General features: G+C 41.3%; 1 long non-coding RNA gene across 1 annotated transcript; it reads right to left on the minus strand.

The window, feature by feature from the left end:
- Positions 1 to 10,292: 10,292 nt before the first annotated feature.
- Positions 10,293 to 49,294, minus strand: LOC140133988 (uncharacterized). Its single transcript, XR_011856013.1, has 3 exons — positions 49,156 to 49,294; positions 36,525 to 36,624; positions 10,293 to 11,429 (listed from the first exon to the last, which is right to left on the minus strand). It is a non-coding gene; the product is annotated as an uncharacterized lncRNA (long non-coding RNA).
- Between the last annotated feature and the right edge of the window lie 22,795 nt (positions 49,295 to 72,089).

Consider the following 72,089-nt stretch of genomic DNA (forward strand, 5'->3'; position numbering starts at 1 on the left):
GACAATTATCTGGGTTTTTTTTTTATTATAATGATTATTTCTACGCAATCTTTTACATCAAGGACTAATGTGTAACCCATCACATATACAATAGAAAATTATGTGATAGGGTCCAAGAAAATAATCTCATAATCTACAGAACAGATGACAAGTGGCTGATCAGTGGATGTCTGCCTCCTGGGACAACCCACGTATCATGTGTCATATCTTGACGGGACGTCGGGAAGGGGGGGCATGAAGTGTACCTTCTCTATTATACTATACTAGTAAGTAATACCTTATAATTTGGGGACCTGTTACAGATGTTCTAGAGACTAACAGTTACCCATCTGGGCCTGTCATGTGTCTCCCGGTAACAGGTCAAATATGCCTACTACCCCATTGAACAAATTGTGCAACATTAGCAGAGATTGGCGTAGATCATAGCATTTGATTATCTTCAGAAATATCACACATTTTGAAGCGAACAACTCATTTTTAATTCTTGTAATTTGAAATTGAAATAAAAGTGTTTTGTATTCACTCGTATTTTTAAAATAATTATTCTTAAATTACTTTCTGCCTTACTATTATCGTTTCTAATATTTGTATTTCCACAAGGGTAAAAACATAGGTTGCCATAGTTAAGTGAGCTCCAAAAAATATTCTGAAATATATGAGAACTTGTTGGTCCTCAGAGTTGACTGTTTTCAAATTTTTATAGAATTAGGACTAAGATGCCAACTTAAAGTATACGTGGATGGTTCTAAGAGTTAGTTGAGGTTCATGTTCTTTGGTAATGGGGAAAAATGACAAGCAGAACCTGGCCTTTCACATAAGTATTGTCTCCTATTTGGATAACACATTTTACAGGGTCATTTTAAGGTAATTCTAATCTTATGGTTCTAAGGGTAAACTTATTTAGACAGTAGTTCATTTAAGAGAAGACTAGGAGTAGTTATATACTAAACTTCATAAGTTTGTCTAGGGTGATGGCTACAGAGATCATGGGTATTCATCTAGCTTCTTTGTATCCGTGAAGAGATGCAGTGACTTTCAATAAAAGCCAGTATTGGAAGACTCTATGGTACATGGAATTATTATACATCATCACATTGAGTGACAAAATTAAACATTTATAGTAAAGTATAAAAATACAGTATAAGAATAAGATAGGAGACAAATGTCTGAACCATGGAACTCACACCCATTACAACCACTGGTGAACTCAAAACAGGGTGCTTAGTTTCAATGCAATGGGCTTTCATTCTGGTACTACCACTCAATTCAATGGGGGAGATACATTGTGACATCTCCTCCAGTTTACTGGCAGAGAAGCCATGTGATCTCCCCACCCCAGCCAGTTTCCTGACTTTACCGACCCACATGCCACTTTGGATGTGTAAGGGCAGAAAGCGAGTGGGTATGGCGGAGGGCGGAGTTTGTTCAGAGAGATTGCCCGTCCCGCCATAATTACTATATTCACTAATGGAAAAATGGCAGAGACTATAGAAAAAAGTTTGCCGGGGGGGTGGGTGGTTGGTATCTTTAAGACTGGCATTGAAAGCACCAGTCTTAACGAATTCTTCCTAATGTTGCATGAGCATTGTTCTCATTGCTGTAAATCCCATATATTGAACACGTTTGACTCATAGGGATCACAAGACTTTCATTGTAATTTGTAAGGCCCCAAGAGGGGAGACTCCAAATAAAAACCTTTTCTACTGCCACTTATTAAAACACTCCATACAGATTATCACTGTTTTCTACTGTAAATGTTTATTTAGACCATACTTTAATAAACATAATTAAAAATTTGTACGATTTTGCATACATTTTATATGTGATGTAAAACACATAATTAGAAGTACATCTAAAATATTTACTCAAACCTATTACTTATACATATAAAAAAAGAGGAAAAAGTGGAATCTATCTTATTGGGTTAGATTAGGTTGGAGCGTTTTAATTAAAGTGACAGATAGTCATAGATGGCAAACAAATAATTCATTTCCAGTTCTACATTCCCTTCCGCTAATTAGGAAATTAAAATAATTCCAAAATGAATTATTTATATTAATAAATAGGAGCAGCCTAGGCTGTAATATTTTATGGGATGGCTTTGAATATATGTTTCCAGCATAAATATAAGGTCCGGATTATGCTGTTCATCTACTATTTTGTCTCATACTGTACCGTCTGCAATTAAAACGGCTGATTAATTATTGACATGTGGTTAGAGTTCTGCTTTACTACAAACACTGCATCTATTTTACTAAATCATGATCTGGTGACAGATGCAAGAGATTTCAAGGCGCCAACAGTGCATTTTGCCTTCTGCCCATCAATCTGATGGATTACTAATTTCTAGTAAATCAGGCTCAGAGACTAAAAGTTGTAAGAAGATACATGCTTTATAGTGACAGCAGAAACCTCTGCTATCTCAAGCATAAAATCAGTAGCATGCTGGCTTATTTTACCTAGTCACTCAGCTGTTTCTACAATACATGAAATCTGCCATTCACAATTAAGCATTTTCTGGCCAATTAAAGTATATTTTGCTCATTCAAGTAGAAGATTTTATGAAGAAGATTGGCCTCCTGAATACTGAATTAAATCTCAAGGGAGAGAATTATTACAGTCTCAAGTCCATACACCTGACATTTTCTTTTACAAATTTCGCCAAAGTAGGGCCCCCCGCCACCCTGGATGGTCTTCCTTATTAAATTTATGATGTTTAAATGGCCAGTGTACATGCTGTGAAAAGTCTTTTTAGTTCGTAGCTGGCAAAATGTCAAATTTACTGTATTTATCCTAACGTGCTAAATATAATTTACATGTATAAAAAAGTGCATCATAATAGAAATCCTACTGGAAAAAGACCAATTCAAGTCAAATTATTAACATTTAGGATGACCTGGGACAGTTTGGGGAATCTTGATTGACAGGAGCTGGCAGTGCCATATTGACAGGTGAAGTGCAGGTGAAGTGGAAACTTTGTAATATAAAGAATTCATGTATCAAACTTTTTGGACCTTTTTCTATAAATTTGTGAGACATTTCATGGCGCTCGCGCTTATTTGAGATTTTTTTTTTTACTAAAACAGTCTTCTTTCAAAGTTCACCATTGTCTAGTTTTCTGCAGTGTTCCCTGAGTTATCTCATGAATCCAGAAGTGAAAGCTGCAAATTTTTTAGTCCCAAAAAGGTCGCAAATTTTTAAGCAAATCTAAGTCTGCCCCTTACGTAGAAAATGGCTTGGAACTGATTGCGACTTTTTGTTTAAAAAAGTTGAAAATGCAATGAAGACCAAACACCACATGTAACAATAAGGAAAAACCAGTAAGTAACATCTGACCAGAAGAAAAGACAAGAAAAGTCCCAAAAAACACCTGCAGGTATATCTAATAGCTCTTATTAAAGCTATACTCAAAAAGTAGACTGGTGGGAAGATGAGGCAAAACCTTCACCAAATACTTACCATTGGCTGAGAGAATTGGAAGAGATAGATGCCAACATGCTGTGGACAGTTATCTCACGAGCATAGAATGTATAAGTCTATCTGAATATGACAAATGCTGTTTCACTTGACACAAACAGTGGCCCAGTGGGCAACATGTGGAACAAATGACAATAACAAAAGGCTGCTCAAGCCACAAACTTGGGCAGGAAAAGGACCTACTCTATCCTTTGCGTCCAGGGCCAACGGCTTGTGTACGTGTTGTGGAATCCACTTACATGTGCATGAGCCCATAGAAGGGAATGGGGGCATGTGTGCATGAGCCCTATCTCTGTGCTCATTCAACCCCCAAAAGCTGTGCAGCACATCTTGCTCTGACTAATGTAGTAAATGATTCAAAGCAACATAGCAAATCCAACACAAGGTGGGGGTGACTTGTTTTATTTGTTCAAATCCAAGGATGAATACACAAGGTCGGCAGAGACCACAACAGGTAATGTCCTTCAGGATAGCTAGGAACTGAGGCATGATGAGCCGGCACAAAGCCACAATCCACACAGCCTGCCGTGCTCAGCAAAGGGTCCAAGCAGAGCCGCATCTTCATTGGCGCTATTGGAGCGCTAGCGCCGGGCCCCCGGATCCGGCTTTATTGGTTTGGGGCCCCCGGCCTGGCGCTCCAATAGCGCCGATGTTCATGCTCCTGTTGGGGCCCTGGCGGGCCCCGACACTCGCCTCGGCAGTCGGGCAGGGCCCTCCGTCAGTCCGGACCGGAAGCTCCTGCCCGTCCCTGTATAGTGCTCGATGCGGCCGTTTCCGGCCGCTCGAGCACTATTACTGGAGCGATGTGGCCGGAAGACTACCCCGGCGCACATCGCTCCAGGAACTTGGATGCGCGGCCGCGTGATGACGTCATCATGCGGCCGCGCACACCTTCCTGTCCTCCCGCGGCAAGAAGAAAGAAGACGGGGAACCTAGGTGAGTATAAGGTTGTTTTTTTTATTTAAATCAAACAGCATTCAAAGATGGTGGGGGTCAGGATATTTAAAATAATTAATTGGGGAGGACATCATATCAAAAAGTTAACTGTGGGGGAGCAGCAAATTAATTAGTTAATTATGGGGGACAGCATATTAAATAGTTAATCATAGGGGGGCAGCATATTAAATAGTTAACTATGGGGGGCAGCATATTAAATAGTTAATTATGGGGGACAGCATGTTAAATAGTTAATCATAGGGGGCAGCATATTTAATAGTTAATCATAGGGGGGCAGCATATTAAATAGTTAACTATGGGGGGCAGCATATTAAATAGTTAATTATGGGGGGGGGCTGCATAGTAAATTGTGTGTGTTTGGGGGGTACAATATTAACTCCCCAACGCTCTGAGGCTTACATGTAAACGCCCACCACTAATACCCGCGATTGGTGCTAGCGCCGACCGCGGGTATTAACCCTTCTGATGCTGCCGCCAACATTTAAAGGACGGTGGCACATTGGCGCCGCCATCTTTGTTCTGATCGTTACTCACTCCCTGGGACGTCATGGGGGGGGGGGCAGCAATCGGTTGCCATGACAGCCTTGGGTCTTTGTCAAGACTGCATCGCATCTGCAGTTTCGTTACAATGTGCCAGTGGCTCATACCATAGTATTGCAGAATATGGTAGGAACAATCAGACCATCTAGGGTTAAAGTACTTTAAAAAAAATAGTAAAAAAAAATAAATCACCCCCCCCTTTCCCTAGAACTGATACTAATTTATTAAACAGTAAAAATCACAAACACATTAGGTATCGCCGCATCTCAAAATATCTGATCTATCAAAATGTAAAAATGGTTATTGCTGGTGTTGAACCACATAATGGAAAATAACACCCAAATGTCCGAAATGCAACTTTTACACCAAGAGAATAATATATAGCCAGCTCCTGCCCCTCAATATAGCCAGCTCCTGCCCCTCAATATAGCCAGCTCCTGCCCCTGGTAGCAAAAGAAAGTCAAAACTCACCTTTCCTGCGCCCCCGCAGGTCTTCTCTTGTTCCGTCGGCAGCGTGTACAGATCTGCCGCTGCCGATGGAAGAAGAGAAGACCTGCGGGGGCGCAGGAAAGGTGAGTTTTGACTTTTTTTTTTCTCTTCACTTCAGTATAAGCCAAGTTTGAAGTTTTTAGCACATTTGTGCTGAAAAACGCGGCATATACTCGAGTATATATGCTATGAAAAGTTATTAGCGTCAGAAGAAGACATAACCTCTTTTTTTTTCGTGATGAGGTTTTAATTTTTTTAAATGTATTAAAACTCAATAAAACCTGTATAAATTTAGTTTCCTTGTGATCTTACTGAACCAAAGAGTGAAGTGTACAGAATATAAAATAATTTACAGAGGAAGCCAGTGTATGAAGTTTATTGGGGGTGAGGCCTAGCATGTAAAATAGTTTATAGGGTCGGGTGGGGGTGGGAGCAGTATATCATATAACTAAATGGGGGGACAGTTTATTAGAGGCCAGCCTCTAAAATTCATGTGGCACCCCAGTATATTAGAAAGGGCCATAAATAGGTAAATTAATTCATTAAACGGGGCAATATATAAATGAAGTCATGGGGGAGCCATATATTGGGTAATTGGTGGGTGACACATATAATTAGGGGTACAGTATTACTCAGGGTCTGTAGTATAGTAATATATGCAGGGGACACAGAGGTTTTATTATGGGGTATATTTTGGGGGGGCATATTTCTGTTATCCAGGTGACATTATACTGTGAGTAACTGTGGTATTTTTAGTTTCACAGTGTGGGGCAGGTACAGTGTGGTCAGTTGTGGTGTGAGGGGTATATATGATATATATGGGGAACAGTGTGGTCAGTTGTGGTGTGATGGGTATATATGATATATGCGGGGGCACAGTGTGGTCAGTTGTGGTGTGAGGGGTATATATGATATATGTGTGGGGGCACAGTGTGGTCAGTTGTGGTGTGATGGGTATATATGATATATGTGGGGGCACAGTGTGGTCAGTTGTGGTGAGAGGGGTATATATGATATATGTAGGGGGCACAGTGTGGTCAGGTGTGATGTGAGGGGTATATATGATATATGTGTGGGGCACAGTGTGGTCAGTTGTGGTGTGATGGGTATATATGATATATTGCGGGGGCACAGTGTGATCAGTTGTGGTGTGAGGGGTATATATGATATATATGGGGAACAGTGTGGTCAGTTGTGGTGTGAGGGATATATATGATATATGTGGGGGGCACAGTGTGGTCAGTTGTGGTGTGAGGGGTATATATGATATATGTGGGGGCACAGTGTGGTCAGTTGTGGTGTGAGGGGTATATATGATATATGTGGGGGCACAGTGTGGTCAGTTGTGGTGTGAGGGGTATATATGATATATGTGGGGGCACAGTGTGGTCAGTTGTGGTGTGAGGGGTATATATGATATATGTGGGCGCACAGTGTGGTCAGTTGTGGTGTGGGGGGTATATATGATATATGTGGGGGTACAGTGTGGTCAGTTTTGTATGTGAGGGTCAGGTGTGAGGAGAATATGGGACGATGCCAACCATATCTGCTTTATAAACCCGCAGAGAGTCATGGATGGAAGAAGTCTCCTGGAATATCAGACAGAAGGGAGGAGACAACATCAGGGACGTCACCTGTAAGTCATTGGATGACACTGCAGCCTCTGTGCAGGACTGGTATCTACTACTATATAGTCACTATATGCTGGTACATACTGGTCTGTGTGAGGTTATCATATAGTATTGCAGTATTATCCAGTCATTATGTAGTGGTGATAATCATGATGTAATGTTATTATTTGGGCCTAGTACAGAGGTGTCATTAGTGATATTGCCCTTTGCTCGGTGATGTTTGTATAATAATATGGCAGTAAAGATCATCAGTAAATGGAGTTTATAGTTGGTAAATTATTGGTCATACCGGTCGTGTTGTGGTAATCCTATAGGTCAGTTTCGAGGGATCATTTGTAAATAGTAGCGCTATTGTTTGGAATATTGGTCTTATGGTCCTTTTATTTGGTAACAGTATTGTCTTATGATTATTCAGTAATAATATGGCGGGAGTATTTTTTAGTTTGTCATGGAACAAAATTGGAAATGGTTTAGTAAGTAGGAATTTATCTAAAACTGAAGATACCATTGTTTCTAATATCTCTAGAGCTTTGGAACTGTGTAACTATGTTATATCTTTTTACATATATTGTTGTGGGAGGGGGCCCCACGTTGGCTGCCGAGCTGGGGGGGCCCCATCCTAAATGAGGTGCTCCATAACGCTGGGACCCTTAATCTGGCCCTGGGTCCAAGTATAAGCGTCATGTAATAGAAAGGAAAACGTGGCACTCTCGGGCTTCTTTGTGGGAACGTTTCTTTTATTTCATAGAAATGTTCAGTGCAAAACGGCCCCGTCGCCACACCATGCACCGTCCCGGTCACTTCTATGAAATAAAGAAACGTTCCTACAAAGAATCTGGAGAGTGCCGCATTTTCCTTTCTATTAAATTGTTTTATTTGTTTACTAGATCCTTCATTAAAAGCATAGCCACTTATCAAACACATAACAAGAACATACCATAGAAACCAGAAAAGACAGCAGTAAAGATAACTTCTGACACACCAGGATCCTTAGTCATATGACTTTTTTTTTACCAACCATATAAATTAATAGAACACCCATGTACTACTACAGACAAAATATTTCCATTCTGCAAAAAATGCTAATCCAAGCAGAATGGCTGGTTATAGACTCTCGTCTAAATCACAATATAACAATACACCAAAAAAGTTTGGCAGAGAAAACCAGTCTAATCAAAAATTATTTTATGAAACTATCTTTATTAAATATATGGAATTAAAAATGCATAAAATAATGTTTCCTAGTTGAGCCAATAAGTACAGCCAAGTAGTAAGCCCAAACAATTATAGATAACATGAATATATAAATATAGCAATGCTATACAAATTATGTAAAGTACTTTAATATAGGACCCGCATGGTTCTTATAAGAAAATTTACCGTATTTATCCATTTATGTGTCATAAAGATATACATCATTTCTCAGCTGCATAGAGCTACCAAGTCCATTGGCATAGATTTAGTAAGGATGGCAATATGACATGCAAACTCAACTGACATAACATACCATAAAGGGATCTATGATAGTGATATACACCCTATAACAGCTAAACAAAGCAATAAAAGTACACACCAGGATCACATTAAGAATGAGAGCATACTACCTGGCGTCTCTCATCGACGCATGTTTCTACCACACCTGGTCTTTCTCAAAGGGTATAAATTAGAGATGAGCGAGTATACTCGTCCGAGCTTGATGCTCGTTCGAGTATTAAGGTGCTCGAAACGGCTCGTTGCTCGGACGAGTATTTCCCCTGCTCGAGATCGAGCATTTAATTAAAAAAACACAGTGAAGAACAATGAAGAATAGAATAAAAACAGTGAACACAGTGAACACAGGATCATTTAAGTGAAAAACACAGTGAAAAACACAGTGAAGAATAGATTACAGATGTTCGGCACATCTGCTTACTTGTCGGGAGATACGCGCGGAACGGTGCGAACAAAATAGTATGTGAAGAACAATATATATGTGTGAAGAACACATTGCAGAACACGGTGAGCAGCACAGAGACACCGGGGAGCAGCACAGAGACACCGGGGAGCAGCACAGAGACACCGGGGAGCAGCACAGAGACACCGGGGAGCAGCACAGAGACACCGGGGAGCAGCAGCACGGAGACATGGGGCAGCGGCAGCACGGAGACATGGGGCAGCGGCAGCATGGAGACATCAGGCAGCGGCACGGAGCGGCACGGAGACATCGGGGCACAGAGACATCGGGGCACGGAGGCATCGGGGAGCGGCGGGGAGCCGCACGGAGACATCGTTGCACGGAGACATCGGGGAGCGGCACGGAGACATCGGGGCACGGAGACATCGGGGCACGGAGACATCGGGGCACGGAGACATCGGGGCACGGAGACAGCGGGGCACGGAGACAGCGGGGCACGGAGACAGCGGGGCACGGAGACAGCGGGGCACGGAGAGAGCGGGGCACGGAGAGAGCGGGGCACGGAGAGAGCGGGGCACGGAGAGAGCGGGGCACGGAGACAGCGGGGCACGGAGACATCGGGGAGCGGCGGGGAGCCGCACGGAGACATCGTTGCACGGAGACATCGGGGAGCGGCACGGAGCGGCACGGAGACATCGGGGCACGGAGACAGCGGGGCACGGAGACATCGGGGCACGGAGACATCGGGGCACGGAGACAGCGGGGCACGGAGACAGCGGGGCACGGAGACAGCGGGGCACGGAGACAGCGGGGCACGGAGACAGCGTATCTCCCGACAAGTAAGCAGATGTGCCGAACATCTGCAATCTATTCTTCACTGTGTTTTTCACTTAAATGATCCTATTCTTCACTGTTCTTCACATCTGCTAACTTGTCGGGAGATAATATACGCGCGGAACAGTGAAGAATAGATTGCAGATGTTTGCATACATCTGCTAACTTATCAGAAGACATTCTTTTTCAATTAATTAACACATTTTATTCCCGAACCATGGTCCCTTTGAAAAATGCTCGAGTCTCCCATTGACTTCAATGGGGCTCGTTATTCGAGACGAGCACTCGAGCATCTGGAAAAGTTCGTCTCGAATAACGAGCACTCGAGCATTTTAGTGCTCGCTCATCTCTAGTATAAATTAATAGTGTAGTGAAAACTTTGAAATAAGTTTTATTTTAGAAAAATGTTTTTTGTCCTGATTTTCCCTTTTTCCCTGCATTGATCAGGATATAATGAAATTGTTACTCATATAGCAAACTGATAAGAAGAGGAGGCTATACCTTCAACGCTCTTACCTTACAAGCTCTAATACTTTACTTTGGCTAAGGGAGTTAAAAGAGATAGCTGTTAACATGTTAAAGGCAGTTATCTCATGAGTATGAGTGCTTTGAGGCCATGAGTGAACTCACATGATGAGTGAATCTTCTTGGGATGCGAACAATTGTTCCAATCTTGGTTGCCTGTGTGTCATTGGGATCCCACTAAGGCATCGTGCACAGTAACGTATGTATTGGCCTTGAGCTAGCGGCACAAAATTCAGATAACTCACAGCCCCATCAACTTTGTATAAGCATGTTCATGGAGTGGTGCATGCGCTGTGCCTCCCCGTACCAGGAACATGCTGACTGCCTACACCGCAAAAGATAGGTCAGATTCCATTCCTGTCCATCTTTGTGGTGGGGGCACTTCCTTCCTGTGGACCTTGGCCAATGTCAGATGGGCACAATCAACTTCCCACAATCCCCCACCTGCGACCAGAAAAATTCCCACATTCATTTGGATGAGGCCTTACTTTGTGCTCTTTAAATGACTCTGCCCAAAATGAAACATGCAAATTACGTAATTATAATCCTTAAAATTGCCTTTACCCACCCAACAAGGATTTTGTTTAACCTGGAAAATATAACCAAGAAATAAATTCATTACATTACAATTAACTGTGAACAAACTTCTAATACAATAGATAGAAGCAATTTGTACTGATGCATTAGGCAGAGGCCATTCATGTCATAGAATAATACGTGTTATCAGTTAATTCTCAGCAATAAGAAAGAAAGTGATGAGAACTTTCATTCAGCTTCAGCTTGTTTTCATATCATATCTGGCAAGCCACCTTTCACCTACATAAAAGGGATTATTTCTTTAATTATCGGTACTTGTGTTCTCATTAAACCGCAGTGACAATTGTTTAATGACATTCTGATTCTGCATGAAAAACTTCAGGAGCAAAGTACATTTTTATTATTGTAATGGATTTTCATATCTATAGGTCATCGGGGAAAGATATTAATTTTAACTTACTTTGTTTTACACTGGGAGGAAGCATGTAAGGTCACAAAATGATCTGTGATTTAGTGATGACATTCACTTTAGATAAGCCTTGCTCCTATTTTATTTTAAAAAAAAAAAAAAAAAAACCTTGGTTACTTAATTCACTGTTTAATAATATTGATAAAGTTGTATGAAATAAAAATTGACATAAAAATGAAAGTAGCATGAACTCCTGGAGTGTTAGCTAGAAGATATTGTTAAAAGGGGTTTTTGAGCCTAAACTATTGGTTAGGTCACTAAGATTATAAATGATTCGAGGTTTGTGACTTTTGTCCCTGGGGCCTATGACACAGTAGATGGCCCTGTCTTGTGTTTTGTGGCATTGCTTTCCAGATGTTGCACCACTGTGATCATCTATCAATATCCAATGAGATGGGCCTGGTAGCACAATAACTTTTCTAATTGGCAGCATTTCACGATTTCACGTGATTGTGATTCACAATAGAATGAATCTTGAATTATTATTATTAATTTATTTATAGGGCACAATTCTATGGTGCTGTACAATCAGTAAGGGGTACGCATACATTGCTTTAAGACAAGAACAAATGCAAGTACAATTACAAGACCACAGTGATCAGAAGACAAGTTGAAGGAGTAACCTACCCGTGAGGGTTCAGAAACTAAATGGGAGGGTAGATGGAGACACAAGGTGAGGGAGCAGAGAAGTTATTGTGTGTTGTAGGCGATTCTGAACAGGTGGGTTTTCAGATTACTTTTGAAGGTTTGGAAAGTGGTGGACTGTTTACTTTCTATTACTAGATGTAATTTTCCCATTAACAAATTTTCAAGAAAGGATTTTAAAGATGTTCGCCCACAGAATCCCACTAGGACCAAATGTTATGATCTTCCAGCTTTGAGAAATCCCTAGAGAAATACCTCTGTTATTGCCTGAGCTCTTTAGTACAGTGGTCCCCATTTATCCCAGAAACCAATTGCGTACATTTTAACTTTCTCAGGGACCTCAAAGAAAATAGGTGGCAGCCAGGTAGAAGGGGAGAAGAATCAGGAATGGTGGTGGTGGGGAGTTGAATTACAATAGGTTCAACAGGAGGAGGGTGGGTCAGGAGTAGCTGCTGACTGAAGAAGTTGTGGTAGCTTTAGGCCAATGCGCTTCTTGTACCCTGTCCTGTCATTGGCCCATAGAAACATTGCTAAAATACAGATGACAAGCGAGCCAGTTTCATTGCCTACCACAACAGTCCCCAAAAGGGCAAAAAATAGGGATTGGTGGAGGTCTGTCTACTAGGACCATACCAATCATGAGAACAGGGGTCCTGTTTCTCACAATGAATAAAGCATCAAGTCAAGAATGCTCCCTTCTGCTCCATTTACTGACATACATACATACATACATACATTGGTCCAGTAGGTAAGGGGACCCAATATAACCCTAAAGCTGCTTCTTACTTATTATTCAATCATACAGTATGTAGCTGCCTGAGTGGATTCATTTCATGTCTAAAAAGTAGTCATAAATTGTTAAAGAAACTAAAAGGTGGTACTTAATGATAACTTATGGGATAACAAAGGTCTCATTTACGGTTCCGTCACAGTGGCTTTCAACAGTCTGTGTCTCCTATAGTACAAGAGATAGCAAATTGCTGTCTCTGCTTGTCCCATAGAGGATAAATGGAGTGGCAGGGCGTATGCTTGACCTGGCGCTCCACTCATTAGGGATAGTGCAACCTCACTTCTCAGTCACTTTGCTGTTGTTTCTTGTACAGTCTATTCCACTGTAGTATACAGTAATCTCTATCCTCAGCACTCACAATTCATATTCCCTGCACAATATTATGCACACTATGGTGAATGTCATAGGTATGAGTATGATTTAGATTTAAATAAAAGTGATTTAATCATATAAAAGCTATTGTAGACATACAGGATAAAGTACATCTTTTTACTGACATTACGTTGTTAACAGTATCAGTGAAAAATAAAATAATAATATAAAAATAAACTTCCTTTAGTGTCCATTAACTAACCTAGCCACAATAAGAAGAAACATATACATTGCACAAAATCCACTAAAAGCTAAAATCTGTGTACATATCAGTCTAGTGTGTAGGTTAGACAGTAACTACTGTTCACATATACATTCATGATTTCAAATACTGTAGAATAACGCTCTATGAGAGACAATGATGTGAATCTTTATGTTATACATGTGTGCTCCAATGGCAGCAATCACACAATTTCACACATTTAAAACTGAGAGCAGAAAATATCTCGAGAGAACATTTTTCTTGTTTTGTTACTGCAACTTTTAGATGTTTCAACTTTTTAGCACCTTTACACTTAATTAGGTCTTAAAAAGTTCTGAAGGTTCTTCTGCTTCTTATGTGTTATCCACGTTCTTTCTGTATATTAAAATGAACAAACTTGTAATGTTGCAACATAAAATTTGGATGATCTTTTTGCATATTCATAATTTTCTTTAATAAATCAATATTGACAAACATTTTAATACATTTTCAGCAGTTTCTTGTGACACATATAATATTTAATGCGGGTAACAATTTGGAAATCACATGTAATGTAATAATAACATAATAATATCTTAGAGTGCTTTCACACATGTGCTTTGTTGGGGAAAAGGAAAAACAGTTTGTTGCAGTTTTTTTTGTAAGTGGACTTTAAAAGATAAAAATTAAGCAAGAAAAAAAAGAGCTTGATGTCTGGATTCTGTGTTACATATCTGTTTCGGTGCCCACATATTTTATTTAGTTCCTTCTCAGAACATCCATCACTTGTGCCAGTTCTTCTAAGAATATCTAATGTACACTTTAGCATGAGCAGCCTCACTAAGAAAGGGGTGTTCCACTTCTGTAGGAACCACCAGTTTGGACAGCATTTAGCGGAAATGGAAGAAAACAATATACTTACCTCCTACTAATGGGTTCCCTGACTCCTGCGGTGACCATCCGCTCCCATACATGATGCCTGGGCCTCAAACATAACATTTGTCCAGTTATCATCTGAACCACGAATGTGATATCACTTTCATTGTACCCATGATAACTGGACCAATTCCTAATCTCAACTGTTATGTTTAAGGTCAGGGATTGTCCAAGACCTCATGTGTCGCATCTTCACAGGCAGCCTAATGGTAGTTAAAGCATGGGTAGAGGGGCTTGACTAAAGTTGCCAGGGATGCCAACCTGAGGAGTACCTATGTTGTAAACCCTAACCATATTGGAGTTCTCTGCAGAAGAGGAATACCCTTGTAAGCTACTGAGCACATGTGAACCTGATATCAGGAAAATGTTCTAAGAAGGAATCAAAGAAATTCAGGGGGGGGGGGGGGGCATAATAAGAAACAATGTTTTAAATGCAACCAACTGAGTGCTATGAGTTTGTCTGTTGAAGTCATGCAGGCTGTGAGTATTCCTAAAGTAGCATGTCACATGGCAACAGTGAAATGGATGCTAAAGAAGCTGATAATGGGTGCTGGAGTGGAGGTTTTCTTTTTTTTTTCTTAGTTTATGATAAAGTAGAAATAAATTGAATGACCTCCCTGTTTTGCAGTAATAACATTCAGTTCCTGTGTATGTGACCACAGCAGCCAATCACCAGTGGTAATAATACCTTAAAGTAACACCAGGGACCTAATTTTACTAAAGACAGGTTGAAAAAGCCCATTACAGCTACATTCCAAATATCCCTTACTGCTTTCTCGAAACTTTTGCATTACAATATAATTGTGTGCTATAACTCACCCTGAATTAACTCTCTGTGTAGTCCCAGGGGTTGGGCTTTGGTTTGGATCCATTTAAAAAAACACCATATAACTTGTTTGTGCTATAGACTCTTCAGCTCTTGGCCCCAACCTTAGTGCTCCTGTACAGCTCCTACCTCCCTCACTGATGTCAGGTCACCAAGCAGTGTTGTCTGCTAGGAGCAGGAGGAAGGAGCTGTACAGGAGCACAAAGGTTGGGGCTGAGAGCAGAGTAGTCTGCAGCACAGATAAGTCACATGTTTGTTTTTTGAAATGCACCCAAATCAAAGCTCAACCCCTGGGACTACACAGAGGATTCTGTCAGGGTTCAGGGTAAAGTTATAACACGCAATTAGAAAAGGCAGAAAGGCAGATGTGCAATGCAGCTGTAATGGGCTATTGAAACCTGTCTTTATTAAAAATAAGGTCCCTGGTGACAGGTTCCCTTTAATGTAAGGCACACAGTCTAAGGCCCGTAAAAATGGACTGACATGGACCGAAAAATCCATGGTGATTAAAACAGGGGAATGTATAATAGAATATTTTTATTTTAGTACTTTCCTGTTCTTAATTTTTTTTTAGTACTTTATTGTTTTTGGTATTAAGTCAATGTAATAGTAAATTTATTAAGTAAAGTTGTGGAAATTCACTTAAATTATACATTTTAAAAATGATCTTATATTTTTTATAACTTTTGTTTTGTATGAAATAACTAGTTGAATGTTCACAAGTGAATTCCCAGGCATCAGTCTGAAAATCCTGGAGAGATTCACACATACAATGCAGGCAGCAAGTTTCCACTCAGATCAAGTGAGAAAAGCTAGAGCTTCTACTAGGTTTAGACTTGCGTATGTTTCTTGTTATTAACAGAGATTATTTTTCTATTTTATTGCTTGATTTTATATCAGAATTGTCCACATAATGTTGTGAAATGAAACTTACAGAAAAAATGAATTCATCCTGAGAAGAAGATTCACAAAAAAGGTAAAAAATATGTTTTGAATGACTTTGTATGACTTTTGCTTCTGCATAGCAAAAGAGGTGATGAAAACTGTGGTTTGGTACTAAATTTGCATTCTCACTTGCAATAGTCTGAACACTTCCTTACTAGAGATGAGCGAGCACTAAAATGCTCGGGTACTCGTTATTCGAGACGAACTTTTCCCTATGCTCGAGTGCTCGTCTCGAATAACGAGCCCCATTGAAGTCAATGGGAGACTCGAGCATTTTTCAAGGGGACCAAGGCTCTGCACAGGGAAGCTTGGCCAAACACCTGGGAACCTCAGAAAAGGATGGAAACACCACGGAAATGGACAGGAAACAGCAGGGGCAGCATGCATGGATGCCTCTGAGGCTGCTTAATCGCACCATTATGCCAAAATTATGGGCAACAGCATGGCCATGACAGAGTGACAGAATGAAGCTAGATAGCATCTAAAACATCCAATAATTGACCCTGACACTATAGGGGACGGCATGCAGAGGCAGCGGCAGCAGGCTAGAGAGTGTCATGGCGACATACCCTAAATGGACTCAGGCTTCAAACCAATGGGTGGCAGAGAGGAACCAAAGGAGGTGAGCAAGAAGCGCTCAAATAATATCGGTACATGATAAAAGTTTGCCAGTATATTTTGTGGATTACACAGCAGGGTGGCGACAAAGTTAACATGGAAGCCATGAAAACAACCCAAAATTCTGCCTGACACAGCTCGTTTGATAAGGGGACCATGTATGGAGGCAGTGAACTAGTAGTAGATTAAAGGTGCTGCAGTTAAAACTATGTTAGTTGGATCTTGGCATGGAGCTGACGCTCCGCTGCCAGGCGAGCTTTCGCCAATCCAAGCCCCTGTCTCTAGGCTACTCCCCAAACAGCACTTCTAAGAACCTTTTGTATAAGATCAAGTGTAGTAGCGTTCTTATAAGTTTGGGATATGGCGGGTGAGGGGAATGTAAACAGATGCGCAAGAAGCGCTGAAATAATATCGGTAAATGATAAAAGTTTGCCAGTATATTTTGGGGATTACACAGCAGGGTGGCGACAAAGTTAACAAGTTTGATGTGGAAGCCATGAAAACAACCCAAAATTCTGCCTGACACAGCTCGTTTGATAAGGGGACCATGTATGGAGGCAGTGAACTAGTAGTAGATTAAAGGTGCTGCAGTTAAAACTATGTTAGTTGGATCTTGGCATGGAGCTGGCGCTCCGCTGCCAGGCGAGCTTTCGCCAATCCAAGCCCCTGTCTCTAGGCTACTCCCCAAACAGCACTTCTAAGAACCTTTTGTATAAGATCAAGTGTAGTAGCGTTCTTATAAGTTTGGGATATGGCGGGTGAGGGGAATGTAAACAGATGCGCAAGAAGCGCTGAAATAATATCGGTAAATGATAAAAGTTTGCCAGTATATTTTGGGGATTACACAGCAGGGTGGCGACAAAGTTAACAAGTTTGATATGGAATGCCCTGTAATAGCTCTTGGGCGGTGTGCCTTTTATCGCCTAGGCTCAGCAGTTTGAGCACCGCCAGCTGTCGCTTAGCGACGGCACTGCTGCTGTGCCTAGAGCTACCGACTGATGGCGCCATGGCCACGGATGATAATTCGGAGGAGGAGGAGGTGGAGGAGGGGTGGGAGGAGGAGGAGGTATAGTAGGCCTTTGAGACCTGGACCGAGGTAGGCCCCGCAATCCTCGGCGTCGGCAGTATATGACCAGCCCCAGGGTCAGACTCGGTCCCAGCCTCCACCAAGTTAACCCAATGTGCCGTCAGCGATATATAGTGGCCCTGCCCGGCAGCACTCGTCCACGTGTCCGTGGTCAGGTGGACCTTGTCAGAAACGGCGTTGGTCAGGGCACGGATGATGTTGTCTGACACGTGCTGGTGCAGGGCTGGGACGGCACATCGGGAAAAGTAGTGGCGGCTGGGGACCGAATACCGAGGGGCGGCCGCCGCCATGAGGTTGCGAAAGGCCTCGGTCTCTACTAGCCTATAGGGCAGCATCTCCAGGCTAAGCAATCTGGAGATGTGGACATTAAGGGCTTGGGCGTGCGGGTGGGTTGCACTATATTTTCTTTTCCGCTCCAGCGTCTGGGGTATGGAGAGCTGAACGCTGGTGGATGCTGTGGAGGATCGTGGAGGCGACGATGGGGTTTTTGTGCCAGGGTCCTGGGCAGGGGGCTGACTATCAGCTGACACAGGGGAAGGAGCAGTGGTGTGCACGGCCGGAGGTGAACGGGCTTGGTGCCACTGATTCGGGTGTTTAGCATTCATATGCCTGCGCATACAGGTGGTAGTTAAGCTAGTAGTGGTGGAACCCCTGCTGATCCTGGTTTGGCAAAGGTTGCACACCACAGTCCGTCGGTCATCCGGTGTTTCCTTAAAGAACCTCCAGACTTCTGAAAATCTAGCCCTCGCCGCGGGAGCCCTCGCCACGGGAGCTTCACTACGTGACACATTTGGCGCTGATGCACCTGCTCTGGCCCTGCCTCTCCGTCTGGCCCCACCACTGCCTCTTCCAACCTGTTCTGCTATAGGACTCTCCTCCGTCTAAGAAGCACTGTGTTCACCCGGCCTCTCAACCCAGCTTGGGTCTGTCACCTCATCATCCTCTGATCCCTCAGTCTGCTCCCCCCTCGGACTTCCTGCCCTGACAACAACTTCACCACTGTCTGACAACCGTGTCTCCTCATCGTCGGACACCTCTTTACACACTTCTCCCACTACGTCAAGAAGGTCATCATCACCCACAGACTGCGACTGGTGGAAAACCTGGGCATCGGAAAATTGCTCAGCAGCAACCGGACAAGTGGTTTGTGACTGTGGGAAGGGTCCAGAAAACAGTTCCTCAGAGTATGCCGGTTCAAATGCCAAATTTTCCTGGGAGGGGGCAGACTGGGGGGGAGGAGGCTGAGGTGCAGGAGCTGGAGGAGTGCCGATTTCAGTGACATGGGTGGACTGCGTGGAAGACTGACTGGTGGACAAATTGCTCGAAGCATTGTCGGCAATCCACGACATCACCTGTTCGCACTGTTTTGGCCTCCACAGTGCTCTACCACGAGTCCCAGTAACTTGAGACATGATGAACCTAGGGAGTGTAGCTCTGCGGCGTTCCCCTGCTCCCTCATCAGCAGGTGGTGTCTCACCCCACCCAGGACCACGGCCTCTGACCCCTGCAGTAGATGGACGCCCACGTCCCCGCCCTCGTCCTCGTCCTCTACCCCTAGCCCTCGGGTTAAACATTTTGAAAATGAAAGTTATATAACTTTAATTTTTTTTTTAACTTTTTTTTGTGTTTTTTAGTTTTTTTTTGTGTTTTTTAGTTTTTAAAACCAAACAATGCTATCCTATTGCTATGGCTATTTTCTAGCCAAGTATGAAAGCACACTGCTATGCCAGATGAGATGACGCTGAGTTATGAAAAAATAAACGTAAAATAAAAAGGAAATGGCAGACTGTGCCTAATTGAAATCCAACCCCTAATAAATTATCCCACTTCGGTCTTTGCGATGGATATGTGCGTCACTAAGCGCTAAACACAGCGGTCGCAAGTCTCACTCCAAATTCCTCACAATTGGCTAGTATATGCACTGCAGCAAGGACAGCCACCAGCAGATCAACCAGAAATAAAATATATATAACGCTATTGTAGGCGTAAGTAAGCCGTTTGGATTCTCCTTTGGCTATTTTCTAACCAAGTATGAAAGCACACTGATGAGATGACGCTGAGTTATGAAAAAATAAACGTAAAATAAAAAGAAACTGCCAGACTGTGCCTAATTGAAATCCAACCCCTAATAAATTATCCCACTTCGGTCTTTGCGATGGATATGTGCGTCACTAAGCGCTAAACACAGCGGTCGCAAGTCTCACTCCAAATTCCTCACAATTGGCTAGTATATGCACTGCAGCAAGGACAGCCACCAGCAGATCAACCAGAAATAAAATATATATAACGCTATTGTAGGCGTAAGTAAGCCGTTTGGATTCTCCTTTGGCTATTTTCTAACCAAGTATGAAAGCACACTGATGAGATGACGCTGAGTTATGAAAAAATAAACGTAAAATAAAAAGAAACTGCCAGACTGTGCCTAATTGAAATCCAACCCCTAATAAATTATCCCACTTCGGTCTTTGCGATGGATATGTGCGTCACTAAGCGCTAAACACAGCGGTCGCAAGTCTCACTCCAAATTCCTCACAATTGGCTAGTATATGCACTGCAGCAAGGACAGCCACCAGCAGATCAACCAGAAATAAAATATATATAACGCTATTGTAGGCGTAAGTAAGCCGTTTGGATTCTCCTTTGGCTATTTTCTAACCAAGTATGAAAGCACACTGATGAAGTGACGCTGAGTTATGAAAAAATAAACGTAAAATAAAAAGGAAATGGCAGACTGTGCCTAATTGAAATCCAACCCCTAATAAATTTTCCCACTTCGGTCTTTGCGATGGATATGTGCGTCACTAAGCGCTAAACACAGCGGTCGCAAGTCTCACTCCAAATTCCTCACAATTGGCTAGTATATGCACTGCAGCAAGGACAGCCACCAGCAGATCAACCAGAAATAAAATATATATAACGCTATTGTAGGCGTAAGTAAGCCGTTTGGATTCTCCTTTGGCTATTTTCTAGCCAAGTATGAAAGCACACTGATGAGATGACGCTGAGTTATGAAAAAATAAACGTAAAATAAAAAGAAACTGCCAGACTGTGCCTAATTGAAATCCAACCCCTAATAAATTATCCCACTTCGGTCTTTGCGATGGATATGTGCGTCACTAAGCGCTAAACACAGCGGTCGCAAGTCTCACTCCAAATTCCTCACAATTGGCTAGTATATGCACTGCAGCAAGGACAGCCACCAGCAGATCAACCAGAAATAAAATATATATAACGCTATTGTAGGCGTAAGTAAGCCGTTTGGATTCTCCTTTGGCTATTTTCTAACCAAGTATGAAAGCACACTGATGAGATGACGCTGAGTTATGAAAAAATAAACGTAAAATAAAAAGAAACTGCCAGACTGTGCCTAATTGAAATCCAACCCCTAATAAATTATCCCACTTCGGTCTTTGCGATGGATATGTGCGTCACTAAGCGCTAAACACAGCGGTCGCAAGTCTCACTCCAAATTCCTCACAATTGGCTAGTATATGCACTGCAGCAAGGACAGCCACCAGCAGATCAACCAGAAATAAAATATATATAACGCTATTGTAGGCGTAAGTAAGCCGTTTGGATTCTCCTTTGGCTATTTTCTAACCAAGTATGAAAGCACACTGATGAAGTGACGCTGAGTTATGAAAAAATAAACGTAAAATAAAAAGGAAATGGCAGACTGTGCCTAATTGAAATCCAACCCCTAATAAATTTTCCCACTTCGGTCTTTGCGATGGATATGTGCGTCACTAAGCGCTAAACACAGCGGTCGCAAGTCTCACTCCAAATTCCTCACAATTGGCTAGTATATGCACTGCAGCAAGGACAGCCACCAGCAGATCAACCAGAAATAAAATATATATAACGCTATTGTAGGCGTAAGTAAGCCGTTTGGATTCTCCTTTGGCTATTTTCTAGCCAAGTATGAAAGCACACTGATGAGATGACGCTGAGTTATGAAAAAATAAACGTAAAATAAAAAGAAACTGCCAGACTGTGCCTAATTGAAATCCAACCCCTAATAAATTATCCCACTTCGGTCTTTGCGATGGATATGTGCGTCACTAAGCGCTAAACACAGCGGTCGCAAGTCTCACTCCAAATTCCTCACAATTGGCTAGTATATGCACTGCAGCAAGGACAGCCACCAGCAGATCAACCAGAAATAAAATATATATAACGCTATTGTAGGCGTAAGTAAGCCGTTTGGATTCTCCTTTGGCTATTTTCTAGCCAAGTATGAAAGCACACTGATGAGATGACGCTGAGTTATGAAAAAATAAACGTAAAATAAAAAGGAAATGGCAGACTGTGCCTAATTGAAATCCAACCCCTAATAAATTTTCCCACTTCGGTCTTTGCGATGGATATGTGCGTCACTAAGCGCTAAACACAGCGGTCGCAAGTCGCACTCCAAATTCCTCACAATTGGCTAGTATATGCACTGCAGCAAGGACAGCCACCAGCAGATCAACCAGAAATAAAATATATATAACGCTATTGTAGGCGTAAGTAAGCCGTTTGGATTCTCCTTTGGCTATTTTCTAGCCAAGTATGAAAGCACACTGATGAGATGACGCTGAGTTATGAAAAATAAACGTAAAATAAAAAGAAACTGGCAGACTGTGCCTAATTGAAATCAAACCCCTAATAAATTTTCCCACTTTGGTGTTTGAGGTGGATATGTGTGTCACTAAGAGCTAAACACAACGGTAGCAAGTCCCCCTGCAAATTCCTCACAATATGGTACTAGCTGCACTACTAGTGCCAGCAAGCCCAGCCACAAGCAAACAATAAAAAAAAAAGTATAACGTTATTGTAGCCCTAAGAAGGGCTGTTGGGTTCTTGTTGAATCACTCCTGCCTAACACTATTCTAATAGAACACCCTAACGCTTTCCCTGACCAGCAGCAGCTCTCTCCCTAGCAGCATCCAGACACAGAATGATCCGAGCAGCGCGGGCAGCGGCTAGTCTATCCCAGGGTCACCTGATCTGGCCAGCCAACCACTGCTATCGACGTGTAAGGGTACCACGTCATGCTGGGTGGAGTGCAGAGTCTCCTGGCTTGTGATTGGCTCTGTTTCTGGCCGCCAAAAAGCAAAACGGCGGGAGCTGCCATTTTCTCGAGCGGGCGAAGTATTCGTCCGAGGAACGAGCAGTTTCGAGTACGCTAATGCTCGAACGAGCATCAAGCTCGGACGAGTATGTTCGCTCATCTCTATTCCTTACTTCATTCCTGGCTGTCTTAATTGACTTTTACCAGATCTGTCTGTCTCATTTTGTTGTTTTTTTCTGAGCTGAACACAGTGAATCTAGCTGTGATGGACCAATACCTCCTCCACTCACATTCCTCTCCTGATTGTTTGGTTTCTTTGGATGTCAGGGGACCAGTCCAATAACACTGAATGGACCGGTACTCTGATATTTCATAAGAGGATTGTCTGCCCATTTCTCATGCTTGCTGCAGGTCTTCTTTGGATCTTGATAGCTTTCTGGACATCTATATTTTTTGATATTTTGATCCGTGCTAATCTTCAGACCATCATTTGTTCTGTAATGCAACTTGGTTTTGATCATTATTTGTGTGACTATTCTTCTGTGTTTGTTTGGTACTGTTTCTGTCTCCATATTTTCATTTTGGCGCAGAAAGTGAATGTTGAGCATTTGCCACCTAACATTTATGATAAGATAGGCTATTAGGGGGAGGGAGTCTAGCTTTTGGGATGAGTGTCCTTGTCTGTCCTACCATTCCATCTTATTATCCGATCCCTAACAGCAGCGTTATACCAACATACGTTTTGTGTTGCCAAACATCTTATATCTATAGGGTAAGAAATTTACAATTTGTAGCATGAAATTTAGACCATTCTTCTGAGCTCCTCAATATTTCTAGGATGTCTGAAATACACACACATGGTTAGGGTGAATTAGACAATCAAGTCATTATATATATATATATATTTATATATATATATATATATATATATATATATATATATATTGTTATTGTAATTGTGTGTGTTAGCTCCCATGGATAGTCCATCATATTCTATGGGTGGGGAACCCCTTGAGCAACCAGCCATATGGGACTTATGCAAGGCCTTTCAACCTACGTGGAAACTGATGCCCACTGTATTGTAATCGTCCCAAGGTACTTGACTCTTCACTAGGCACTTCAATGTGAGCCAAGTCTGCAGTACCTCAGAACTGCCACTATACATTGGATGGAGATAACGTCTTTTGACATTTCTAGTGGCAGGCCCACATGGCTGGTCCCTGAAGAGGCTGCATGACGACACCGATTAATTAAATATTGATGTTGGGGAGGCCATACAAAATGGAAACTTAGAACCATGCATCTGGGAGATGAGCTAAAATTCAGTTTTTCTTTTTTACAAATAGAAATTTTCATAAATGGAAAAATACAACAAATTCTGGTAATTCAATGGCAAGAATTATATATACCAAATATATACGTCTGTTTTTAATTCAACTATTTATCTAAATTTCTATAGATATATGCACAATATCTTAGTTCTTAGGGCTGTGTGGCAGGGAATATTATAAATGCTATAGAATAAAGTCAATGGGATTATTCACAGCTTCTCCTACGCGGAGTAGTAAACAATAAGACATTGAATAGATAAGTATAAATTATTTACCACTGCATATTTACTTTATACTAGAATTAACACAAGTAAATTTCCCTTTCTTCTCATTTCCTACTGTATGTATTCCCATACGTCAGGAAACCCACAAAGGCCATCATTCAAGGTTATGCTGCGTATTGATTTAACAAGTCTAGAGACCTGATAATCTAGTGCATGTTTTTTATGATTGGCTAATGCAGATGCATGTCAGGGTGGCTAAAGAATACTCTGTTGGCTAAGGTCATCTGTAGCCTATGGATACTAATGGTAACTAATAAAAATGTTAATTTCATCTGTACTGACAAGGCGTGATATGCTTTATGATATATGCTTAATGCGCTGATCTCTCATTTTATGGGGAAAAATGCCTGTACAATTCTGTAATACAAATCACACAGTCACGGCATGTCATGCAAAGCGTTTTGTTATTTAAGCCATAGGACGCTTGCATAACCGGTCATAATTTAGTGGCATCTATTTCACCATAATAAGGCATGTTGGCAGCATTACATGTTATCTCACACTGATTAAAAATGAATACCCTGTTCTAGAGGAGGGGGGTATCTGATTTAGTATGCATTATCTATTTAGCAATTTAAGCCCTCATATTAGGGTTGTAAATGAAAAATTCAAAGATCCTATAGAATATGCTAATGTGCATTGTACCTAAGGGGGATTTACTCTTAGTTAGCAGTAAGCTCCTAATTCTTCATGACCAAATAACAACCAACTTGAAGGTGACCATTAATATTTTATTATAATGGCTACAGAGGTTGTTCTGGGTATTGAAGGAAACAGTGATAAATAATATACACAGACGACATGTTAGTCTAGTGATAGGGCTGGTCCTATATTTATTACTACAACATGGGGGGCTCAACTAAGCTAGTATGCCTGTTTTCTCGCATGGTCAGGAATTGGAACATTTTCCTCTTTTACGCCAAATGGCATGGAGGGGCATGAAGGGGGTGTGCCTGTCGGCATTCCTTTCAGCATTCCTGCACAACACCTATAGCCTGCATCAGGAACTGGTACAGGTTATAGCGCAAGTCTGGCATAACTGACTGGCAGAGCAGCTGCCTGCTGGATGTATCAAGAGACCTGAGACTCTCAATATATTTGGCACATGCAGGAGGGCAGGGATAACATCATGTGCTGGCACATGATGTGCCAATGTATAATAAATCTCCCCAGTGTGTCAAAATTTATAGCATTATCCCTATACCAGGGGTCGGGAACATTTTTAGCTGAGGCTATGAATGCCACATATTTTAAAATGTTATTCAATGAGAGCCATACAATATGCACATGCCCCCTACTACAGTGGTGGCGATCCTATGGCACGGGTGCCAGAGGTGGCACTCAGAGCCCTTTCTGTGGGCACCCAGGCCAACACCAGAGGACTCCAGGTATCTTTCTGCAGTCCAAAACAGCCCAGGACTTGATGTGCACAGAGCTATTTTAAAGTGACAGGACTACCTGGGACTACTGGATGAGTGGGAAGGTTTGGACAGATCTGGCAATTCTTCCTGTTTATGGGATCCTGGAGGGAAGCTATAATGATCATCCAAATTTCTTCTTACTTCTGCTTAATTGGTGTCTTCAGGGTGCTGATTAGAGATGAGCGAACACTAAAATGCTCGGGTACTCGTTATTCGAGACGAACTTTTCCCGATGCTCGAGTGCTCGTCTCGAATAACGAACCCCATTGAAGTCATGGGGAGACTCGAGCATTTTTCAAGGGGACCAAGGCTCTGCACAGGGAAGCTTGGCCAAACACCTGGGAACCTCAGAAAAGGATGGAAACACCACGGAAATGGACAGGAAACAGCAGGGGCAGCATGCATGGATGCCTCTGAGGCTGCCTAATCGCACCATTATGCCAAAATTATGGGCAACAGCATGGCCATGACAGAGTGACAGAATGAAGCTAGATAGCATCTAAAACATCCAATAATTGACCCTGACACTATAGGGGACGGCATGCAGAGGCAGCGGCAGCAGGCTAGAGAGTGGCATGGCGACATACCCTAATTGGACTCAGGCTTCAAACCAATGGGTGTCAGAGAGGAACCAAAGGAGGTGAGCAAGAAGCGCTCAAATAATATCGGTACATGATAAAAGTTTGCCAGTATATTTTGTGGATTACACAGCAGGGTGGCGACAAAGTTAACATGGAAGCCATGAAAACAACCCAAAATTCTGCCTGACACAGCTCGTTTGATAAGGGGACCATGTATGCTTACAGTTCATGCCAGTCGCTGCACTGGCTGCCAGTCTCCTTTTGAATACAGTTTAAAATAATAATAACCCTCATCCATAAAGCTCTGTATAATGCTGCACCCCCCTACCTCTCCTCTCTTATCTCAGTCTATCACCCAACCCGTGCTCTTAGATCCGCCAGTGATCTTAGATTAACCTCTACCCTAGTGCGGACCTCCCACTCGCGTCTCCAAGACTTCTCTAGAGCTGCACCAATTCTATGGAATGCTCTGCCCCGGACTATCAGACTAATACCTAACCTCCAAAGTTTCAAACGTGCTCTTAAAACCCATTTCTTTAGGCAAGCCTATAACACTCATTAACTGCATGAAGTTTTAACTCTTCTACTAACCCGTCCTGTGTCGTCCTCCCATCTGTTATCCAGCAACCAACAGGCACCAGACTTCTCTGCAGTCCCATTCACCCTGGACCTGGTATATAAGATGACGGCTGAGTGGTTCAAGCGACAGCAATTCCATTTATTATATTTTTTTCTATTCCCTAAGAAGAATGGCTTGACCATTAAATATTCTTTTACCTCGTGTTACCCCATCATCTTCATAAACCGTAAGCTCTGGCGAGCAGGGACCTCACTCCTGTTGTTCCATACAAATGTTGTGCTCTGTTACATTACATTTGTATTTGTTTCCTATGATTTGTAAAGCGCTACAGAATATGATGACGCTATATAAATAAAGATTATTATTATTATTATTATGGAGGCAGTGAACTAGTAGTAGATTAAAGGTGCTGCAACTATGTTAGTTGGATCTTGGGATGGAGCTGGCGCTCTGCAGCCAGGCGAGCTTTCGCCAATCCAAGCCCCTGTCTCTAGGCTACTCCCCAAACAGCACTTCTAAGAACCTTTTGTATAAGATCAAGTGTAGTAGCGTTCTTATAAGTTTAGGATATGGCGGGTGAGGGGAATGTAAACAGATGCGCAAGAAGCGCTGAAATAATATCCCTAAATGGTAAAAGTTTGCAAGTATATTTTGTGGATTACACAGCAGGGTGGCGACAAAGTTAACAACTTTGATGTGGAATGCCCTGTAATAGCTCTTGGGCGGTGTGCCTTTTATCGCCTAGGCTCAGCAGTTTCAGCACCGCCTGCTGTCGCTTAGCGACGGCACTGCTGCTGTGCCTAGAGCTACCGACTGATGGCGCCATGCCCACGGATGGTAATTCGGAGGAGGAGGAGGTGGAGGAGGGGTGGGAGGAGGTATAGTAGGCCTTTGAGACCTGGACCGAGGTAGGCCCCGCAATTCTCTGCGTCGGCAGTATATGACCAGCCCCAGGGTCAGACTCGGTCCCAGCCTGCACCAAGTTAAGTGTAGTAGCGTTCTTATAAGTTTGGGATATGGCGGGTGAGGGGAATGTAAACAGATGCGCAAGAAGCGCATGATGCGCATGGAGCTAGCGCTCCGCTGCCAGGCGAGCTTTCGCCAATCCAAGCCCCTGTCTCTAGGCTACTCCCCAAACAGCGCTTCTAAGAACCTTTTGTATAAGATCAAGTGTAGTAGCGTTCTTATAAGTTTAGGATATGCCGGGTGAGGGGAATGTAAACAGATGCGCAAGAAGCGCTGAAATAATATCCCTAAATGGTAAAAGTTTGCCAGTATATTTTGTGGATAACACAGCAGGGTGGCGACAAAGTTAACAACTTTGATGTGGAATCCATGAAAACAACCCAAATTTCTGCCTGACACACCTCGTTTGATAAAGGGACGATGTATGGAGGCAGCTATATGGACGACTTTTGGAGGTAGCAATGGAGACAACGTGTGGAGGCTGCTATGGAGACAATTTAATTTGGATAGTGCCTGTATGTGGCAGTCCCAAACATTTTTCAAACCAGAGGAGCAGGTAGGTGGCCCTCCAGTAAAATGGAATAGATTGAGTGCCTGTATGTGGCAGTCCCAAAAATGTTTCAAACCAGAGGAGCAGGTAGGTGGCCCTGCAGTAAAATGGAATAGATTGAGTGCCTGTATGTGGCAGTCCCAAAAATTTTTCAAACCAGAGGAGCAGGTAGGTGGCCCTCCAGTAAAATGGAATAGATTGAGTGCCTGTATGTGGCAGTCCCAAACATTTTTCAAACCAGAGGAGAAGGTAGGTGGCCCTCCAGTAAAATGGAATAGATTGAGTGCCTGTATGTGGCAGTCCCAAAAATGTTTCAAACCAGAGGAGCAGGTAGGTGGCCCTGCAGTAAAATGGAATAGATTGAGTGCCTGTATGTGGCAGTCCCAAACATTTTTCAAACCAGAGGAGCAGGTAGGTGGCCCTCCAGTAAAATGGAATAGATTGAGTGCCTGTATGTGGCAGTCCCAAAAATGTTTCAAACCAGAGGAGCAGGTAGGTGGCCCTGCAGTAAAATGGAATAGATTGAGTGCCTGTATGTGGCAGTCCCAAACATTTTTCAAACCAGAGGAGCAGGTAGGTGGCCCTCCAGTAAAATGGAATAGATTGAGTGCCTGTATGTGGCAGTCCCAAACATTTTTCAAACCAGAGGAGCAGGTAGGTGGCCCTCCAGTAAAATGGAATAGATTGAGTGCCTGTATGTGGCAGTCCCAAAAATTTTTTAAAACAGAGGACCGGGTAGGTGGCCCTCCAGAAAAATGGAATAGATTGAGTGCCTGTATGTGGCACTCACAAAAATTGTTTCAAACAGAGGACCGGGTAGGTGGCCCTCCAGAAAAATTAAATGCATGAAGTACTATAGCAAGAGCCAGTGGGCCCTGTCAAAAAATAGCCATTTTCCTCTGCTTTACTGTACAAAGAGGAGGAGAAGGAGGAAAATGAGGAGGAGGAGGAGTGGATCAATTATTCAGGTTGAGCTTCCTTCACCTGGTGGAGATTGGAAATTCTGAGAAATCCAGCCTTTATTCATTTTAATAAGCGTCAGCCTGTCAGCGCTGTCAGTCGACAGGCGTGTACGCTTATCGGTGATGATGCCACCAGCTGCACTGAAAACCCGCTCGGACAAGACGCTAGCGGCAGGGCAGGCAAGAACCTCCAAGGCGTACAGCGCCAGTTCGTGCCACATGTCCAGCTTTGAAACCCAGTAGTTGTAGGGAGCTGTGTGATCATTTAGGACGATGGTATGGTCAGCTACGTACTCCCTCACCATCTTTCTGTAAAGATCAGCCCTACTCTGCCGAGACTGGGGACAGGTGACAGTGTCTTGCTGGGGTGACATAAAGCTGGCAAAAGCCTTGTAAAGCGTACCCTTGCCAGTGCTGGACAAGCTGCCTGCTCGCCTACTCTCCCTCGCTACTTGTCCCGCAGAACTACGCACTCTGCCGCTAGCGCTGTCAGAAGGGAAATACTGTTTCAGCTTGTGCACCAGGGCCTGCTGGTATTCATGCATTCTCACACTCCTTTCCTCTGCAGGGATGAGAGTGGGAAGATTTTGCTTGTACCGTGGGTCCAGGAGAGTGAACACCCAGTAATCGGTGCTGGAATAAATTCTTTGAACGCGAGGGTCACGGGATAGGCAGCCTAGCATGAAATCTGCCATATGCGCCAGAGTACCAACGCGTAAGAATTCACTCCCCTCACTGGCCTGACTGTCCATTTCCTCCTCCTCCAACTCCTCCAACTCCTCTTCTTCTGCCCATACACGCTGAACAGTGAAGGACTCAACAATGGTCCCCTCTTGTGTCTCGCCAACATTCTCCTCCTCTTCCTCCTCATCCTCCTCCACCTCCACCTCCTCCGATATGCGCTGAGAAACAGACCTGAGGGTGCTTTGGCTATCAACAAGGGAATATTCTTCCCCTGTCTCTTGTGACGAGCGCAAAGCTTCCGACTTCATGCTGACCAGAGAGTTTTTCAACAGGCCAAGCAGCGGGATGGTGAGGCTGATGATGGCGGCATCGCCACTGACCATCTGTGTTGACTCCTCAAAGTTACTCAGCACCTGACAGATATCAGACATCCACGTCCACTCCTCATTGTAGACTTGAGGAAGCTGACTGACCTGACTACCAGTTCTGGTGGAAGTTGACATCTGGCAGTCTACAATCGCTCTGCGCTGCTGGTAAACTCTGGATAACATGGTCAGTGTTGAATTCCACCTCGTGGGCACGTCGCACAACAGTCGGTGAGCGGGCAGTTGGAGGCGGCGCTGCGCTGCCCTGAGAGTGGCAGCATCTGGGCTGGACTTCCTGAAATGCGCACAGATGCGGCGCACCTTCGTGAGCAAATCAGACAGATTGGGGTATGTCTTGAGGAAACGCTGAACTATCAGATTTAACACATGGGCCAGGCATGGCACATGTGTCAGTCTGCCGAGTTGCAGAGCCGCCACCAGGTTACGGCCGTTGTCACACACAACCATTCCCGGCTTGAGGTTCAGCGGTGCCAGCCACAGATCAGTCTGCGCCGTGATGCCCTGTAATAGCTCTTGGGCGGTGTGCCTTTTGTCGCCTAGGCTCAGCAGTTTGAGCACCGCCTGCTGTCGCTTACCGACGGCACTGCTGCTGTGCCTAGAGCTACCGACTGATGGCGCCGTGCCCACGGATGGTAGTTCGGAGGAGGAGGTGGAGGAGGGGTGGGAGGAGGAGGAGGCATAGTAGGCCTGAAACACCTGGACCGAGGTAGGCCCCGCAATCCTCGGCGTCGGCAGTATATGAGCAGCCCCAGGGTCAGACTCGGTCCCAGCCTCCACCAAGTTAACCCAATGTGCCGTCAGCGATATATAGTGGCCCTGCCTGGCAGCACTCGTCCACGTGTCCGTGGTCAGGTGGACCTTGTCAGAAACGGCGTTGGTCAGGGCACGGATGATGTTGTCTGACACGTGCTGGTGCAGGGCTGGGACGGCACATCGGGAAAAGTAGTGGCGGCTGGGGACCGAATACCGAGGGGCGGCCGCCGCCATGAGGTTGCGAAAGGCCTCGGTCTCTACTAGCCTATAGGGCAGCATCTCCAGGCTAAGCAATCTGGAGATGTGCACATTAAGGGCTTGGGCGTGCGGGTGGGTTGCACTATATTTGCCTTTCCGCTCCAGCGTCTGGGGTATGGAGAGCTGAACGCTGGTGGATGCTGTGGAGGATCGTGGAGGCGACGATGGGGTTTTTGTGGCAGGGTCCTGGGCAGGGGGCTGACTAGCAGCTGACACAGGGGAAGGAGCAGTGGTGTGCACGGCCGGAGGTGAACGGGCTTGTTGCCACTGAGTGGGGTGTTTAGCATTCATATGCCTGCGCATACTGGTGGTAGTTAAGCTAGTAGTGGTGGAACCCCTGCTGAGCCTGGTTTGGCAAATGTTGCACACCACAGTCCGTCGGTCATCCGGTGTTTCCTTAAAGAACCTCCAGACTTCTGAAGATCTAGCCCTCGCCGCAAGAGCCCTCGCCACGGGAGCTTCACTAGTTGACACATTTGGCGCTGATGCACCAGCTCTGGCCCTGCCTCTCCGTCTGGCCCCACCACTGCCTCTTCCAACCTGTTCTGGTCGAGGACTCTCCTCCGTCTCAGAAGCACTGTGTTCACCCGGCCTCTCAACCCAGCTTGGGTCTGTCACCTCATCATCCTCCGAGCCCTCAGTCTGCTCCCCCCTCGGACTTCCTGCCCTGACAACAACTTCCCCACTGTCTGACAACCGTGTCTCCTCATCGTCGGACACCTCTTTACACACTTCCACTACGTCAAGAAGGTCATCATCACCCACAGACTGTGACTGGTGGAAAACCTGGGCATCGGAAAATTGCTCAGCAGCAACCGGACAAGTGGTTTGTGACTGTGGGAAGGGTCCAGAAAACAGTTCCTCAGAGTATGCCGGTTCAAATGCCAAATTTTCCTGGGAGGGGGCAGACTGGGGGGGAGGAGGCTGAGGTGCAGGAGCTGGAGGAGTGGCGATTTCGGTGACATGGGTGGACTGCGTGGAAGACTGACTGGTGGTGGACAAATTGCTCGAAGCATTGTCAGCAATCCACGACATCACCTGTTCGCACTGTTCTGGCCTCAACAGTGCTCTACCACGAGTCCCAGTAACTTCAGACATGAACCTAGGGAGTGTAGCTCTGCGGCGTTCCCCTGCTCCCTCATCAGCAGGTGGTGTCTCACCCCGCCCAGGACCACGGCCTCTGACCCCTGCAGTAGTTGGACGCCCACGTCCCCGCCCTCGTCCTCTACCCCTAGCCCTCGGGTTAAACATTTTTAAAATGAGAGTTATAACTTTTTTTTTTTTTTACTTTTTTTTGGGGTTTTTTTGTGTTTTTTGTTTTTTTTTGTGTTTTTTGTTTTTTTTTGTGTTTTTTGTTTTTTTTTGAGTTTTTAAAACCAAACAATGCTATCCTATTGCTATGGCTATTTTCTAGCCAAGTATCAAAGCACACTACTATGCCAGATGAGATGACACTAAATTTTCCCACTTCGGTCTTTGCTATGGATTTGTGCGTCACTAAGCGCAGAACACAGCAGTCGCAAGTCTCACTACAAATTGCTCAGAATTGGCTAGTACATGCACTGCAGAAAGTACAGCCACCAGCAGATCAACCAGAAATCAAATATATAGAACGCTACTGTAGGCGTAAGTAAGCTCTTTGTATTCTCCTATGGCTATTTTCTAGCCAAGTATCAAAGCACACTACTATGCCAGATGAGATGACACTGAGTTAGTGCCTAATTGAAATCCAACCCCTACTAAATTTTCCCACTTCGGTCTTTGCTATGGATATGTGCGTCACTAAGCGCAGAACACAGCGGTCACAAGTCTCACTACAAATTGCTCAGAATTGGCTAGTACATGCACTGCAGAAAGTACAGCCACCAGCAGATCAACCAGAAATCAAATATATAGAACGCTACTGTAGGCGTAAGTAAGCTCTTTGTATTCTCCTATGGCTATTTTCTAGCCAAGTATCAAAGCACACTACTATGCCAGATGAGATGACACTGAGTTAGTGCCTAATTGAAATCCAACCCCTACTAAATTTTCCCACTTCGGTCTTTGCTATGGATATGTGCGTCACTAAGCGCAGAACACAGCGGTCGCAAGTCTCACTACAAATTGCTCAGAATTGGCTAGTACATGCACTGCAGAAAGTACAGCCACCAGCAGATCAACCAGAAATCAAATATATAGAACGCTACTGTAGGCGTAAGTAAGCTCTTTGTATTCTCCTATGGCTATTTTCTAGCCAAGTATCAAAGCACACTACTATGCCAGATGAGATGACACTGAGTTAGTGCCTAATTGAAATCCAACCCCTACTAAATTTTCCCACTTCGGTCTTTGCTATGGATATGTGCGTCACTAAGCGCAGAACACAGCGGTCGCAAGTCTCACTACAAATTGCTCAGAATTGGCTAGTACATGCACTGCAGAAAGTACAGCCACCAGCAGATCAACCAGAAATCAAATATATAGAACGCTACTGTAGGCGTAAGTAAGCTCTTTGTATTCTCCTATGGCTATTTTCTAGCCAAGTATCAAAGCACACTACTATGCCAGATGAGATGACACTGAGTTAGTGCCTAATTGAAATCCAACCCCTACTAAATTTTCCCACTTCGGTCTTTGCTATGGATATGTGCGTCACTAAGCGCAGAACACAGCGGTCGCAAGTCTCACTACAAATTGCTCAGAATTGGCTAGTACATGCACTGCAGAAAGTACAGCCACCAGCAGATCAACCAGAAATCAAATATATAGAACGCTACTGTAGGCGTAAGTAAGCTCTTTGTATTCTCCTATGGCTATTTTCTAGCCAAGTATCAAAGCACACTACTATGCCAGATGAGATGACACTGAGTTAGTGCCTAATTGAAATCCAACCCCTACTAAATTTTCCCACTTCGGTCTTTGCTATGGATATGTGCGTCACTAAGCGCAGAACACAGCGGTCGCAAGTCTCACTACAAATTGCTCAGAATTGGCTAGTACATGCACTGCAGAAAGTACAGCCACCAGCAGATCAACCAGAAATCAAATATATAGAACGCTACTGTAGGCGTAAGTAAGCTCTTTGTATTCTCCTATGGCTATTTTCTAGCCAAGTATCAAAGCACACTACTATGCCAGATGAGATGACACTGAGTTAGTGCCTAATTGAAATCCAACCCCTACTAAATTTTCCCACTTCGGTCTTTGCTATGGATATGTGTGCCACTAAGAGCTAAACACAACGGTAGCAAGCCCCCCTGCTAATTCCTCACAAAATGGTACTAGATGCAAATTAAAATAAAAAAAGTAGAACGTTATTGTAGCCCTAAGAAGGGCTGTTGGGTTCTTTGAGAATCACTCCTGCCTAACAGTAAGCTAATAGAACACCCTAACGCTTTCCCTGACCAGCAGCAGCTCTCTCCCTAGCGGCATCCAGACACAGAATGATCCGAGCAGCGCGGGCAGCGGCTAGTCTATCCCAGGGTCACCTGATCTGGCCAGCCAACCACTGCTATCGACGTGTAAGGGTACCACGTCATGCTGGGTGGAGTGCAGAGTCTCCTGGCTTGTGATTGGCTCTGTTTCTGGCCGCCAAAAAGCAAAACGGCGGGAGCTGCCATTTTCTCGAGCGGGCGAAGTATTCGTCCGAGCAACGAGCAGTTTCGAGTACCCTAATGCTCGACCGAGCATCAAGCTCGGACGAGCATGTTCGCTCATCTCTAGTGCTGATATGAATGAAAGCTGTGACAGAGCAGGGAGTATAAATTATAAGTTAAATTTCTGCGTTGGCACTTTGTGATAAACAAGTGGGTCTTGGTTGTGGTTTGGGCACTCGATCTCTAAAAGGTTCACCATCACTGCCCTAGTAGATAGGTAACCTTAGCACATACCCACAGTATATAGGTAAAAAGGTAGTGAAGTTTACATGATTATAGTGGTTGTCTAAGATAAGTAAAATTATGAGACTCAGAAGAGTGCTGCTGTATATTCACTTACCGCTAAACACATAGCAGCACATTGTAAAAGGGCTTTGCTTTGTATTGTTAAGCAGACACATTGGGGGACATTAATCATAGTCTGTTAGACTGTTTTGAGCGTTTTTTAGCGCAAAAATCTGGCACATCTTGTTAATTAGGCGCATTTATGTGCCATTTTCTGGCGCACGGCAAAGTTCGGCACTTAGTGGTTGTGAGTCCCTGTGCATTATCTGACATAGTGAGTGCCTGCTATACAGATGTTTGCACGGGATCTATCACTATTTTGCACCTAAAAAGGCACAAAATAGGCGCAGAAAATGCACCTCCTCTGAGCAGGTGCACTTCCAAAAAACTTCCCTTTTCATTACTAAAAACATACATTTTAGGTTCCCAAATGAAGAATAACCTCTGTGCAACATGGAAAATACTTCGGAGCAGTTTTAAAATGTAAAATTTCTCCAGTAACGACTTCATCATTGTCTATGGGATCATCTCTGGGAGTGATTATTGTCTTATTGTACAGATCTGAGAATATTATCAGTCTCCATTTCCTGTAAATTATAATAAAAAAGGCAAAGACTCATTTCAGCAAGAATTTATTTATTGTTTTTACATATCTGTAACTTTTAGTCCCTGCAGTTACATCACAATGATAGTTTTTTTGTGCAGAGATGAAGACCTGAACATTCTGTCACATTTTCTCAGTCTCCTTTCATTATTGCTCACAAATGAGATCTAACAATATAATTTGCACCAAATATAATTTTTCTGGTTAGCCAATAAAGGAATCATTCCTTAAGCACTTTTGTAGTTTTTACACAAAAGTATTTACATCAGGTTTTTGATTTTCCGGGCTAACACGGTACGTCAACAATTTTCTCAACATACTATGACATATAAGTCATGTGATGAACAATCATGACGTCACTGGCTAGAGCAGTGGAATTGATGCGCACCAGACCTAATCTATGGGGATTCCTGTTGTAGCATCAGCTGTTCATACCTGGCAACAAAGAGCTCCATCCTTTACGTAGTGGTTGTGAGCTGCGATTGCACAATAAGTTCTCATCCCCTTCCATTTCTGTGCAACAGGTTGCTCTTTTCTGTGACGAGAAATTAAAGGAGGATAAGCCATTGACAGAGCCTTTCAAATAATCAGTTTACTTTTGTTCAATAGATAGATAGATAAACATGACAGTACACCAATTTGGTTAAAAATGAAAAGTGAGGTACTTTACAGAGTGCTACATTCAAACCTTATTAAAGAACTTTACTTATAGGTGTTGCTGGATACCTTAATTGAAGATAGATAATAGATAGATAGATAGATAGATAGATAGATAGATAGATAGATAGATAGATAGATAGATAGATAAAAAGAGGGCTAGACAGGTAGGTAGATTGATAGAAACAGATAAATAGATTTTTTTATTATATAAAACAAAAAAAAAAAAAGAAAACAAAATGAAACAAAACAAGCAATATGTGGATGAACAACAAACAGAAAAGTGTGGTTTATCACAAAATGTAATTGCTACTTTTGATATCTCTGATGAAAGCGACAGGCTGAAAGAAAATGGACCAAAACCTCGTATTAGACCTTTATGAGACAAAGAAACGTGAAATCCTTGTTTCTTATAGTGGTGATTTTTTTTCTCATTCCATCAAAAAAATCTGCTAAGCCTAGAAATTTCATATGTACTAATAAACTAGCTTTATTTTTATGACACAAAACCATATGGTCTATGACAAGCAAAATATGTTATATAACATTTCTCACATCTATAATCATTGTACCTTTTTCAATGGCCCCTGTTTTCTAAGGACACCTTCTCCTCATTGGTGCTGTCATTTAAGTTGATTGTGTTTGAAATGTAATATTTTGTATCTAGATAGCTATATCTTTTAGATAAATTTAGATTTTGTATAGGAGCTGACATGACCATGTATTAGACTAACACATACACCTAAAATTATTGACCTTGGTCCATATTTTTCTTATTAGCTAGGGCATGAGAGGTCTGTATGTGATGGTTTCATCCTAAATTCTGCAGGTGGATGGTGAAATTGATATAAATTGTCTTTAAAAAAAAATGATATTCTTATTCAATTTACAGCACATGAGGCAGTGATGTTGAATACCCCACATAACCATACAAGAAATACACAGTGTTCACCAAGATCTATATGAAGACTGCTAAATGGGAAACGGTTGCCAGAATTCAACAAATTATACAGGGAAGAAAATAAAAACATTTTTTGTGGTGCCTGGAGGTACCTGATTCTGGGTATTTTTGACCTCCATGACTTCCACTGAGACACCGAACGCCCAGTGTGTCCTGTGATGTTTCGGAGGAGGTTCCTCCTTCCTCATGTCTGAATGATATGTTCCACATCTTATCATAGGAAATCATAGAAACATGGATTTATTAAGTTGACCACTAGTTTGAGCAGTGTATACAGGCAGTCCCCGGGTTACATACAAGATAGGGTCCGGAGGTTTGTTCTCAAGTTGAATTTGTATGTAAGTCGATACTGTATATTTTATAATTGAAGTTCTAGACAAATTTTTTTCTTTTGTTCCAGTGACAATTGGAGTTTCAAATTTTTTGCTGTAATTGGACCAAGGATTATCAATAAAGCTTCATTATAGATACCTTACAGCTGATCATTGCAGCCTGGGACTATAGTAACATCCAGGGACTTCACCAGAGGTCACAGTGGGCAGAGGGGTCCGTCTGTAACTATGGGTTGTCTGTAAGTCGGGTGTCCTTAAGTAGGGGACCGCCTGTACTTTTTATGGTGGCAATGCCAGATCTTTAAAAGTAGAGCTGATCGGGGAAAATAGGCTTCAGTAAGTATTTAAAGTGTAACCGTCATTTCAAAAAACTTTTGATATGTTATAGGGCAGGTAATTTTAAGCCCTTTTGCAATTGGATTAGTTACCTGAATCTTGCTCCTTCCTCTTGTTTTCTGCAGACTTCCCCTAGATGGCAGTGACTGCTCATATGTCTGTTACTATGGACATTCCGTCTTCATAAAGAAGACTACGGAACAGGAGACACACCCCATCCCCCTCTCTGCACACAACTGATCACCTCATGTCTCCCTGCTCACAGCTGATTACTTCATGGCTCAGTGCTGCAGCAGTCATGTGCAGGGAGAAGCCCTCACTAATGTACTGGTAATAACCAAGTACCTTCATCTTATCTCTCCTCAGCTTTCCCTACACCTGTGTATAACAAATAATCCACACAGACATAAACTGCAGCCCCCTCCCCCCATCACCTCACACAAGGAAGTGGCAGGAGACACTCTACAAGTCTTCATGCTGTGCTGTCATGTGCTGTGCTGGAGTGTTACTTAGGTAGGTAGATGATAGCTAGATAGATATGAGATAGATAGATAGATAGATAATTGATAGATAATTGATAGATAGATAGATGATAGATGATCAACATATTTACATCAAAAAGTTACAAGTCCAGCAACACCATAGCAATAGCTAAAAAACATTGTGGGTGGAAATCCCAATCTGGTCTTGACACACCAGGAAACTAAACTCCAAAGAAAAATGAGACAGCACTCCAAACTTGTTGTAAAAATGAGTGGGGGCTTTATTTACCCAAGTGCAACATTTCAGACCCTATTCAGGATACATCCTATATATATATACACTCACCGGCCACTTTATTAGGTACACCTGTCCAACTGCTCGTTAACACTTAATTTCTAATAAGCCAATCACATGGCGGCAACTCAGTGCATTTAGGCATGTAGACATGGTCAAGACAATCTCCTGCAGTTCAAACCGAGCATCAGTATGGGGAAGAAAGGTGATTTGAGTGCCTTTGAACATGGCATGGTTGTTGGTGCCAGAAGGGCTGGTCTGAGTATTTCAGAAACTGCTGATCTACTGGGATTTTCATACACAACCATCTTTAGGGTTTACAGAGAATGGTCCGAAAAAGAAAAAACATCCAGTGAGCGGCAGTTCTGTGGACAGAAATGCCTTGTTGATGCCAGAGGTCAGAGGAGAATGGGCAGACTGGTTCGAGCTGATAGAAAGGCAACAGTGACTCAAATCGCCACCCATTACAACCAAGGTAGGCAGAAGAGCATCTCTGAATGCACAGTACATCGAACTTTGAGGCAGATGGGCTACAGCAGCAGAAGACCACACCGGGTGCCACTCCTTTCAGCTAAGAACAGGAAACTGAGGCTACAATTTGCACAAGCTCATCGAAATTGGACAGTAGAAGATTGGAAAAACGTTGCCTGGTCTGATGAGTCTCGATTTCTGCTGCGACATTCGGATGGTAGGGTCAGAATTTGGCGTCAACAACATGAAAGCATGGATCCATCCTGCCTTGCATCAACGGTTCAGGCTGGTGGTGGTGGTGTCATGGTGTGGGGAATATTTTCTTGGCACTCTTTGGGCCCCTTGGTACCAATTGCGCATTGTTGCAAAGCCACAGCCTACCTGAGTATTGTTGCTGACCATGTCCATCCCTTTATGACCACAATGTACCCAACATCTGATGGCTACTTTCAGCAGGATAATGCGCCATGTCATAAAGCTGGAATCATCTCAGACTGGTTTCTTGAAAATGACAATGAGTTCACTGTACTCAAATGGCCTCCACAGTCACCAGATCTCAATCCAATAGAGCATCTTTGGGATGTGGTGGAACGGGAGATTCGCATCATGGATGTGCAGCCGACAAATCTGCTAATCTGCGGCAACTGTGTGATGCCATCATGTCAAAAGGGGGTCCAACCCGTTACTAGCATGGTGTACCTAATAAAGTGGCCGGTGAGTGTATATATATATATATATATATATATATATATATATATATATATATATATATATACAAACACCATTATATTATCCACTGATTAGAATAGATTATGTTTCCATTTTTAACACATTCCATAGAGAATTTTTACAAAACTCTTACATAGGCCTCAATAAATTGGCTCCAGTCCACTTTTGCCTATGATCATGAGGCTGCAGCAAAGCATATCACAAGATGCTGTTACTGGTGCTCAGGTAAAATAACAGCTCCCATGATGAAGGTCAAGATATAGAAGTAAAAAATAAAAACAGATTAGAGAAAAGTGATATGTCGTCCCGTATATATCATCTTCTGAAGGTAATCAGTTCAAATGGTCAATGAAATTTCTACCACAATATACAAGTTTGGGTAAAACTTAGAAGCTTTAAATCTTTAGGTGAGTAGGGCAGCACATGATTCAAAAGAAAGACAGCTTATACTTACCTCCTTCAATCCACTTCTGGTATCTTAGTCAATACTGTTCTCCAATTCCCATATCCCTACCAATTCATCAAGAAATGCCCATTAAACTACTCAATGCCTTCACCAATGACCTAATTTAGACATTGATGAGGCTCTGGCATCCATTTCCAGTGGTGGCAGGATACGCAAGGAAATAGAGGTCAATAGAAACCCAGAGACCATCCTAGAGACCAGAAGCTGTTGAGCATTAAAAGTATATACTATTTTGCTTACAAGAACGTTTGTAGACCGGTGGGTGAAAATCCAAGTTTAATTAGGTTTAGTTCTCAGTTTTGTCTTCAAACAGTCACCTTTCTTGGCTTTGTTCCTCCGCCCTATCTCTTGAGGGGCATATTTGAAATGATGGAATTGTAAAATGTGGGCAGTAGTAGAACATTAATACAATTTCTCAGTAGAAGATCCCGTTGAGTATGAGGACAGGTCCTAATAAAAGCACTAATTACACCTAGTGGTATTAAAGGGACATGAAAGTAGTTCCACATTATGGCAATGGGTCATGAAGGGAAGAGAAATGGGAACTGTAGTCTTATACATTGGTAATTCCGTCATCTGTAAGCCTTAGTAGCATCAAAGCAGCTGTGCTGCACAGAGATAAGCAAGATGAAAATATAATATGAAAAAATCACTACTCCTGAGCTATGATGGCATCACCTGGTCAAACATTGAAGACGTTCTCTTCAGTGTTTTCATGAATTCATAGAGCCCTTAGAAACATATTATTGGCCAAATTTATAGATTTAGCCAATGTGAACATGCCAAGAGATTATGCAGAAAATTGGCGACTGTCAAATTTACAGCCAGGTGCTTAATTGTATTTCTAAGCACATCCAAGTGTTTTATTAAAGTCCATTTTTGTCTGGTTTAAGCTGTGTCTTAACTCCAGGGGAGAAGTGAGTTAGAAAAAGGGAAGAAAAGTTAAAATTCTTTCTGAGCTCAAACCTGCTGATAAGATGCTATTTTGTATTGATTTTTCCTGAAGCCAGTAATCTTGAAAGCTTGTAACAGAGGATGAGGTAAATATCATTTTATTTGCTCAAATAGGTTTAGATTAGATTGAGATGAAAAACCAGGGACATACCAAATTAGGACTGAAAGCAACAATTACAGATTATTGTTTCCAGTGGTAACTAGAATTGCTTATTTTGCTGATCATGCAGCCTGGATCTGGAGAATACTTTCTATTTGTATTCATTCGTTATATGTCACCAATTTATACGAAGACTCATTAAAATTAATACTTTGACTTTTCCATTATTCCCTACCTGGGACTACTTACATTTTATTGTCCTTGCACAAAAATGACTTTAAGATATATCTTGGGTCAGGTTTCAATTTTTTTTAGAGCTGAATAGGCAATAACTTGTTACTGCACAAATAATATAAACTAGGGGCATAGAGAGCTATATGGAGCAAAAGCACAGCTTCAGCCTACTGTAACCCAGGGGCTGTAAGCTGAAATTCCTCCCTTAGGGAATTTGTGTCATAAAGGGAACCTGTCATTAGGAATGTCACTTTTAGACGGTGACAGGTTTCCATAGCCTATGTGTTGCTGATTTTAAAAATGCCATTGTCAGCATTCTGAATAATTTCAGTTAATTATCTAAGTTTAATTCACATAACCGGCTCTCTCCCAGTTGCGTTTGGTGAGTCCAGCATGGGATGCAGCTGTTGCCTGTGTGTGCCTGTGTCAGTCTCCTCTCCTTCACACTCAGGCAGTTCACTCACCCCTCCCACTTCCTGTCATGTGCATTGAGCAAACAGGGGAGGGGGGATAGTGTGGAGGAGAGGAAGAATTCATGGGGAGAAAAGGGCACAAAAAGGCTGCAGATCCACTCCCCAGGACTGTCACCAGCTAAAAATGACATTCCTTGTGACAGATTTGTTTTCATGCTTTCTTAATTATCTTTTTGACTTTAGCCGTGCACAAGGAGTCTTGTCTATACAGCATAGGCGAAACAAGGAGGCATGGCTTTGTAAAGGAAGGCACTCCTAATTTTATGTAAATGAGATAACATTTGGACTTTTGTTTTCAGATTGTTGGATATAAAGCACCTTTACCAATCAGCTGTTCTTTGCTACCTCTAATTTTAGTACACTGCTGTAAATAGATTTTTGAGAAAAAAAACACAAATTAAACCATGAAGCTATAGCCTTACTCAGTCCTAGAGGTGCAGTGTTTGTAAGGAGGTGGCTTCTACAACTACAATATTGATTGGATGTTATCCTCACTGACATATATGGCCTATCAAACAGGACATGGTATCATTGTCTGATAAATATGCGTCCCTTATTTGGAACCTGCATGTATCTGTAAAACATGGGTTTCTCTCCACAACTGTTCCTATGGAAGAAATAAATGTAAAAGTAGCTTCACATGATTTGTTCTGTTTATTTCTATCACTATTCTGGAATCAGACAAAAAGGGTTTAGTAGACTTTTTATACAAACCCAAACACCCACTGCACCCAGCTAAGGACACCCACGCATCAACAATTCAATCTACTTTAGTTAAGAGATAAATATTAGGTGGCACTAAATAAACTTCCAGCAAACTACTTGGCGACCTTACTTTAAAATACAGGGGGTAATTAGGCAAACAAACACAAGACAGACAACAAAGCAAAGCCTTTCAAACTAAGTGAAAATGATGAGGTACAGAAGGTAAGTCATGGTATAGACAAAAGATCTTAATCAAAGCAAAATAACAGTATTTTGAGGGGCCAGAAAGATAAAGACAATGGGGCTCATTTACTTACCCGGTCCATTCGCGATCCCGTGGCGCGTTGTCCGACGATGATTGAGTAGAGCAACATCTTAAAGGAACGGTTGGTTTTTAGATAATCTAGTGCTTTATCCAGTTTCAAAGAAGTACTTGGTAGTCCCTACATAATCCTACTCTACTCGTTCTCTCAATGCCATTAACTGAAATAAAGGATTTACATTTTATTTGGTGACTGCCTCCCCTTTCTCTATACTACTATTGATGGGTTAATTCTGTTTTTCTCCGGGTTGAGCCCCTCCATTCATTTTGCTATATGGCACCCCGCCCCAAAATAATGTGAAACTCTGGACTAGACTCTGTACAAAGCTTTACTAACCATGCTAATCAGACGGATAGTGACTCTTCTATCTACATATTCACAAGACTTACACTAAGCCACCATTAAATGTTAGTAGCCTAGTCTGGTGAGTTTCCTTAGAGATGACAATAAAATATTTATACTGGTCCTAAAGAGTTAAAGTGCTCTAAAAGCAAAAGCAAAAAGAAAGCATAAAAATTTTAAAAATTCCAATTCATTGGATACTGCCATAATCTACGCAGTAAGGAAGGGTAGTGAATCACATACACTATAAAAGTGAACCAAGGTACTTATAAAACCCCTCAGAGTGGCATACTGCCAGATTTCAAATTCTGAAAATGTATAAAACGTCCTGTTGTGATAAAGCACAGTGCCGCGGAGTGTGCTGTCATGGACTGTTCAAAGGTCTTCTTGACAGCCATTATTTTACCATCGATTATGGGAATTCGTAAACTTAGATGTACTTACTCTGCTCTGTAAATTGACTGGTGGTAAATGCCACTTACTGTATATGAGTATAGGGAAGGGACTGCTGAAATATGGGTTTCCATGTGTGTTTTACAGTTATCATTGCATCCCCCTACTTTAGCTGGATCTTAAATCCTAAAAATTGTCCCAATTATATATTTTATACAGTTTAACATTAGAGTGTAGAACTTGTTTGAACATGATGTGATCACCGTGGGCACCTTTCGTCTTTGAGTAAAGACTTTCTTACTGATTCCTCCCTGACCTGGGAAACACAAAAAACAACTCAAGGACCATTTTTGGCATAAAGGCATAGGGCTAGTCAGTTTGCTGGGCCACGACCACTTATGTCCCCAATTTTAATACAACCCAGTGCTGTGGCAGTATTAATCGACCCCTAATAATATCCAAGTCATCAAACTCATATCTAATTCAGTAATCCAGGGAAATATGGAAAAATAATATAGTTATACCAACAAATCTTTTATAACTAGGTAAATTATTTATATAAACTGCCACCGGTTTTACAAAAGAGCATTTTTTTTCTTTTTTTTTCAGTGAATATAGCTGACCTTTTGTTCTTTATAAAAGGGAGTTTTTGAAGATTTGGTAATCATAATGTAAATGACCAAAATGCAACCAAACTGAGGAATGGAGATGAGCCTAGAGACCTGTTGAAACCCAGTAACAAAAAAATGGTTGAATATAAAAATATAAATCTACACTTTTCTCTAGGCTGCTTTATATCTTTGTCTTCTTCATGCTTCAAACATTTCAGATGCTCTTCCATCTTCAGATCAGCAACTTTGAATTGTTCTAGCTGTCATTCTACGGTGACTAGCACAGCTAGATGTCATACCATGATTGTTTGCACTTTCATTCTCTCACATTAAATGGCAATCATCCAGTTCTTTTGATTTGTTTCTTTTATTTAGCCCTGAAGTTTTTTACACTAGAATCTCATTAAGGCTGAACCAGTGTACTCCTGTCAAAAAACTAATGGAAAAAAAGTTTAAAAGTGAAATGTTTCACCTATACTGTCACTTAATGGCAAAGTCGAATTTATCAAGATTTGCCGGCATTTCATAACATCTGTTTATGTTCTCTTTTCTTTTTCAATGGTTTTCTACACATGTATACAGTATGTCTGAAGTTGTGGAGAAAGCACATTGTAGTTGAGCTCTGTAGTAAAGACTTTCAGCTTCAGAGTGGTATTTCTGCAGATCCCAAAGATCACTAGAATCGGGGGAACTAGCCTCTGGTCTGTCCATCCATTCATTCAACTTCAATGAGCAAGTTTTGCATAGGGCAGATACTTCACGCAACTCAACAAAAAAACTGTTTAGTAGCCTCAATGTCTTAAGTGTATGTTTTACAGTAATAGTAATATTGCCTAATGGGGGGGGTAACTCTTATAATAATAATAATAATAATAAGGACTAATCTACAAGACAAGCACAAAGAAACTTCCAGAACCTCAAAACACCTGGACTCTTTAATGCAGACCCCATGGTTATGTAAGCAAACCATCCAAACTAATCATCGGGGTGCACAGCACGGAAACGAAGTACCAAACAGATCAAATAGAAATGGAGAAGCAGGACTTACCAATATTGGATTAGTCTTTACTGTATTGTAGAGGAAACATCAAACAGTATGTTAGCATGCCAGGAATAGGCAACGGGCCACTTAGTGCACAAAACGCTTTCTCAAGCCTATGATTTATATCCCTACATTCTTATGATCGATGAGGGCAACGTTTGCAATAAAATTTGTGCTTTTTATTCTATTTGAAATAATTTTTAGTAAAGTAAATGTTTTGAAGTAAAATGGAGATAAAATTTGTTTTCCCAATCTCAACATGAGGAATACATGTCTGATCACTGGAGGTCTGACCGCAGGGGACCCCAACAATCTGTACAATGTAGACAGAATGTCTCCAAGGTCCTTTCTTTCCATGAAGCACTGATGTGTAAGTCTGACCGGTCATCCATTCACATCTATTGGAATATGCAAGATCCCCTCCCTCTTAGCCCAATGGAAGGGAACACTGTTATGGACAAACACTGGAGCATTAATTTCCGGGAAGACTTTCAGTCTTCATTTTCGTTGATCCATACAGAAAGCAGGGACTGCAAACTGGGGTATGTTACTGTAAAAAGGATTGAGATTGGGAAGCTTTGTAAATGGGATGGAAATACCAGTACTTAAAAATGTAAGCTATTCAGATGTGAAATGTAAAACATATTTCTCTAGTCTTTTTCACTATTAGATGCAATGCTTATCATACATCATCTCCCAAATAGATAAATTGCTATTTTACATCTTAAATAGAATGTATAATCATATCAACTTATTATATGAAGAGCAACTCTATACTAGATTACCTAGACTGTGGATGTTTACAAGGATGGCAATTGTTTTTGCATAACAAGAACTTAAAGGGTCCTTTTTGGATGATTAACATTTGTACAGCCTAACATTAGGGTAAGCCTTCAGTATCTGTTTGGTAATGGCTCAAGTCTTTGCAGCCCGGCTGATCATTTCTTTAACCAATTTAGGACCCATTTTTTTATTTAAGACAAACCCACATTTTTTGTAATGTGTGTCACTTTATATGGTTATAACTATTAAACACTTTAACTTACCGAAGTGATTTTGACATTCGTTCATAAAATGTTGTACTTCACATTAGTGGAAAATTTTGACATTTTCAAATCTGCACCCCCTCAAACTATCAGAAAAAGCTTTTAGGAAGATTGTTAACCTTTTGAAATCTTCGTTGCAATTAAAACAAAATGGTGGTGAAATTTAGAATGGTCCGATTTTGTTTGTAAAATGTTCATTTAACTCTAAAATTTTCACATTTAAAAAATAAAAAAAATAAGACAAATCTTTAAATGTAATAATTTCTCCCAAATACGAAAACACCCCACATGTGAGACGCAGAAGGGAAGGAGGGCCATGCAGCTGCCAATTTTGTCCTATAGAATTTAGTGATTTTTAGTTGGCTCTTCTTGTTTTTCCATTAATCTTAGTATGTGAGGGCTTATTTTTTGTGGGATTAGATTTATTTTTCAATTATATTATTTTGGGTCGGCTATACCCTATTGATAAAAATGTATTAACTTTTTTGTAGGGGGTTGTAGGAAAAACATCAGTTCTGTAATTGGTTTTTTACTTTTTTCTGGTGTTTGCCAAATGCCCTATATTCCTACAGTTCAGTACAATTACAAACATACCAAATGTCTATAATTTTGCTTACATTTTACTTATTTTGTAGAATAATACCTAAAGTAGGAAAAAAAATTATAATTTTTTTGCATCACCTTTTTTCAAATTTGCATAATACTTTAAATCTTGGTCTATGTAGGCGGTTGAGAGATTTACAACAGTACCATTTTCATTTACATACTTTTTTGATCCCTTTTTATAGCATTTTATTTGGAACAAGATCAAATAAGTCAAATATCTATTTTGTTTTATTGTACATGTCATTACAGATGTGGGGATACTTTATATGTGCGGTCTGTATGGTGACTTTCACTTTTTTATATTATATTTATATTTTACATGTAATTGGGCTTTGGGGGCATTTTTATTATTTTATGAATTAAATTTTCTTTTTTTATTTACTTTTTTACTTTTACCACTATGGGACATGAACAAGTAATCATTTTAATGTCCATTATAATTGGAGAAATATGGTCAAAAGTTGGGTTCCCGTCAATCTCTTATAAATGATCTTTTCTAAAACTATGTCATCAGTTTGCTATGTTCTTACGACTACATTTTAACTATGAAAAAAGTTGCAAGGAAAAGGTATAGCTTACTAGAGCTTCCTCAAAACCAGACTGACCAAAAACATAAGAAGGGAACCTCTATATAACTCTCAAAATTCCCTATACTAAATACTTTTACCCCAATCTCCCTGCCCGTTTATTTCTATATTTATAAAAGTCAGAGGTATTGTATGGAAATTCAGAATTTACATCTGATTTCAAAAATTCATTATAAAAACGATTAGAGAATAAAACATGCCATGTTTGTTAAAAAAAAAAGTCGCCCTAAATTCCTACTAAATAAAGAATTATATTACAAGCGATGTGTGTCAGACTAAGAGACTAAGAAACATTCTGCTCATATGATAACAATGTTAAAATAACAGATCTCTAATGCATCTTTTTGCCAATTTTGCCGTTTTAGCTTAATATCTCTCATGTGTCTCATGGATGTTTTACAGCTTCCTATAAGGGAGCAGAAAAAGATGTCAACCAGCAAGGGTCAAGAGTAGAAGGCCAACAGGCGAATCCTTTCAGTACTAAAAGGGTCAGCTGTGATATTTTGCTGTTAAGTATTGTCTCACCTCTCAGCACTGAACAGGTTACATATAATCTATGGCTGAATGGAGCTCTGCAAATTGTTGCTTAAAATGTACAGTCACACTTGGCAACACATATTGGAATTTCAGTAAAGTTCAACAATTTATTTGCCCCTTTTAACTGCAGAAAGATCAGTTCGGCTTAAAGCTTTAATGCACATGGAAGGGGCACCTAACAAACGCAGCACAAAGAATTCAAGTACAGTACCATGTTTTATTACTGTACAAAGTCATTATGTCTTTTATTTAAAATTAAGAAATTTTTCACATCACTCTGAAAATATGAACAAATAAATATATCTTTTACTATACTTGAACATTAAGTACATGGTGAAAGTAAAAAAACATTATATACTTGCCACTCTGGAAGGCTCTATTTACCCGTGTATATGGTTCTGCTGGACCAGAGGTGTTGATGTCATGTTTTTTTTGTGCACTTGATGTCCGAGCAAATGCTGAGCAAACTAAGCTGGCCACCTTAAAAGATTTGAATATGTTTTTTTTTTAGTTCTTCACCAATTCCTGCCATGAAAAAGAAAAATCCTTATAATTAAAATCACATATGCAATATGGTAATGCTCAGTTCATACCTGTGTTTCCGTAAAAAAAAAAAATTAAAAAAACAATTAAAAGATGATTTTGAAAAGTGATGTAAATTCACGAAGGGGGGAGTTTATAGAATTAACAAGGGGGCCCAGTATATAAAATTAATGAGAGGGGGCAGTGTGTAAATTCATGGGGGCCATTACTGAAAATTCATGAGGGGGGCCTTTATATAAAATTAATGGAGGCAGTGTGTAGAATTCATAGACATTCTTTAGTAGGAGTACTGTATAAAAATAATTAGAAGGGGCATTAAATATGTAAATTAATTTATGAAAAAATTGTTCACAAGGAAACCATGTATTATGTAATTATTTTGGGCGGCAGCATGTGTTTTTTAGGGGTTCAGTATTATTTATTCAGTGACTGTATTATAGTAATATATTTTTTGGGGTCAAAATGTAAGTGCAGGGGAGCAGTGGTTATTATTCAGCACAGTGTGAACAGGTGACATTATACTGTTAGTAACTGGTATTTTAGGGGCGCATTGAGGGGGATGTGGTCACCAGGGCTGAACACATCTGCATTCTTCATCCAGATTTTACGATGATTCTGGACCAGGAGTAGAAGACATGTCACCTGTGAGGAACTAGATCCTACTTCTTCCTGTGTCAGATCAATATTGGATTCACTAACTTATTGCAGTGGTCATGGTGTGGTGGTATTATGTTGTAATAGGAGTCTTCATGGTATGATGGTATTATGTGGTAACAGCAATGATCCTGGATTGGTGGTATTACGTGAGCCTTGGTTAGTAGTAACATAGATAACCCGTGGTAACATTGGTAATATTTGTATTTTAAAAAATGCATTTTGTTCATTAACAGCATGTAAGTGATATTTGATTACTGTAAAGAGGTAGTATTTAGATTTAGTATAGTAGTATTTGATAACTGTGTATGTGGGAGGCAACTGTGTATGCAAGGGGGCATGTTTTGTAGCTAAATATGTATGTGTTGTTAAAGAGAACCCGTCATGCAAAATAACCCCCCTAAACTAAATATATTTTCATAAACTGCCATTCGAGAGCATTGCCTCTATCCCTTCATTGTCCCTCTACATGCCTGTAAACCTAAGCAATGAGGTCCTAAAGCTGTATGCAAATGACCTGTGAAATGTCCAATGAAGCATTAGCATATTCAAGCTGTCCACTCTATTCATGAGTGGGAGGCACAGACACACCCCCAGTGCTTGACTGACAGCCTGTATAATGATGTGAGGCTGTATAATGATGTGCTTCCTGGTGCTGGTGGCCACGCCCCCTGCAGCCTGTGTGTGTGTTTAGGAGAGATACAGCAGCTCCAGGCAGCCATGTTACAGCAGAACATGTCAGATTCATGTGTAGCTGATGTCTGTGTCTCTCACCTGTGTATTAGGAGGATGTAGCATGTCAGCAGAAACAGTGCACACACTAGCCATGCTTTACTATACATTACACACAGGCATGAGCAGGGGAGGGGTAACAGGAGTGACATCACTGCCTCTGACCATGTGACCAGCCTCATTTACATGATAAAGAATAGATTTTATAATGATTAATGTATGAAATAACTAGATAAAGGCTGGGATGGGATCCTTGTGAGCTGATCCAACAGGTAGTAGTGACAGGACAAGTGACACAGACCTGATGACAGGTGTCCTTTAATACAGTTTGTAAACATTTGGTGCCCCAGTTTAAATTTTGCCAAGGTCCCCCCATTTTAACCACAAATTAGCCCTGAGTGGGCCACCTCTTTTGCTATTCCTATTTCTGATTTAACTAGCCGGTGTGGCAGGGTAATCAGGACTCTATCAATCACGGTTTGTGAGCGGGGAAGCATGGCTTTCACTGCCAATCACTATACGTGGGATTCCCAATGCCAATCACCATGTGTGGGCAGGGCAATCAGGACTCCCACTGTTAATCACTGTGTGTCAACATGGTAATTAGTACTCTCAGTCCCAATAGTCGTGTGTCAGCATGGTTATTGGGACTCTCACTGTCATTAACTGTGTGTGGCCGGGTTATCACGACTCTCACTGACAATTACTGTGTATGAACTGGGTAATCAGGACTATCACTGCCAATCACTGTATGTGGGCAGAGTAATTAGGACTCTTATCATCAATCATTGTGTGTGGACAAAGTAATCAGGACTCTCACTGCCAATCACTGTGTGTGTACAGGTAATCAGGACAATTTCCAATGCCAATCATTGTGTGTAGGCAGATAGTCAGGACTCTTACTCTCTTCTAGGAGTCCTTTTGCTCTAATTACTAATCACAAATCCCATTTTTACTCAGTTTAATTCACACTTGGAAAATATTGTAAAGCAAATAAAAATGTTGTTTTAAAATGCTGTTCCCGACGTATTATAGAGCCCATTTCCAATGTATATGATTTGTAAAAAATTTTAGCACCTTAATGATGGCAGGGGTCAGAGTTCAACCAGTTTCTACAAATCAACGGATTCCATTTTCACTCACAGAAAGCGAACAAGATTTGTATAAATCCTATCTACTATGTTGTCTCTTTAAATTATTATGGGTTAGCTAGTTGTATCACTGCTGTACTTTAATAAAAGGAGATAAAAGATTCTTTGGGTCCTAATTCCATAGTCTCTATGAAAATTCTTGATCGTCTCAGGTCACCGTCCAAAGAACAAGCCACCATTCAGATTTTCACAAGCTGATTTTTTGGGGCCAAATTCCGTAGGCTCTATGAGAATTCTTGATCATCTCAGGTCATACCCCAGAGAACAAGCCACCATTCAGAAATTCACACGCCGTTCCACTCCTCTACAAATCGAGCATGCTCTTTCGATATAATATAGAGGATAATTATAAACATTTAAACTTAAAAAATGTGCATATCGTAATTGTCTTTATAAATTAATGGCAGCCATCAACACCCGGCCCTGGGTTTCACCTTCATAGCTTCTATCCGGGCATGACAAAGCTTATACCCATTTATACAAAAAAATTCAAACATAATACATTATTGTCATCATAATATATACAAGGGGAAAAAATAATTCCCACAGAGAAAGATCAATTTCCACAAATACTAAACAGTTTTTTTTTCATTTTGCTATGTCGTACTTTTTACTAATACATTTAAAAAGATCATATTATAAAAATGGCAAAAACAAAATGGGTGATTACCCAAAGCTCGTAAGCTTTAAAAAATGTTCCACTCCCTACACTTCATTTGATAAAAATATCCACTTAGCGTTCACAAAAGCTTTACCCTATCACATTCAAAAGCGGATTAATCAAATCGATTAATCAACATATTGATTACAAAAACTGCCCTACGTTTCAAAGTATATAAAGCAGTAGGAATTTCCCCTAGAAAGTCTTCTTCCGCTTACTGGTAGCTAATATGCAACATGTGTTCTCAGACTTTTGTGGCTAAAAACAACCAACTGTACCGTGGCATAAAAATGACCATTTTAGTTTCTTCCGAACAGCTGTGGCCATAAAAAAATCAGTAACTAGTAAAACTATTTTCTCTGTAAAGTTATCTTTGTCATTGTTGTGATGTCCTGATAATATTACATAGATTTTTATTAAAGCCTGCAAATTGTCTTCTGATTTTGTAATCTCCGGTTGTGAATGAGTGATTTGCAATATAACTTCAGGTTGTCTATTACACGGAAGGCTTTGTACCGGACTGTCTCCTGTTCGTTTTGAAACTTAATAGAAAATGTTTCAATAAATAATTGACATTGAATTTTCTATTTAAAACACTGCAAGATGACATAGTTGTGTAAAGATTTTCTCAAAGGCTGAAACTAAGTGCCTCGCTAACAGAAACTCCCCCGGTTGATTCAAAATCCAGTTTATATTCCCACTGATGTCTAACAAGCTGCGTATATGGTCTTAGATTATAGACAGGAAAAAATCAATAGCATGCTGTCTCAAAGGCACCGGTATAGATTATGAATCACAGCTAGGAAGTAGTGAGTGATCTTAGCCGCCAACAGTGCCTAAGTAAAGATATTTGCTACCTAATATTGCTTTTTATACCTGAATCGGAGCTCATTGAACGGGATACATTCAAATGAAGCATGAAAATGCATAAAATAAATAAGTGCGGGAATCTCAGCAAGTTATTATTGAAAAAGTAAATAATTGACTGCATACATTGACTATTTATGGTGAGAAGACTCGACTCGAGATTGGCCAAAGTAAACACTGCAAGGAAAAGGCTAATTCTCAACTGAATTAAAGGATTTTTGGCTTGCACTGATTCTGCCTATTGATTTATTTAAGGATACTACAGACAGAGTTTGTCGGCTCGCAGTCATTTTAACATATTTTGATGTTATCATTCTTTGCGATATAGACGCAGTAAGGGGGTACGAATTAACCTTTGCTGTCTTGATTGTATGAAAAAAAGACGGTTTCTGCCAAAAGAGTTCCCCGTGATATGAATATACAAAGGAAATGTAACAAACTTGTTTGAAAGGCAAAATATATTTAAAAAGAATATCAAAAGGATCTACTGAATGGAGTTTACATTCAAAAGCAAACATGGACCTTTATATGAAATGTCAAAGATCTCTGTACTCTTTGACCAGCAATGCATGTACCCATCACGATGCAGCTTGTCAAGTGGTTAGAAATCTGCCACACAGCTGGTTTCTTTGCTAGCATAATGTTCTTTTAACATGTAGGAGAAGATTCTAATATTCCATGCTTCCTCTGGCGCCTCTTACAACTATTACCGTGCCTCTGGGGTATCTAGATTGACATGCAAAACGTCTTGTCAAAATCAATCCTTATTATATTTTTGGGCTTTTATAGATTAATGTTTTGGATTTTTATTTCTATCTGAACAGCAGGATAATGAATGCATTAAGAGGAGCAATTTGAAATCATGAGATGTGATCGGAACAGGTTGCTCATCAATTGTTTTATCAGAAAATTCAGATTTCTTTTTAGGACCATTGTATGTAACAATACGGGTGGGTACCAGAGGAAATTGTTTCATGGACTAACAAAAGGAGAAAGCTAAATAATTTATTAGGGTAATGCAAAACATACAGTTTTCATAAGGCTATGGGTACATGACCAAGTGTACAATTGGTGCCCTAGATAGACACACCTATTGCAGCTAGCATAAGGTCCTATCCAAGGACGGCAGAAATTTATCTGTATTATGTATCTGTCTAGTTATCTACCTCCTATTATTTGTTTCTTATCTTTCTAGATATCTAGAGTTTGAGAAAGGCTCAAACGTTGAAACGAAGAATAAATCCACTTGATCACTTAACATCCTTGGAGTGCTGCTATTTCTTTCTTTTTCTTACATTTGGAGGACCTTTCCCCTGGCCCTGTATAGCGTGCACCTACCTATTTTCTTGCATCTATTTGTGCTGTTGAAGATTTTCCTTTTGCATTTATCTATGTAGCTTTCTATTTAACTATGCAGTATATATCTATTCTTTATCCATCTATCAATCGATCTTATATCTCTCTTCTACTGTATCTATCTTTCTCTCATATCTATCTTCTATCTATCTATTTAGCTATCTATCTATAACTATCTAAAATAGATTTTATATATATATATATATATATATATATATATATATATATATATATATGAAAAAAAATGGCAGCACACCGAGATTTGATGTGATCAAAAACGTACTATTTTATTCCAACATTCCAACATTCCAAGCTTGGCACATGTTGGAATAAAATAGTAGGTTTTTTTTATCACATCAAATCTTGGAGTGCTGCCATTTTTCTTCGTTTATACCTTGGAGGAATTGAGGTCCTGGTTCTGGGAACATGCACCTGAGTGGTATTTATTTGAGTGCTGCTATATATGTTTTATATATATATATATATATACAGGTGGTCCCCTACTTAAGGACACCCGACTTACAGACAACCCATAGTTACAGACAGACTGACCTCTGGTGAAGCTTTCTGAGTGCTTTACTATAGTCCCAGACTGCAATTGTCAGCTGTAAGGTGTCTGTAATGAGGCTTTATTGATAATCCTTGGTCCGATTACAGCAAAATATGTTTAAACTCCAATTGTCACTGGGGCCAAAATTTTTTTGTCTGGATCTACAATTATAAAATATACAGTTTCGACTTGCATACAAATTCAACTTAAGAACAAACCTCCGGACCTTATCTTGTACGTAACCCGGGGACTGCCTGTATATATATATATATATATATATATATATATATATATATACACACATATATATAAAATCTATTTTAGATCTATATTTTCAATCTATAAATATATTCAATCTTTTATATTTATCTTCTATCATCAATCTACTTATCATCTGTCTCCACTAAGTCTCATATAACAGATTACCATACTACTGTGTGTAACTAAAAAGTGTTATTATTGTTATTATCTTACTGAGTGTGACTGTTCATAAAATAGCTTTACCCAGAGCCCCACTCTAAAAACTGGTCCAATCCCTGGTCCAACCCCAGCCCATATTGCAGCATGGCTGCTCAACTACTAAGGAAATGTGAGGGGTGAGCATTGGCCAACACAATCTTGTGCACATAGCCTAACTGTGGGTTGAAGGTGCTCAACTGCATCTGTATCTTCTGATTGCTTATACACATGGATGTTCAGTTTGAATTCAGCATGTGTTATTAAAAGAATCGTTGAGCAAACCAGTGTCAGACATGAAATGACTGTTTGAAAATTTTACATCCCTGCACCCAAAACTTTAATATATATCACAATGGACATTTTTTATACATACTAAATTCACTTTTTTCTGTGCAGCCTCCATGGCTTTTAAAAGACTCCAGCTTGAAATTTAGATTCCACCTCTTTACAACATTTTTCCGCTTTGTCATCAATACTACAATGCTTCAGTATTATCTCTTCAGCCGATTATATTCTCCATTTAATAAGTAAGGCTAAGCTTTAAAAAGTACTTGTAATCAGATTTTCAATAATAAACCCAATGAAAAGTTCCCATATCACTTTGCAACTATTTCCCACACTGTTTTTAGCTACAAAATTACTTTCTATTACCAGAAAATAAACTTTGTAGACCTACCTGGCACCCTTTCTGGTAATTGAAAGTATGCATTTTAAGCTTAAAATATTAATGGTGATTCAATATGCCTTCACTGCCAGTTTTTTGGTGGGGAAGGCACATAAATCTTCATTTCCCCACCATTTTCTTTGCTGCGTCTCTTACTGGCAGTTCACTTTGGGCATGACGGGGAGACCGGTGGAGACTATAAATCTCTGCTTGATAAGACCTGGTGTAAACTACGACCATATTTACTTAGAGACCCAAGCCTCTTGGAAAATAAGGGCTCTCAAGCATTGGCATAAGGAATTTTAAGACTGCCATTTAAAACACCAGACTTAATAAATTGCCCCCAGAGTGGTCAATAAGTAGCATAAGTGCTATGGAAACCTATCATTAGGTTTATTGGTTGAAATCTGATGAAAGGTTCCCTTTCAAGGAAATCTACCATTTGATTTCATGCATTATGAGCCAAACATACCTTTAGAATGCTGTAGCTAAACTGATGCAGCAACATATCTTGTTTAATCCCTGAGTTGTTTTGGGGAAAAACAATTATGAAATTCAGGACCTGGATTGTATGCTTCTTGCAGTACATAAGCACATTTACATGAGCTGTCTGCATTGCCTAGACAAGACTAATCAACATGAGCTGGATCACTCATACACAGCAGCTAGGGGATGGTGCAGCGATTTATTACTTCTGTCAGTAATTACATCATTCTCCTGAGCAGTGTAGGAGGAGAAACGCTGAGCCAAGCAAAGGAGCGACAGAGACTCATTATCCTGTATTTTATAATAGTTTTTTTCAGCAAAACCACTTAGCAAAGGGATTAAACAAGATATATTTCTGTATCTATGTAGCTACAGTGTTCTCAAGGTGTTCATAGTGCGTGAAATCAAATGGTAGGTTTCCTTTAAGTTTCTTATTTAAAACTATGTGAAAGTAACCATTAAAATTATTAGTGCATTTTATTGGAGTTACTGGGGCACATTTACTAAGGGTCCGCAGCCGCAAATCCGTCGGGTTTTTCCCAAATATTTCTTCTTTGCGCTGTATTTCACGGAATTGTGGCGCACGCGATTGATTTTTGGCGCAATCGCGCCGACTTTCACGCGACAGAAATCGGGGGGGCGTGGCCACCGGACAACCCGAAGGATTCGGAAAAACCGCAGAATTTAAAAAGCCATTTGTGTCGCAAGATCAAGCACTCACATACACCAGAAAAAAGCAGGTGAACTCCAGCGGACCTCGGCGCAGCAGCGACACCTGGTGAATATCGGCGCACGGACCTTAGTGAATCCCGGCAGAGCCCGAATCAGCGTCGGAGAACCCGCCGCTGGATCGCGACTGGACCGGGTAAGTAAATGTGCCCCACTGCCTTCTCCCTGTGTTGTACATCCCATGCAATTTCCAAAATAAACTTGGAGCAAATTTATACCTGTGATAGGTGGCGCATAAATCTCCATAAGACAAGTACAGAAAGTATCACTAGAAGTAGATAGACACTGTTGCTACATTTCCATGTCCATGTGCTACATTGAGATAGAAACACCAAGAATGAATAGAGAGACGAGATGAAATATCATATAATAAAAGAGTACATGAGAGATATCAGTTTTGACTCAAGTCAAGTACGTTACTTGTAACAGGGTGTACCATGCCTTTAAGGGGTACTCATTGCCTCCTCATGTTTTGCTTTTAACAAACATAGCCAAAATGATCCCCAAAGCTTTGGTTTAATTTTTTGGAGTATAATGTACCTGGGGCATTGAGAAACCTTGATCTAAGTTGAAATGATTTTGTGATTTTTAAAATATTATCCAAATAATTTTAGATCTTTTTTAACAAAAGACCGAAAACATATTTGTTTTAGTTTCATGGGGAGAGATCCTTCTTTGCATGGATTTTCATTGCAGCGTTTTACTTTATCATCTTTCATTTATCACACTATGCTTTTCCATATAAATTGAATTGCTGAAATTGAATTGTTTCAGCAAAATTTACACCACCTGCGCACTGGAATCCAGACTGTATCAACTTAATTTGCATCACTTTCCTATTCCTTGCTCTCCTTGGAGACAGATGTGAAGCTGGAAGACGTTTGATGGAAAAATAGGGAAAAACCATATTTATTATAAAATGAGCTGTTAATGATTTGAAGAGTAAAGAAAACACTTGGATTCTGAAAATAATGCCACATTTGATTAATATTTCAGAATATAAATACAAAATTTACCACACTACATATTGAGTTTGGGTATTAATGGGATGACCGTTTGGCAAGCTCTGTGCAGAGCTGTGGAATCTGTGTGCGCTATATAAATAAAGGTATTATTATTATTATTATTATTATTATTATTGATAGGTGACTCCATATTGTTTTTCTATATTAATTTACACACTATGAAGTTTGTAAACATTCTAATAAGGATATTGTATTATTTGTATTTATTTCTATTTAAATACATTTTTTTAAATTTAAGACCTTTATATAGTTTATATTTTTTATAGCAAGATGAGTAGCAGATCCAGCACTCACAAGTCTAAAACAATCCCTTTATTTCATTATTTAAAAAAACATATTAAGGTAGAAAAATGGCGAATAAAATACAAGCCTATACCACTTTAAAACAGGATAACATGACCTATGCATTTCACACAAAAAAGAGATCTGTGTCCTTATTCCACAGACCATGAGGGTTAGAACATGAGTAAGGACACAGATATGTTTTTGTCCAAAACGCATAGGTCAAGTTTAGAGATGGACGAATTAAAAAAAAATTAGATTTACCAAGTTTGCCGCATTTTCAGGCAAAATTTGACTCAACCCAAATTGAATCATGGCGAATTACGATAAAAAAACAGGTATTTCCTGGCTGCAGAGAGCCTATAGGGTGTTATAGAACGTTGTGCCATGCTCAAATATGCACAGGGAGCGTGGTTTGGTCTTCAAACAATGCTGTGTTTTAGTATGACATGCACATGACAGCCGCTGCTCTTAGAATCACTTCACTCTTCAATTCCATGGGCACTTACAGGAGCCAACTGGACCAAATAAGTGAAGCAGGAACGCAGCCTGGCAAGGTACCGTCTCTGCCAGTTCGAAAGGACCGAGCTGAGGGCCAAGATCCCACTATAACCTCAAAGAGTGCACTCTTTTTACACTGACATCAGATGTTTCCATAGTTTACAACAGAATCTGTTCTGTTAAACGTGGATACATGTAGAAACCCCCCCAATAGAGTGTCGGCAGTAATTCTGCACTGACGTCACTGATCATTTTGCCCATCATTTCATCCGTCAGTGTCCGCTTTCAATTGGTCAATAATCCATCATCATTATTGCTAAAGCCAAAAACAAACAGGAGTTGACCCAAAACAGAGATGATGAGTAAATTGGATAGTTGAATGTCCTCTGTTTTCTGTATCTACTCCTGCTTTTGGCTATCAATCCTAAAACTTTTCATTCACCAAACATGGTGGCAACATCATAGAGTGGTGGAGGGGGAAAACAGCATTATGGAAATTACAGGGTGTTCCAAGGAGACAGCGGTCAGTTGGCAGCAGCATGGGTAAGCCGCAGAGTGGCACAATGACATATTATGGAGGTGGCAGCAACATCGTAGGCCTCAGTATGGCACAATGACAGAGTGCGGAGATGGCGGCAGCAGCATCATGAGGTCAGAAAGTGGCACAATGACAAATTCTGAAGCTGGCAGCAACATGGTAGGCCACAATGTGGCACAATGACAAAGTATAGAGGTGGCGGCAGCAGCATGAGGTCAGAGAGTGACACAATGACAAATTCTGGTGGTGGCAGGAACATGGTAGGCCACGGTGTGGCACAATCACAGTGTGTGTAGGTGGGCGGCAGCAGTAGCAGCAGCATGAGGCTAGAGAGTGGCACAATAACAAATTCTGGTGGTAGCAGCAACATGGTAGGCCACAGTGTGGAGTTGCCGGCAGCAGCAGGAGGTTAGAAAGTGGCACAATGACAGAGTTTGGAGGTGGGTTATAATTCCAGTCCAGGTAAAGATGGTGGAAGGCATATTGAGCAACTGGCAGCAGATGTGTGGCATTAGGTGGGTGGAAATGAACAGGACAGAGGCTGGTTCAGGACAGGTGAGGGCCACTGACCTGCTCCTGGGCCATGCCAATTAAGGGTTGTATCTGACGAACCTTGGCTCTTGGCTAGGGTTGTCAGATGTCATTTGGGAGGAAGTGGATGACCAAGTCAACCAATCGAGAACCTTTGGGTTGTTGATCAACACACTGCCGCTAGACGTTCCCTTACTGTGCTGCTACCTGTACCCGCTCGTCCTGCCACCTCTCTGTCTGACATATTGGTTAATCAACAATGTTGAATTTGGGGAATACCAAACCCCAAAAACTGACACCCAGAACTTTGAGAAAAAAATCACTCCAGCATTTATGTGGATTTGACACGGATTTCTTGATAACTACTTTAGCAACATAAAAGAATTGAAATTTGTGGTATCCCCCAAAACGTACACCCTAGACTTAGAGTAAAGTTTTCCTGAAATTCGAAACGGATTCCACTTCGATCGAATCGATTCGCCCATCTCACACCTTAAGCCAAAAGTGGCTGCTATTATGGAATAAATCCACTTGATTGTGTACGATGGAAATCCAAAGCAGCACAACCTTTAAAAGTGGTTGCACTGTAGTCTGTAGTCTGTGGCAAGGGACTCAATAGTAGATCAGGAAAAGCAACAGCAGGGTGATTTTTATTTCAAAGTTGCAACGTTTCTGTGAGTGCTCACCTTTTTGAGCACTCACCGAAACATTGCAACTTTGGAATAAAAATCACCCTGCTTTGATACACTACTTGGGAGTGCTTCTGCTTTTCCTGATCCACTTGATTGTATATATATATATATATATATATATATATATATATATATATATACAGGAAGTGCTGAGACCCCCACAGATCACAAAAATAAGGGGTCCGTCATTGCTCAGTCTGATTAATGAAGCAGACGGCCGCACATGACCGTTCTTCTCCATGAATCTCTATGGAGCTGACGGAGCTCGCCGATCGCAGCACTTACCATTTTACACCAGCTCCATAGAGAGGAATGGAACAGAATGGTCATGCACGATGCGGGGTCAGATGGGGGTACGTGGGACCCCATTGGACCCCTTGTTTTCGTGATCTGTGGGGGCTTGGCTTTAATCTTGCATCATGTTACTAGGCCTCCTGAAAGTCATTCTTGATGTTAAGGGGGGCTAGGCTATAAGGTAGCTAAGAAGGGATGGTTTTCCTTATCCCACCCTGGAAAATGTATTACCATATTTCTGGACAATAAAGGCTGGGATTGTCACCCAACCCTGTCAAATAGTGGTTCTCTTTTAGCACCATAAAAAAATGGGATAAAAAGGAAGCTACACCCGTATTCACATGACCCATGGGGTCAACAAGCTCCATTCTCACAAAGGGCACTGTCGAAGGTTGCGGGCTCACACGTGCCCCTCTTGCCCTGCCAGCACAGTGCCTACACCACTCACCTGTCCCCGTTCCTGCAGCTGTGTGCATGTGTCCCCAACTCCCAGGGCACGTGTGCGCCAGCTCGCAAAGTTTTAAAAGGCCAGTGTACCACTGATTGATGCTGGCTGTTTCAGGATATGGTTAAAAGCCAACTTCTCCCAGCATTCCCTGCCGGATCTTTGTGTTCTATGCCATTGAAAAAGCTTGTACCCTTGCCTAGTGCCTGTTTGTTGATTTCCCATTGTGATCCCGGTTCCATGTTTGAGTTTGATCCTGCTCTGCCTGCTTTGACCTATTGCTAAGTCCCCGACTCTGATCCTATACTGCCCGTCCTGACCTCCTGCCTATTCCCAACTACGATTCTGCCTAACGTCTGTGTATGTCGCCTTGGTTGCCACAGTGGACAAAGTCGCACCTGTGGAACGACCTGGTGGTACCACGCCGCAGCAAGTCCAACCTGCTTTGCTGCGGGCTCTGGTGAAAACAGGGTGCCACTTAGATTCTGGTCCCAGGTGTCGGATTATGTTATCGTCCGGCACATTTGCTAAAAAGTCAGAAACTTCACTAAAATTGCTCTGCCTGTGTATAATGCTGGGTGTGACCGATTCATTAAGAAGGTGTGGAGGAAATCATGAATCTGTCGCTTCCCTGCACTGGCCCAACAGAGTTCACTCTGGTGCACCTTTAACATAGACAGACACATAAGGGTTGCGTGCGACACAATAGTGGTGCAGACATTTCTTAAATACTTGTGTAAGCCGTTTAAAAGAATGTGCAAAGTCTGTCATAAAACCGTCTCAAAGCCATTAGTAAATGACCTCAATTTTTAAGACATTTGTGGCATATCTTGTCCACATTCCATGTACATCATAGGAAGAAAAACACGTTTTACTGTCAAAATTCCATATATGGTGAAATAAACTTCCTTATTTGTGACACTTGTTTTTTTTTTCTTACAGGAAACATTACCAGGAAAAGAGTCTTGAAATTCTTTATAATGTGTTTGATATAATGGGGTGACCTTGACTATAATTTTCTCAGAACCAAACTGGATGTGATGTGAAAGAGTGTATTGGGTTCACTCTTCATTGAACTGAGAAACCGAGCTAAACAAACAACTATTTAGAAGCAAGTCTACCCTTGAACCCTTCCTGGTACTCCAGATTTTCAGTGGAAACATTATTTGTGTTCTTTGTCAGAATTTGTATCCATTTCTACACTCTCAAAAATGAAGCTACTTAAATAAAATATGTATTGCAGGTAACGCAGCACTTTCCCAAACTAACAAAATTATAAGGTCTAGGGCATAGATTGACATCTCTATAATTTATCAACAGAGAGTAGGAGAATGATGTTAGGGGTGACATATGATAAGTGGGAATTGTTGTAACACTTGAATTTTCAAGTTTTAAGTGAAGTTATTCTTTGAGGTTTTCAAACAATATAGTAAAAAATTGGTTCCTGAATTGTTTGTAATTTTCAATTTGTATTATGGAGGGCTAGAATATGGGGGACTAACTCCTAAAGGAGCCCCCACCAGCAGTCTATTAGACAGTAATTTCACAGCTGCATGTGCAACCGCCTCCTTGCATCTACAATGTGACTCACTTTCTGTGTGCCATCCTGCCAATCTCACCCTGACACCCATCTTAGTACCTAACACTGGTTGGCTGAATAGGTTGCCAACCAAGTCCTAGGCAATCAGTGTTAGCTTAACTTTACCTAGCCCTAACACATGGCCTTCTCAATGCCTTCTCAATAGTCCAGCTTGCTTGTCTCTTCCTTCTTTATTGAAAAAACATCTTGGACATGCACATTATGAAGTTATGGCAAAACATTTCTGTTGCATACAGGCACCCTTCATCTTGCCCTTATGCTCATTGAATAAAGAACCTAATTAGAGTTTGCCTCATTCATGGTCCCATCTGTCGGAGGGTCAGACTGTCTCCGCCTGGAGATCACAAAAACCATGTGAACCCGATAAGCTGACCATGGGGACCATCCAAATATGAATCAGCTGACCATCAGATGTCAAAACATATCCAAGCCAGCGGTTCGGATCCATACCACCAGATGCGGTCCCAAGTCATTGAAACCGGCAATACTGCATCAAACATAAAACAAAAACATTATAAATTTGAGCATCAAAAATAAAATTCAATTCTTTTTAAAAGTGACCTGGGTATGTGGTGGAAATATAGGTAAAGCATGATCCACACAAGTGTATGCGAAAGCTGGCAGCATTAGGGAAAGAGAAGGCTTACTTTATATAAGTGAGGTTTAACCACAGTGGGGCAGATTTACTTACCCGGTCTATACGCGATCCAGCGGCGCGTTCTCTGCGCTGGATTCGGGTCCGGGCGGGATTTAATAAGGTAGTTACTCCACCGTCCACCAGGTGGCACTGCTGCGCTGAAAAGCATCTGAACGCGCCGGAATTCACCGAGGCCGACTGAGTGCAGGTAAGCGCACCCCGAGCGACACATTTTCCTTTCTTAAATGCGGTGGTTTTTCCGAATACGTCGGGTTTTCGTTCGGCCACGCCCCCCGATTTCCATCACGCACATGCCGGCGCCACAATCCGATCGCGTGCGCCACAATTCAGGGAAAATCGGCGCAAATCGGAAATATTCGGGTAACACGTCGGGAAAACGTGAATCGGGCCCTTAGTAAATGACCCCCAGTGACTCCATATTCCATACATACATAAGGAGCAACATAGGGTATGAAGGCATTCAATTTTTGTTGTAACAGGTAAACATATCATAAAAAACATCAGCCCTAGATACATAGAATGATTCACATATTAATAGTGGTACATAACTTCATTATGTTTATTCATACCACGTGCGTTACATGTATCTAACTTAAAAATCCAATAAGCCTCCCTATTCAATAACGTACATTGTCACCACCTCTTATTTCTCCTTTTATCTGCTCAATTGCACAGGCTGAAAAAGTCCTTAAATTCCTTTTATGAACTGATATATAATGCTGGGAAGCATGCGACATACCTCTTTCTGTTGCTGTTGTCATTGATGTGTTCTAAGACTCGATTCTTACATTTTACGAATAGTGCAACCTACGTAAATAAGATTTCCTTGTGAGTTCTCCCACAAGGATCGATTTGATTGTCTGCAGTTGGTGTTGACTTTTTGCAGCATATTACTACGCTTCGAACATATATTGACAAGTCGATGATACAAGGAGCTTGAGAATCAAAAAGATACCCACCACTATCTATTCAGACCAATTTGTCAGTGAATGGAATGATACCCTTTTCACCTGTTCTTTAGCTCTTATGTGTTTAATTGTTAAATATGAGGAGGCACATATTGAAGGGGTTGTGTCACCATAGCAAATGGCTGTAATTGGGTCCAATGCATTGTGACAAGTACTTTCACCATTTACACTTATTACAAAATTTGCAGCCTTACTGAGATAACTCCTTTTGTCCTGGTTGCTGGCGCCCCCTGCTGGTAGCTGTGTCCCGTCCTGAGCTACAGCTGATCTGGCCGAGTCTGCGCACAAGGAGTCAGTCAGCTGTTCTCCACTACAGATCACTCCACGGCTCACAGCTCCTCTCCACACTGAGAGATCCCCTGACACACTGCAGCCAATAGGAGGTGAGAGAGGAGGAGGGGCAGAGATTGTGCTGTGATGTCCACTGCTTACCAGCTCCACAGGAGCCTACAGCAGCAGATACAAGGTAACTTCAGACATACATGGCTATCTGCTGCACAGAGGAGTCCTCCCCTAACATGTATCATAGCAATGTAGCAGCCCTCTCCTCCCTCCACCATTATTCAGGTCACACTGGAGCTTCCAGCAGCAGATACAAGGTAACTGCAGCCAGACATGGCTATCTGCTGCACAGAGGAGTCCTCCCCTAACATGGATCATAGCAATGTAGCAGCCCTACCTCCCTCCACCATTAGTCAGGTCACACAAGCGCCTACAGCAGCAGATACAAGGTAACTGCAGCCAGACATGACTATCTGCTGCACAGAGGAGTCCTCCCCTAACTTGGATCATAGCAATGTAGCAGCCCTTCCTCCCTCCACCATTAGTCAGGTCACACAGGAGGCTGCAGAGATAACACAAGTAACAGGCTGAGCTCTGACCTCTCCTCCTGTAATCTCCACCATTCACTGTCCCTCCATGCTGCCCTGCTGTCCTGCAGTCCTCCTCCTGTACTCTCCACCATTCACTGTCCCTCCATGCTGCCCTGCTGTCCTGCAGTCCTCCTCCTGTACTCTCCACCATTTACTGTCCCTCCATGCTGCCCTGCTGTCCTGCAAATGGGCCCCTGTGCCTGACTAGCAGGGAAGTAGCTAAAGATCAGTAACATGTGAGAAGCTGTCACCTATTTATCTATCCAAGTCCTATTATCTATCACCAGTCATCTATCTATCTATCTATCTATCTATCTATCTATCTATCTATCTCATATATATTTTCTATCTATCCATCACATGTCATCTATCTATCTCATATCTATCTATATCATATACATCTATTTATCTATCACCTGTCATCTATCTATCTATCTATCTATCTATCTATCTATCTATCTATCTATCTCTCATATCTATCTATCTATCTCTCATATCTATCTATCTATCTATCTATCTATCTATCTATCTATCTATCTCATGTCTATCCATCTATCTATCTATCTAGTGAATTAGTTGCAATTCCTTAAATACACAGAAAGAGATGCAATTAACGGCCCCAAAGTAACATACAAAAATACAAAAGTTTATTAGTAAAAGTCATAAAAACAACAAAGGTCCATGTTATTGCACCTAATTTTGTACAATCAACGCATACAAGTAGAGCAAAACAATGTATTCTCACAGCATCATGGTCGGTCAGGCGGACAGTAAAGTGTAAATATGTCGGAGGTCTACAAAAATGCAGGGACGGCAAACTCCATGCGTATCCTCACTTCAAAGTGACTTCCTCAGGGGTAGGTGTCACTTTGGAGTGACGATACACGTGGGGTTTGCCTCCCCTGCACCCACCTAGACTTCCGCCATGCATGTCAGCCTGACCGACCATGATGCTGTGAGAATACTTATGTGCACATTTACTAAAAACGGTGCAGTGTGTACTATGTGCAGTTACCTGCTTAGTGTGCAGGGGGCGCCAGATTCAGGATTTTTGGCGCACGTTCTTCATGAATCTGGTGCCTCCTGCAATGCCCTGACAGACTGCACCAACTTTTTTTGCACTTTTAACATGGGGCGTGTGACACATTTCTATTGGACTTTGCATGTTAAATCTGGCGCACGGTCAGACTGAGCAGCGGAATGCCCCCTAATTTGTCATGTATTTTCTTATTCAAGTATATATTGACATTGACTGCTTGAGAGGAAGCAGTGTCAGGGCTTTGGTAGGTGACACACAGCACCAATAGCAGGGATGCAGGGACTATTTGAGCACAGCAGGTGGAAGGAGACTCTGAAGGCTGATTGCTAGGCCCCTCCCACATCTGCTTCTGTGTGGAGCAGAATAGAGGCTGAACAAGCATCATAATAACAAATAGAAAGGTATTTTCACTTCCAGGTAACCATTACAAATAGATTTTTTAAATATTTTAACTTCTTTGACAGATTTTTTTAGTAAATAGTTTCGTGGCATAACCCCTAAGGAAATGCAACATCAAATTGGTGAAACGAAAACTGTGATCAAAGATATTACTGCGGAAGCCGATTATCAGGAAGTTACTATGAAATGAAATAATGTCACTTTCTCCATTGAGAATGATATCACTACTACTGAAAAAAAAGTTTCAGCGGGACGGGTATGACTACTAAGTCTATGAGTGGGGACAGTGGGAGTGACTGCAGGAAATAATTCCAGTACGTAATGAAGGATCTCCCATCACTGTACCTACATTTTCATAATTTATTTAAAGTTATCAAAATGGTATGTCCAACCTCATAAAATTCTGGAGCATTTGGGGTGAGATACGGGGTTAGAATGAAGGTTGACCATTATGGTATTACTGCAATGTCTTTTTAACTGAAGTGCAAGAATAAAACACTTATACTGGAGTGCCTGGATTTACTATTACTTATACATATAGGGTGTGATTCCTATCCATGAGCACCCTGACCTCTTGAGAGTAGTTAGTGGGCCCAAAGTTACATTTACAATTGTCCAACTGCTACATGACCATGTATCCTGCTATACAGGTGTAATAACTTTTCAGAAAAAAAACTTCAAAGTGATTGAACAAGTAAAATCTTAATCAGTCAATAATTGACGTGCCCGTCCTTATCCTTCCAAATATCGAGTGCATGCCAGGTAATAGTTTGTTTTGTCACAGTCCCACATTCTGTTCATTTGTTGCCGGTGCTGCTGTCTTCATTCTTAAAGGGTTATTCCCATCTGGGCATTTACATTTAATTTAATTCATTTTCCATTTGTAAACATTTCTTCAATTGGATGTTATTAAAAAAATGTTCCTGTGTGAAGATAATTTCTCATAAATGTAGCCATGTTGTCCCTTATAAACGAGAAGGCTTCCTCGGATACGACCTCCTGACATTTTGCACTGGTGGCCAGACATGCGCTATTGAGTCCTGCCTGACCTCCTGGATTCAGAAATCATTACCACAGGACGGCTGTAGTATATATAGTAACTCCTGGACATTTTATGTACCAAAACCTTTTGTGTCTTTGCGCAATCCCTCCAGCAGAGGTGGCCGTATCCGAGGAAGCCATCTCGTTTCTAAGGGACAGCATGACGACATTTATGAGAAATTATCTTCACACAGGAACATTTTTTTAATAACATCCAATTGAAGAAATGTTTACATATAGCAAATTAATTCAATTAAATGTAAATGCCCATATGGGTATGCCCTTTTAAGTCTTGTGGGCTATATCATTATTCTCTATGCCACTCACACTTTATACATTATTGCCACTGTAGCATTTATTTTCATTCCTATTTTATTTTTTGGAAGTTTTCTGTTCTTCTTCATTTTTTGTGTGTCATTGGCTTTATTACATTCATCACCATTATAGCTTTGCATTTCATATTATAATCTATTACCTGGCATGCATGTATTTACCTCTCCTGAGATGTCCTCATTATATGATTGATTCTTTTTCTACTTTTGTTGTTTGAATTCTTGATTTCTCTCCAAAGATCTTTTTATATAAAGGCCTGAGAGCAAGACAAGGGGGCATCCTCTACACCTAGAGCATAGGTGGTTCGACCATCACCATAGACAGGGGCCTCCTCTACACCTAGAGGAGAGGCAGCTCTACCATCACCATAGAGCATCCTCTACACCTAGAGCATGGGTGGTTCTACCATCACCATAGACAGGGGGCATCCTCTACACCTAAAGGAGAGGAGGTTCTGCCATCACCATAGACAGGGGACATCCTCTACACCTAGAGGAGAGGAGGTTCTACCATCATCATAGACAGGGGACATCCTTTACACCTAGAGCATAGGTGGTTCTACCATCACCATAGACAGGGGGAATCCTCTACACCTAGAGCATAGGTGGTTCTACCATCACCATAGACAGGGGGCATCCTCGACACCTAGAGGAGAGGCAGCTCTACCATCACCATAGACAGGGGGCATCCTTTACACCTAGAGCATGGGTGGTTATACCATCACCATAGACAGGGGGCATCCTCTACACCTAGAGCATAGGTGGTTCTATCATCACCATAGACAGGGGGCATCCTCTACACCTAGAGGAGAGGCGGTTCTACCATCACCATAGACAGGGGGCATCCTCTACACCTAGAGGAGAGGCGGTTCTACCATCAACATAGACAGGGGACATCCTCTACGCCTAGAGGAAAGGAAGTTCTATCATCACCATAGACAGGGGGCATCCTCTATATCTAGCGGAGATGGCTTCTACAATTGCCGTAGTCAAGGACATTCTCTTCACCTAGAAGAAATGTGGTTCCATAATTGCAACAGACAGGGATTCTTTGTTGTAAAAGCAGTGAGACTATGGAACTCTCTGCCGCAGGAGGTTGTTATGATGGGTACTTTGTACATGTTCAAGAGAGGCCTGGGTGACTTTCTGGAGAGCAATAAGATCACATCATATGTTATTAGAACTGTTTATAAGTAGTTTGTGTTCTTCTAACTGCCATATTAGAGGTCGGGAAAGATTTTTTTTCCCTGCTTTGGGCCAATTGACATTTATCCTTGCAGGGTTTTTGCCTTTTTCTTGATCAACGCATTATAATTTATTAGGTTGGACTTGATGGAGTGCTGTCTTTTTCTAACCTTATTTACTATGACACTATGCAACTAATTGGTGCAATAAGTATTTTTTCTAGTTATTATTAAAATCCTATCCTTGAATACTATGTTCATTTATTCTTATGAAAATAATCCAGAAACTTCATTTACAATAATGGACCGTATGGATTCCAATGAAATCTATCCCCAGTATAGTCGTGTCTTATTACAGAGTTTGAGTATCTTCTAGTACCAGAATGACAGGGTCTGTGACAAGAAGATGAAAAGTTGTGGTGTTTCCTTGTGTGGATAGTCTTATAATTTTAGCTGCACCACCCTTTGTTAGTAACAGAATAATGCTTGGAATAAACTAAGGGAACACTCCATTATTCTATGGTACATTTAAGATCATATTACCAAGGTAATCTTCTTGTCTTTCTTCTGCTAAACTGCTGGATGATCTCCAGGAAATGTAAGAAGTCCTGATTTACTATTTTTGTTATTGTACCAACGTGTAACTCAACCCTAGGCTTCCTTCATTATCTGCCGGAGTATATGGGGCTAATTGACAGCTTACCTTTATATCTTGATTTGTTCCCATTAGATGTCCTTGTGCCCTTGTATAAACAGGTAAGGTAATCACTTTAATTACCAATGTAATTAGCTGTATCTGGAGCACCTGTGCTTAAAACCGAATAAAGATACCTAGAACTGGCCTTTTCATTTGGAATCAATGCTATGTGTGCTGATTGACAGGACTCATTAGTTGTGAAGGGAATTGAAAGCAGATAATGCCATTCGAGTGTTTTAATTGGCAATAAACAATTATGGCCAAACAAAGGAATAAATGTATAAGAAAATGTTACGAGTGTGAAAGTCTAAGGGATTCTCGGTACATTTTAAATCAGAAAACATATTCATTAAGAAACAATGAAATAAAGCAAATGACAAAATACATTACAAAAAATAGTAACCCCTTTAGGACTGAGCCACTTTGGGGCTTTAGGACCAAGTCTGATTTTGTAAACATTTTAATGATATCTTTTTTGTTTAGTTATCAAAAAATTGAAATTTGGCACAAATTTTGAAAAATTCTCTATTTTTGAAGTTCTAAATTCTTTGCTTTTGAGTCAGATAGTCAAACTACCCAAATAACTTTATAACTAATATTTCCCGAATGTCTGCTGTATGTTGGAATAGTGATTTATGCATCCTCTAATTTTTCTAGGATGTTATGGGGCTTAGAATTGTGGGTGAAATTTTCACAATTTTATAAAAATCGCCAGGATCCTGCTCAGCTTTCAAGTGTTATTAAGAGGCCTAAATAATAGTATAAACCTGTAACTTATGCCATTGTAGAAACTGCATTGCTCAATGAATGAAAAATCTGCTTTAAGTACTTTGTTTACACCTTTAGGTGTTTCACAGGGGTTAAAACAAAATGAAGGTGGTATTTACAATTTTTGGACAAAACATTAATTTTGCCCCCAAAATTAAACATACACAATGAATTAAAGGGAACCTGTCACCAGGAGACCCATTTTTAGCGCTCCCCCAGTCCCCACAGAGCATAGTACATACACTGCCAAGATATTGTTATCATAGTATTCAATTTGGGGAAGTTGGCCTATGTAAGTGCACATGGAAGTGAAGCAATTCTATGAGCCGCGGCTGTCATGTGCGTGTCATACTAAAACACAGCATTGTTTGAAGACCAAACCATGCTCCCTATGCATATTTAAGCATGGCACAACGTTCTACAACACCCTACAGGCTCTCTGCAGCCAGGAAATGCCTGTTTTTTAACGTGATTCGTTTTGATTCGATTCGGGTCGAATCAAATTTTTTCGAAAAATTCAGCGAATCGGGACGAAACGAATTTTAACAAATTCGCCCATTTCTACCCTTTAAGTCTTGTGGGCTATATCATTATTTTCTA

This window comes from Engystomops pustulosus, chromosome 5, assembly GCF_040894005.1.
Source record: "Engystomops pustulosus chromosome 5, aEngPut4.maternal, whole genome shotgun sequence".
Taxonomy (NCBI): Eukaryota; Metazoa; Chordata; class Amphibia; order Anura; family Leptodactylidae; genus Engystomops; species Engystomops pustulosus.